We start from the raw sequence: 50,583 nt of genomic DNA on the forward strand, positions 1-50,583 counted from the left end.
GAAATATTATTTTAAGGCGGCTAGTGTCTTATCCTTGCCAAAATGTCCCGCTTCATGAGTTTCCGTCAATCTTTCCAACCATAGAGAATTATCCGGCAAACAAAGAGCATTTCCTTTAAAAAGAAACCCACCTTGCAATACAAATTCTGGCCTTTCACCTTTGTCAACTTCCATGATAATTTTTCCAAAATAGGGATAACTACTCAAATCATTTTTCAAAAAAGCGAAGCCAAGTAGTTGAACTTGCATAACATTCAAGAGAGCATACCTTCTACTCAAGGCGCCGGCTACCTTATTTTGGACCCGGATTTGTGCTTGAGAATAAAAGTAAACTCTTGAAGGTAATTTACCCACTTAGCATGCCTAGTGAAATTATGACTGACTTTAGTATTTATATATCTAGGTTATAGAGCCCTGATCCAACTTATTTCTTTTTACGAAATACCCCTCACTTAGCCGACTTTTACTGTAAGATCGCACATCGGAAAGGGAGAGAAAAAGTTCCTGGGCTATATATGTGAACTCTCATTCTCCCTGTGTAGATGCATTTTCAGCAACCCTGCAGTGATGGTCGGACACGATTAGTTTTGTTGGAAAACAAAACCGGACGGGTTGAGACCGAGAACCGAACAATATTTACATAGGAATGTCGGGGTGAGACATTTACACTGGGGGTTTCGAGGGGGTTTAGGGGTATTTCAATAATTATTACATTAAAATTCAATTCTACAAGATATTTAATTGCTATGAAAACCTCCCTTTACATATAGGATATTTAATGATTAATTGAACTTTGCTTTTATAATTTCTTAAAAAACCAGGCAAGAAAACCAAGTTTTCCCATATCGAAAATTGATATCGGCACTTCTTGTTTCGATAAAGGCACTCCTCTATATTTTCCCCTGTTAAGATTGAATGTTAATAGCGTTTTATGAGAAAAGATGCAATAATTTAAGAAAACGGCACATACATTCTCATGCAGATAAAACTCCCAAGTACTTAACCCCTAGAAAGACACTTTCCTTTTTTATTCATAGAAACGACAAAGACAACTGTAAAAACCCTAGAAACAGAGCCCAATATTCCTCGGAACAGCAACAGCATAAAGAGGATTCTTCATCTCGCATGAAAGCTTCAAAAGCTCGCTTAAGTCAACAGTCTTCCCTTCAGCTGGGCCCCACTTGAAGTGGTGGGCCAACTTAGCCACCCAAAGGCTCACGGTCACGAGCCCAAGGTTCTTCCCAGGGCACACCCTACGCCCAGCCCCAAATGGCGCCAGCCTCAGGTCGTTACCCCTCACGTCTACATTCGCACCGCCGGCGCAATCTAAGAACCTTTCAGGCTTGAACTCGGTGGGGTGGGCCCACACGCTCGGGTCGTGCGTGATGGCCCACATGTTGACCATGGCTGTGGTGTGAGCGGGGACCACCATCCCGTTGCTGAGTTGAACGTCTGACGTGGAGAGGCGGGCCCAGGAGAGGAGTGGTCCTGGTGGGTGGGCTCGCAGTGTCTCTTTTATTACTGCCTGGAGGTACGGTAGGTTTGCCACGTCGGCATCTGTGACAGTCTGATTGGATCCGATAACGAGATCAAGTTCCTCTTGTAGCTTGTTTTGGACATCTGGGTTCAGAACGAGCTCCGCCATGGTCCACTCTGTTAAGAGTGCTGTTGCATCAGTTCCACGGAATATCATTTCCTACAAAAAAGTCATCATTCCTTAAGGTGTGTGGAAATAACAAAAACGAAGGGGGCCATCATAACTTTTTCCGAATAACGTGAAGATTAAAAGCATTTTTTTGGTTTCTTAGTCACAAATACCTTCCATATTTTAAAAAATATCACTATAGTTTTAAATTTTTATGATAAAATCATAAAATACCGACAGTTTGGATTATTTGAGATAAAATCCTCCCAGAAATTATGGAGACAACTATTTGTGACTATGGTTCTTATTGGCAAGATGTAAGAGGATATGAGGGAATAATACGAATTTATATTTTTCTTAGAAAAGTTGGGGAGAAAAACTAGTTTAGGCAAGACTCGATCGTTAACATGAATAGAAAAAACCCATTAGAGATGAGAAGCTGATGTATTACACAAACCAAAAGTTACTAATAAAAGAAATGTAGTTTACATTTCACAAGACAATACCATTATAAAGCTACAAAAACAAAAAGACAAAAAAAAAGTTTTGATACTAAGAAAATCCTACTAAAAATTACGTCATGATGTTGTGCAAAAAGCTACAATAATACTAAATCATGAAAAGTAAACAAGTACAAGAAACCAATGAAAGAATTCACAGAGCAACCATATGTCAAAAAATAATAGATGGGTAAGATATCATAGGTTAGAAACTAGATGGAAGTAGTAACCAATAGAAAGAAAGATGTAATAGTTCAAAAGATAAATGCATGCAGAGAGTAAGAGAACAAACCCATAAAACAGCAATCATGTCATCTTCTTCGAGCTTCTCTTCACCATCAAGAGAAAGCAAAACATCAACAAAATCAGCATTATCTCCAAGCATACCACTCCCTCTAGCCTTGTGTTCTTCTATAATCTCCGTAACCAATCTTCTGACACGTGGCACAAGAGTAGAGCATCGTTGATTAATACGATGGGGATCATAAAAGTAGCTCAACCAAGGTAAGTAATCAGACCAGTTGAAAGCACCCAACAGCTCAAACCCTTCCTTCACCATCTCTCTAAGCTCCTTAGTCTCCTCGCTAAAATGCGCCTGGGCGTAACGTTTGCCAAACACACTCCCCATAATGTTATTCAAAGCGGCCCCTTGAAGATGCTTTCTCAACCCCACCATCCCGACTGCCAACTGCTCACCAGCTATGTCATTCAACATCATGGCGCAATCTAGATGACGCCCGGCCTCGTGGGCTGATATGCGCCGGGGTGAGAAGAGGTGAGAGGAAGCAATTCTTCGAAGGAGACGCCAGTAAGTACCGTTGGGAGCAAAGCCGATGGCCCGGCTGAACATCAACTTCTTAGCCGACTGTTTGATGGGGCGATCGGCAAAGTGAGGAGAGGTGAGGATTTCTTTGGCGGTTTGTGGGTCGGAAGCCACGACGACTGGCGTGGAGCCGAGGCTAAAGGCCATTAGCTGGGTGGCGGCTCGGGTCGAAGCCATGGTTGCAAGGGTTCGATGAGCCAAGCCGCGACTGAGAGTGAGGAGACTACCGAAGATAGGTAGACCTCGGGGTCCGGGTATGGTGACTTGCCCTTTTTGGTTTCTACCATTTTTCCAAGCAATGCCACCAACGGAAAAAGCCCATGAGATAAGGGCAATGGAGAAAAAAGTGACAAAGAGATAGGGCAAAAGAAAGCCATCGCAAAGGGTTTCGGCTCCAAGGAAAGCAGGGAGTGTGAAAACCCACCAGCTTGAATCCTTTGAAGCCAAACCCAATTCCATTGAAAAAGCTATAAGACTAAAAGCCAATACCAAAGCGGGAGAGAGATGAGAGAAGTGATGAAACGAAGTGGCGGAGATGGGTTTATATAGTAAGGAGAGCTATTGGATAATTAATGAGGAGGGATTCTCTCATGGGTGTGGAATGATTTTGCGGGCCCAAATTGCCAAAAGTGTACGTGGGATTCTAGCGAGAAAGGAGGGAAGGGGGGAGGGAGCAATTAACATGGTTTATTAAAGGAAATATTTTTAAAAGATTTCCTTTTATGAGAAAGTAGGGTAGCAAACAAATCAATGGATCAAGTTCAACCAATCAACGGATCAACTTCGCATCGCATCGCATCGCATCGATCTTTGTCACTATGCATTCAAATCCCTTATCACTCGGATCGGATTCGGATTGTTCTTCAGATCGTAATTCATGTATCTGGGCTACGAACCAGCTCAAATTGCATAGTCTATTGCGATGTCCACCGTCTTACTACTTACATTGTACACAATTTTAAAAAAGAACTTAAAATGTTCAGTCCACGATAAGAATGTATCTATGCGGTTTATTAACATAGATTAGTCTTTTATCTATGACTAATTGAAACTTCTAAATACGTTTTATAGTATTTGTAAACAATGAAACTAATCTAAATTACAAGCGAAAAAAAAGTGCAGTTATGACAACATATAACAATATGATTCAATCATGACCAACTGATAAAGTAATAGTGTATTAATGGCAGCGTATGTTCATTCAATTGTATCTAGATGAAACTATTAAATAATAATATTTTGTATGAAGTTATAAAATTAAGCGACAACGGGAATTTGTATCTATGTGCGTGATATTTTAAAAATAATAATATAATACATCGTATAATATAAGTTTTGATAGAAAGTTACCTTCTGAGAAGGAAATTCACATTGTTAAGTGTGTCCTTGAATTAAAAAACCGTTTCATAAGTGTACCAACATTAGTAATTATACACAAATGTACATTTACGCAAATAAATAAATAACTCATTTATGTACTTTGATTTGATACGATTACTTCAACAAAAACGATCTAATTTAAACTGCCCAAATAGAAGAACATGCAAGGTATTACATTCGACACTAAGAGTACAACATATTGATAAAGGTTGCGGATTTGTGTGCAACCATATTTTGATAATGGGGTGAATTCACCTTACTTTGTTGCCCATATCCGTACAACCATATTTCGATAATGGGGTGATTTCACCTTACTTTATGCCTTTTAATTGTGTACTGAGAGCTTTTTAGAAATTGTAATAGTAGTCGACATCTGGTTAAAGAAATTGTCACATTATTTAACATCTGGTTAAACAGTGTAAAACAAGGTCATGACTTCGTCCTATTATCAAAACATAGTGTAGATATTAGTATCACGTAAGTTATTAAGAATTTGTTACATTGTTATGAATTCTTCGACATTCCAAATGACAATTCGATTCAAAAAATAGTTATAACTTAATATTTAGGTTTTGTCTCATATTTTCTCCCGAAATTCATTCTTAATAGTCCCTATTAATTAATAAAGCACTAAATGAAATGTAACTTCTTCTCATTTATTCCAATAATCTGTGACATCCTCTCTTATACTCTCTTTGTATTTCCGTAAGGATAGCATATTCAAGATTATGAAAACAAAATCCCAATCTACGACCATTTCTTACCTCAGGTCAGGCTCTTGCTTAGGACGATTTCTGCTGGCTTAAGGATCTCCAGAGTAATTTTTCCTCTTTGATTTACGGTTATGGTTGAGAAATTAACTGAGCATTAATATTGATACTGTTGCAAATAACCTTAATACATATTTTGTGACCCCCCAAACCAGGGATCCAGGCCGGCATGGAACAGCGCCGCACACCTACAGGGCAAACCTGATGTCGGAGCATCAGTCGATGGCGATACGGCGAAAATATTAGCCGAGGACGTGCACTGACAGATCGACCATCCAAAAGAGATCCGACGATCCGAAAGGATCAAAAGGCTGCATGGGTAATTCGTGCATTTGCACGAATACTTGTTGAAGAGTATTTTGGCGTTCGAAATTCCTTTTAATTCACTGTGATAAGGCTTACCTATAAAACCCCATTAAAACTTCCTAGTTTTCAGTTTTTGGAGGTCATTTTTCATTTTGGAATTTGAACTAAAATTTGAAGGGGGGAGGAAAAACCAGACCTGAGATCTGTGTGGTCTGTTTTGGAGGGAACTTCAGCTCACAACAAAAATCCAGATTGTGTGGATTTCGCTCAAGAGAGGAAACACTGTGTAAACTTGATTTACAAGCTTTCGATCCTTTTTCTGTGTTTGGATCCTTGTTTACAAGGAATTCATTTGGAGAATTCGATTGTTTTGAGTGTCTCCACGTTCAAATCTACTGTTGTTTATGAAGTTTAAAAATATATATAGGGGTTTCTGTTGTGTCACAATTCTGCAGTCCAATCATTGAAATTTGATTCCACCTCCAGACTTTTTGGATTCATGCTTCGATTGGGTTTCCCAACACAAAGTACATTGGGGATCTTTGAAAGAAAATGATTTCAACAAACTCGAACATCCCCAAATCGAACACAATATTCCTCTCACCCAAGATCAGTAAAACTCAATATAGGATTGTGTTTTTCCCGCCCAAAAACTCTCATCCGTATAACAAAAGCCCATCGGAAACTGGTTGGATGGATATCAGCGAAAAAAGTAATCCACAAACCCTAGATTAAATTTCAATGCCTTATTTCTTAGCAAGTGTCTAGATCAAAAATTACAAACTAAAACCAAAATTGAATCTCTTACCTCAAGGGATCAGTTCTCCACCCTCGAAATCCTCCATAGCATCCACATGCTCCATGTGGATGCTATCAGAGCCAACCCAAATCTATGATTAAGTGTTAAAGGGAGTCATGCCTGTTGCCTGCAAACAACTCGATCTGGATCTGAACCAAATCAGCCACCCTTGTAGCATCCAAAGTTGTCTTGCAAGGAATGAAGTGCACCAACATAAAAAACCAATCAACCACAACATAAATTCTATCCCATCCTCTTAGTGTTTTAGGCAACCCCAAAACAAAATCCATAGAGATATCCTCCCACGGGCCATAGGAATAGGAAGGGGCTGATACAAACCGACATTGGAAGTGTAGCCTTTGCTACTTTGGCACTTTCAACAACACTTCACAAAGCGATCAACATCTTTGTCCATTGCTGGCCAGAAGAAATATTATTTTAAGGCGGCTAGTGTCTTATCCTTGCCAAAATGTCCCGCTTCATGAGTTTCCGTCAATCTTTCCAACCATAGAGAATTATCCGGCAAACAAAGAGCATTTCCTTTAAAAAGAAACCCACCTTGCAATACAAATTCTGGCCTTTCACCTTTGTCAACTTCCATGATAATTTTTCCAAAATAGGGATAACTACTCAAATCATTTTTCAAAAAAGCGAAGCCAAGTAGTTGAACTTGCATAACATTCAAGAGAGCATACCTTCTACTCAAGGCGCCGGCTACCTTATTTTGGACCCGGATTTGTGCTTGAGAATAAAAGTAAACTCTTGAAGGTAATTTACCCACTTAGCATGCCTAGTGAAATTATGACTGACTTTAGTATTTATATATCTAGGTTATAGAGCCCTGATCCAACTTATTTCTTTTTACGAAATACCCCTCACTTAGCCGACTTTTACTGTAAGATCGCACATCGGAAAGGGAGAGAAAAAGTTCCTGGGCTATATATGTGAACTCTCATTCTCCCTGTGTAGATGCATTTTCAGCAACCCTGCAGTGATGGTCGGACACGATTAGTTTTGTTGGAAAACAAAACCGGACGGGTTGAGACCGAGAACCGAACAATATTTACATAGGAATGTCGGGGTGAGACATTTACACTGGGGGTTTCGAGGGGGTTTAGGGGTATTTCAATAATTATTACATTAAAATTCAATTCTACAAGATATTTAATTGCTATGAAAACCTCCCTTTACATATAGGATATTTAATGATTAATTGAACTTTGCTTTTATAATTTCTTAAAAAACCAGGCAAGAAAACCAAGTTTTCCCATATCGAAAATTGATATCGGCACTTCTTGTTTCGATAAAGGCACTCCTCTATATTTTCCCCTGTTAAGATTGAATGTTAATAGCGTTTTATGAGAAAAGATGCACTAATTTAAGAAAACGGCACATACATTCTCATGCAGATAAAACTCCCAAGTACTTAACCCCTAGAAAGACACTTTCCTTTTTTATTCATAGAAACGACAAAGACAACTGTAAAAACCCTAGAAACAGAGCCCAATATTCCTCGGAACAGCAACAGCATAAAGAGGATTCTTCATCTCGCATGAAAGCTTCAAAAGCTCGCTTAAGTCAACAGTCTTCCCTTCAGCTGGGCCCCACTTGAAGTGGTGGGCCAACTTAGCCACCCAAAGGCTCACGGTCACGAGCCCAAGGTTCTTCCCAGGGCACACCCTACGCCCAGCCCCAAATGGCGCCAGCCTCAGGTCGTTACCCCTCACGTCTACATTCGCACCGCCGGCGCAATCTAAGAACCTTTCAGGCTTGAACTCGGTGGGGTGGGCCCACACGCTCGGGTCGTGCGTGATGGCCCACATGTTGACCATGGCTGTGGTGTGAGCGGGGACCACCATCCCGTTGCTGAGTTGAACGTCTGACGTGGAGAGGCGGGCCCAGGAGAGGAGTGGTCCTGGTGGGTGGGCTCGCAGTGTCTCTTTTATTACTGCCTGGAGGTACGGTAGGTTTGCCACGTCGGCATCTGTGACAGTCTGATTGGATCCGATAACGAGATCAAGTTCCTCTTGTAGCTTGTTTTGGACATCTGGGTTCAGAACGAGCTCCGCCATGGTCCACTCTGTTAAGAGTGCTGTTGTATCAGTTCCACGGAATATCATTTCCTGCAAAAAAGTCATCATTCCTTAAGGTGTGTGGAAATAACAAAAACGAAGGGGGCCATCATAACTTTTTCCGAATAACGTGAAGATTAAAAGCATTTTTTTGGTTTCTTAGTCACAAATACCTTCCATATTTTAAAAAATATCACTATAGTTTTAAATTTTTATGATAAAATCAGAAAATACCGACAGTTTGGATTATTTGAGATAAAATCCTCCCAGAAATTATGGAGACAACTATTTGTGACTATGGTTCTTATTGGCAAGATGTAAGAGGATATGAGGGAATAATACGAATTTATATTTTTCTTAGAAAAGTTGGGGAGAAAAACTAGTTTAGGCAAGACTCGATCGTTAACATGAATAGAAAAAACCCATTAGAGATGAGAAGCTGATGTATTACACAAACCAAAAGTTACTAATAAAAGAAATGTAGTTTACATTTCACAAGACAATACCATTGTAAAGCTACAAAAACAAAAAGACAAAAAAAAAAGTTTTGATACTAAGAAAATCCTACTAAAAATTACGTCATGATGTTGTGCAAAAAGCTACAATAATACTAAATCATGAAAAGTAAACAAGTACAAGAAACCAATGAAAGAATTCACAGAGCAACCATATGTCAAAAAATAATAGATTGGTAAGATATCATAGGTTAGAAACTAGACGGAAGTAGTAACCAATAGAAAGAAAGATGTAATAGTTCAAAAGATAAATGCATGCAGAGAGTAAGAGAACAAACCCATAAAACAGCAATCATGTCATCTTCTTCGAGCTTCTCTTCACCATCAAGAGAAAGCAAAACATCAACAAAATCAGCATTATCTCCAAGCATACCACTCCCTCTAGCCTTGTGTTCTTCTATAATCTCCGTAACCAATCTTCTGACACGTGGCACAAGAGTAGAGCATCGTTGATTAATACGATGGGGATCATAAAAGTAGCTCAACCAAGGTAAGTAATCAGACCAGTTGAAAGCACCCAACAGCTCAAACCCTTCCTTCACCATCTCTCTAAGCTCCTTAGTCTCCTCGCTAAAATGCGCCTGGGCGTAACGTTTGCCAAACACACTCCCCATAATATTATTCAAAGCGGCCCCTTGAAGATGCTTTCTCAACCCCACCATCCCGACTGCCAACTGCTCACCAGCTATGTCATTCAACATCATGGCGCAATCTAGATGACGCCCGGCCTCGTGGGCTGATATGCGCCGGGGTGAGAAGAGGTGAGAGGAAGCAATTCTTCGAAGGAGACGCCAGTAAGTACCGTTGGGAGCAAAGCCGATGGCCCGGCTGAACATCAACTTCTTAGCCGACTGTTTGATGGGGCGATCGGCAAAGTGAGGAGAGGTGAGGATTTCTTTGGCGGTTTGTGGGTCGGAAGCCACGACGACTGGCGTGGAGCCGAGGCTAAAGGCCATTAGCTGGGTGGCGGCTCGGGTCGAAGCCATGGTTGCAAGGGTTCGATGAGCCAAGCCGCGACTGAGAGTGAGGAGACTACCGAAGATAGGTAGACCTCGGGGTCCGGGTATGGTGACTTGCCCTTTTTGGTTTCTACCATTTTTCCAAGCAATGCCACCAACGGAAAAAGCCCATGAGATAAGGGCAATGGAGAAAAAAGTGACAAAGAGATAGGGCAAAAGAAAGCCATCGCAAAGGGTTTCGGCTCCAAGGAAAGCAGGGAGTGTGAAAACCCACCAGCTTGAATCCTTTGAAGCCAAACCCAATTCCATTGAAAAAGCTATAAGACTAAAAGCCAATACCAAAGCGGGAGAGAGATGAGAGAAGTGATGTAACGAAGTGGCGGAGATGGGTTTATATAGTAAGGAGAGCTATTGGATAATTAATGAGGAGGGATTCTCTCATGGGTGTGGAATGATTTTGCGGGCCCAAATTGCCAAAAGTGTACGTGGGATTCTAGCGAGAAAGGAGGGAAGGGGGGAGGGAGCAATTAACATGGTTTATTAAAGGAAATATTTTTAAAAGATTTCCTTTTATGAGAAAGTAGGGTAGCAAACAAATCAATGGATCAAGTTCAACCAATCAACGGATCAACTTCGCATCGCATCGCATCGCATCGATCTTTGTCACTATGCATTCAAATCCCTTATCACTCGGATCGGATTCGGATTGTTCTTCAGATCGTAATTCATGTATCTGGGCTACGAACCAGCTCAAATTGCATAGTCTATTGCGATGTCCACCGTCTTACTACTTACATTGTACACAATTTTAAAAAAGAACTTAAAATGTTCAGTCCACGATAAGAATGTATCTATGCGGTTTATTAACATAGATTAGTCTTTTATCTATGACTAATTGAAACTTCTAAATACGTTTTATAGTATTTGTAAACAATGAAACTAATCTAAATTACAAGCGAAAAAAAAGTGCAGTTATGACAACATATAACAATATGATTCAATCATGACCAACTGATAAAGTAATAGTGTATTAATGGCAGCGTATGTTCATTCAATTGTATCTAGATGAAACTATTAAATAATAATATTTTGTATGAAGTTATAAAATTAAGCGACAACGGGAATTTGTATCTATGTGCGTGATATTTTAAAAATAATAATATAATACATCGTATAATTTAAGTTTTGATAGAAAGTTACCTTCTGAGAAGGAAATTCACATTGTTAAGTATGTCCTTGAATTAAAAAACCGTTTCATAAGTGTACCAACATTAGTAATTATACACAAATGTACATTTACGCAAATAAATAAATAACTCATTTATGTACTTTGATTTGATACGATTACTTCAACAAAAACGATCTAATTTAAACTGCCCAAATAGAAGAACATGCAAGGTATTACATTCGACACTAAGAGTACAACATATTGATAAAGGTTGCGGATTTGTGTGCAACCATATTTTGATAATGGGGTGAATTCACCTTACTTTGTTGCCCATATCCGTACAACCATATTTCGATAATGGGGTGATTTCACCTTACTTTATGCCTTTTAATTGTGTACTGAGAGCTTTTTAGAAATTGTAATAGTAGTCGACATCTGGTTAAAGAAATTGTCACATTATTTAACATCTGGTTAAACAGTGTAAAACAAGGTCATGACTTCGTCCTATTATCAAAACATAGTGTAGATATTAGTATCACGTAAGTTATTAAGAATTTGTTACATTGTTATGAATTCTTCGACATTCCAAATGACAATTCGATTCAAAAAATAGTTATAACTTAATATTTAGGTTTTGTCTCATATTTTCTCCCGAAATTCATTCTTAATAGTCCCTATTAATTAATAAAGCACTAAATGAAATGTAACTTCTTCTCATTTATTCCAATAATCTGTGACATCCTCTCTTATACTCTCTTTGTATTTCCGTAAGGATAGCATATTCAAGATTATGAAAACAAAATCCCAATCTACGACCATTTCTTACCTCAGGTCAGGCTCTTGCTTAGGACGATTTCTGCTGGCTTAAGGATCTCCAGAGTAATTTTTCCTCTTTGATTTACGGTTATGGTTGAGAAATTAACTGAGCATTAATATTGATACTGTTGCAAATAACCTTAATACATATTTTGTGACCCCCCAAACCAGGGATCCAGGCCGGCATGGAACAGCGCCGCACACCTACAGGGCAAACCTGATGTCGGAGCATCAGTCGATGGCGATACGGCGAAAATATTAGCCGAGGACGTGCACTGACAGATCGACCATCCAAAAGAGATCCGACGATCCGAAAGGATCAAAAGGCTGCATGGGTAATTCGTGCATTTGCACGAATACTTGTTGAAGAGTATTTTGGCGTTCGAAATTCCTTTTAATTCACTGTGATAAGGCTTACCTATAAAACCCCATTAAAACTTCCTAGTTTTCAGTTTTTGGAGGTCATTTTTCATTTTGGAATTTGAACTAAAATTTGAAGGGGGGAGGAAAAACCAGACCTGAGATCTGTGTGGTCTGTTTTGGAGGGAACTTCAGCTCACAACAAAAATCCAGATTGTGTGGATTTCGCTCAAGAGAGGAAACACTGTGTAAACTTGATTTACAAGCTTTCAATCCTTTTTCTGTGTTTGGATCCTTGTTTACAAGGAATTCATTTGGAGAATTCGATTGTTTTGAGTGTCTCCACGTTCAAATCTACTGTTGTTTATGAAGTTTAAAAATATATATAGAGGTTTCTGTTGTGTCACAATTCTGCAGTCCAATCATTGAAATTTGATTCCACCTCCAGACTTTTTGGATTCATGCTTCGATTGGGTTTCCCAACACAAAGTACATTGGGGATCTTTGAAAGAAAATGATTTCAACAAACTCGAACATCCCCAAATCGAACACAATATTCCTCTCACCCAAGATCAGTAAAACTCAATATAGGATTGTGTTTTTCCCGCCCAAAAACTCTCATCCGTATAACAAAAGCCCATCGGAAACTGGTTGGATGGATATCAGCGAAAAAAGTAATCCACAAACCCTAGATTAAATTTCAATGCCTTATTTCTTAGCAAGTGTCTAGATCAAAAATTACAAACTAAAACCAAAATTGAATCTCTTACCTCAAGGGATCAGTTCTCCACCCTCGAAATCCTCCATAGCATCCACATGCTCCATGTGGATGCTATCAGAGCCAACCCAAATCTATGATTAAGTGTTAAAGGGAGTCATGCCTGTTGCCTGCAAACAACTCGATCTGGATCTGAACCAAATCAGCCACCCTTGTAGCATCCAAAGTTGTCTTGCAAGGAATGAAGTGCACCAACATAAAAAACCAATCAACCACAACATAAATTCTATCCCATCCTCTTAGTGTTTTAGGCAACCCCAAAACAAAATCCATAGAGATATCCTCCCACGGGCCATAGGAATAGGAAGGGGCTGATACAAACCGACATTGGAAGTGTAGCCTTTGCTACTTTGGCACTTTCAACAACACTTCACAAAGCGATCAACATCTTTGTCCATTGCTGGCCAGAAGAAATATTATTTTAAGGCGGCTAGTGTCTTATCCTTGCCAAAATGTCCCGCTTCATGAGTTTCCGTCAATCTTTCCAACCATAGAGAATTATCCGGCAAACAAAGAGCATTTCCTTTAAAAAGAAACCCACCTTGCAATACAAATTCTGGCCTTTCACCTTTGTCAACTTCCATGATAATTTTTCCAAAATAGGGATAACTACTCAAATCATTTTTCAAAAAAGCGAAGCCAAGTAGTTGAACTTGCATAACATTCAAGAGAGCATACCTTCTACTCAAGGCGCCGGCTACCTTATTTTGGACCCGGATTTGTGCTTGAGAATAAAAGTAAACTCTTGAAGGTAATTTACCCACTTAGCATGCCTAGTGAAATTATGACTGACTTTAGTATTTATATATCTAGGTTATAGAGCCCTGATCCAACTTATTTCTTTTACGAAATACCCCTCACTTAGCCGACTTTTACTGTAAGATCGCACATCGGAAAGGGAGAGAAAAAGTTCCTGGGCTATATATGTGAACTCTCATTCTCCCTGTGTAGATGCATTTTCAGCAACCCTGCAGTGATGGTCGGACACGATTAGTTTTGTTGGAAAACAAAACCGGACGGGTTGAGACCGAGAACCGAACAATATTTACATAGGAATGTCGGGGTGAGACATTTACACTGGGGGTTTCGAGGGGGTTTAGGGGTATTTCAATAATTATTACATTAAAATTCAATTCTACAAGATATTTAATTGCTATGAAAACCTCCCTTTACATATAGGATATTTAATGATTAATTGAACTTTGCTTTTATAATTTCTTAAAAAACCAGGCAAGAAAACCAAGTTTTCCCATATCGAAAATTGATATCGGCACTTCTTGTTTCGATAAAGGCACTCCTCTATATTTTCCCCTGTTAAGATTGAATGTTAATAGCGTTTTATGAGAAAAGATGCAATAATTTAAGAAAACGGCACATACATTCTCATGCAGATAAAACCCCCTAGAAAGACACTTTCCTTTTTTATTCATAGAAACGACAAAGACAACTGTAAAAACCCTAGAAACAGAGCCCAATATTCCTCGGAACAGCAACAGCATAAAGAGGATTCTTCATCTCGCATGAAAGCTTCAAAAGCTCGCTTAAGTCAACAGTCTTCCCTTCAGCTGGGCCCCACTTGAAGTGGTGGGCCAACTTAGCCACCCAAAGGCTCACGGTCACGAGCCCAAGGTTCTTCCCAGGGCACACCCTACGCCCAGCCCCAAATGGCGCCAGCCTCAGGTCGTTACCCCTCACGTCTACATTCGCACCGCCGGCGCAATCTAAGAACCTTTCAGGCTTGAACTCGGTGGGGTGGGCCCACACGCTCGGGTCGTGCGTGATGGCCCACATGTTGACCATGGCTGTGGTGTGAGCGGGGACCACCATCCCGTTGCTGAGTTGAACGTCTGACGTGGAGAGGCGGGCCCAGGAGAGGAGTGGTCCTGGTGGGTGGGCTCGCAGTGTCTCTTTTATTACTGCCTGGAGGTACGGTAGGTTTGCCACGTCGGCATCTGTGACAGTCTGATTGGATCCGATAACGAGATCAAGTTCCTCTTGTAGCTTGTTTTGGACATCTGGGTTCAGAACGAGCTCCGCCATGGTCCACTCTGTTAAGAGTGCTGTTGTATCAGTTCCACGGAATATCATTTCCTGCAAAAAAGTCATCATTCCTTAAGGTGTGTGGAAATAACAAAAACGAAGGGGGCCATCATAACTTTTTCCGAATAACGTGAAGATTAAAAGCATTTTTTTGGTTTCTTAGTCACAAATACCTTCCATATTTTAAAAAATATCACTATAGTTTTAAATTTTTATGATAAAATCAGAAAATACCGACAGTTTGGATTATTTGAGATAAAATCCTCCCAGAAATTATGGAGACAACTATTTGTGACTATGGTTCTTATTGGCAAGATGTAAGAGGATATGAGGGAATAATACGAATTTATATTTTTCTTAGAAAAGTTGGGGAGAAAAACTAGTTTAGGCAAGACTCGATCGTTAACATGAATAGAAAAAACCCATTAGAGATGAGAAGCTGATGTATTACACAAACCAAAAGTTACTAATAAAAGAAATGTAGTTTACATTTCACAAGACAATACCATTATAAAGCTACAAAAACAAAAAGACAAAAAAAAAAGTTTTGATACTAAGAAAATCCTACTAAAAATTACGTCATGATGTTGTGCAAAAAGCTACAATAATACTAAATCATGAAAAGTAAACAAGTACAAGAAACCAATGAAAGAATTCACAGAGCAACCATATGTCAAAAAATAATAGATGGGTAAGATATCATAGGTTAGAAACTAGATGGAAGTAGTAACCAATAGAAAGAAAGATGTAATAGTTCAAAAGATAAATGCATGCAGAGAGTAAGAGAACAAACCCATAAAACAGCAATCATGTCATCTTCTTCGAGCTTCTCTTCACCATCAAGAGAAAGCAAAACATCAACAAAATCAGCATTATCTCCAAGCATACCACTCCCTCTAGCCTTGTGTTCTTCTATAATCTCCGTAACCAATCTTCTGACACGTGGCACAAGAGTAGAGCATCGTTGATTAATACGATGGGGATCATAAAAGTAGCTCAACCAAGGTAAGTAATCAGACCAGTTGAAAGCACCCAACAGCTCAAACCCTTCCTTCACCATCTCTCTAAGCTCCTTAGTCTCCTCGCTAAAATGCGCCTGGGCGTAACGTTTGCCAAACACACTCCCCATAATGTTATTCAAAGCGGCCCCTTGAAGATGCTTTCTCAACCCCACCATCCCGACTGCCAACTGCTCACCAGCTATGTCATTCAACATCATGGCGCAATCTAGATGACGCCCGGCCTCGTGGGCTGATATGCGCCGGGGTGAGAAGAGGTGAGAGGAAGCAATTCTTCGAAGGAGACGCCAGTAAGTACCGTTGGGAGCAAAGCCGATGGCCCGGCTGAACATCAACTTCTTAGCCGACTGTTTGATGGGGCGATCGGCAAAGTGAGGAGAGGTGAGGATTTCTTTGGCGGTTTGTGGGTCGGAAGCCACGACGACTGGCGTGGAGCCGAGGCTAAAGGCCATTAGCTGGGTGGCGGCTCGGGTCGAAGCCATGGTTGCAAGGGTTCGATGAGCCAAGCCGCGACTGAGAGTGAGGAGACTACCGAAGATAGGTAGACCTCGGGGTCCGGGTATGGTGACTTGCCCTTTTTGGTTTCTACCATTTTTCCAAGCAATGCCACCAACGGAAAAAGCCCATGAGATAAGGGCAATGGAGAAAAAAGTGACAAAGAGATAGGGCAAAAGAAAGCCATCGCAAAGGGTTTCGGCTCCAAGGAAAGCAGGGAGTGTGAAAACCCACCAGCTTGAATCCTTTGAAGCCAAACCCAATTCCATTGAAAAAGCTATAAGACTAAAAGCCAATACCAAAGCGGGAGAGAGATGAGAGAAGTGATGAAACGAAGTGGCGGAGATGGGTTTATATAGTAAGGAGAGCTATTGGATAATTAATGAGGAGGGATTCTCTCATGGGTGTGGAATGATTTTGCGGGCCCAAATTGCCAAAAGTGTACGTGGGATTCTAGCGAGAAAGGAGGGAAGGGGGGAGGGAGCAATTAACATGGTTTATTAAAGGAAATATTTTTAAAAGATTTCCTTTTATGAGAAAGTAGGGTAGCAAACAAATCAATGGATCAAGTTCAACCAATCAACGGATCAACTTCGCATCGCATCGCATCGATCTTTGTCACTATGCATTCAAATCCCTTATCACTCGGATCGGATTCGGATTGTTCTTCAGATCGTAATTCATGTATCTGGGCTACGAACCAGCTCAAATTGCATAGTCTATTGCGATGTCCACCGTCTTACTACTTACATTGTACACAATTTTAAAAAAGAACTTAAAATGTTCAGTCCACGATAAGAATGTATCTATGCGGTTTATTAACATAGATTAGTCTTTTATCTATGACTAATTGAAACTTCTAAATACGTTTTATAGTATTTGTAAACAATGAAACTAATCTAAATTACAAGCGAAAAAAAAGTGCAGTTATGACAACATATAACAATATGATTCAATCATGACCAACTGATAAAGTAATAGTGTATTAATGGCAGCGTATGTTCATTCAATTGTATCTAGATGAAACTATTAAATAATAATATTTTGTATGAAGTTATAAAATTAAGCGACAACGGGAATTTGTATCTATGTGCGTGATATTTTAAAAATAATAATATAATACATCGTATAATATAAGTTTTGATAGAAAGTTACCTTCTGAGAAGGAAATTCACATTGTTAAGTGTGTCCTTGAATTAAAAAACCGTTTCATAAGTGTACCAACATTAGTAATTATACACAAATGTACATTTACGCAAATAAATAAATAACTCATTTATGTACTTTGATTTGATACGATTACTTCAACAAAAACGATCTAATTTAAACTGCCCAAATAGAAGAACATGCAAGGTATTACATTCGACACTAAGAGTACAACATATTGATAAAGGTTGCGGATTTGTGTGCAACCATATTTTGATAATGGGGTGAATTCACCTTACTTTGTTGCCCATATCCGTACAACCATATTTCGATAATGGGGTGATTTCACCTTACTTTATGCCTTTTAATTGTGTACTGAGAGCTTTTTAGAAATTGTAATAGTAGTCGACATCTGGTTAAAGAAATTGTCACATTATTTAACATCTGGTTAAACAGTGTAAAACAAGGTCATGACTTCGTCCTATTATCAAAACATAGTGTAGATATTAGTATCACGTAAGTTATTAAGAATTTGTTACATTGTTATGAATTCTTCGACATTCCAAATGACAATTCGATTCAAAAAATAGTTATAACTTAATATTTAGGTTTTGTCTCATATTTTCTCCCGAAATTCATTCTTAATAGTCCCTATTAATTAATAAAGCACTAAATGAAATGTAACTTCTTCTCATTTATTCCAATAATCTGTGACATCCTCTCTTATACTCTCTTTGTATTTCCGTAAGGATAGCATATTCAAGATTATGAAAACAAAATCCCAATCTACGACCATTTCTTACCTCAGGTCAGGCTCTTGCTTAGGACGATTTCTGCTGGCTTAAGGATCTCCAGAGTAATTTTTCCTCTTTGATTTACGGTTATGGTTGAGAAATTAACTGAGCATTAATATTGATACTGTTGCAAATAACCTTAATACATATTTTGTGACCCCCCAAACCAGGGATCCAGGCCGGCATGGAACAGCGCCGCACACCTACAGGGCAAACCTGATGTCGGAGCATCAGTCGATGGCGATACGGCGAAAATATTAGCCGAGGACGTGCACTGACAGATCGACCATCCAAAAGAGATCCGACGATCCGAAAGGATCAAAAGGCTGCATGGGTAATTCGTGCATTTGCACGAATACTTGTTGAAGAGTATTTTGGCGTTCGAAATTCCTTTTAATTCACTGTGATAAGGCTTACCTATAAAACCCCATTAAAACTTCCTAGTTTTCAGTTTTTGGAGGTCATTTTTCATTTTGGAATTTGAACTAAAATTTGAAGGGGGGAGGAAAAACCAGACCTGAGATCTGTGTGGTCTGTTTTGGAGGGAACTTCAGCTCACAACAAAAATCCAGATTGTGTGGATTACGCTCAAGAGAGGAAACACTGTGTAAACTTGATTTACAAGCTTTCGATCCTTTTTCTGTGTTTGGATCCTTGTTTACAAGGAATTCATTTGGAGAATTCGATTGTTTTGAGTGTCTCCACGTTCAAATCTACTGTTGTTTATGAAGTTTAAAAATATATATAGAGGTTTCTGTTGTGTCACAATTCTGCAGTCCAATCATTGAAATTTGATTCCACCTCCAGACTTTTTGGATTCATGCTTCGATTGGGTTTCCCAACACAAAGTACATTGGGGATCTTTGAAAGAAAATGATTTCAACAAACTCGAACATCCCCAAATCGAACACAATATTCCTCTCACCCAAGATCAGTAAAACTCAATATAGGATTGTGTTTTTCCCGCCCAAAAACTCTCATCCGTATAACAAAAGCCCATCGGAAACTGGTTGGATGGATATCAGCGAAAAAAGTAATCCACAAACCCTAGATTAAATTTCAATGCCTTATTTCTTAGCAAGTGTCTAGATCAAAAATTACAAACTAAAACCAAAATTGAATCTCTTACCTCAAGGGATCAGTTCTCCACCCTCGAAATCCTCCATAGCATCCACATGCTCCATGTGGATGCTATCAGAGCCAACCCAAATCTATGATTAAGTGTTAAAGGGAGTCATGCCTGTTGCCTGCAAACAACTCGATCTGGATCTGAACCAAATCAGCCACCCTTGTAGCATCCAAAGTTGTCTTGCAAGGAATGAAGTGCACCAACATAAAAAACCAATCAACCACAACATAAATTCTATCCCATCCTCTTAGTGTTTTAGGCAACCCCAAAACAAAATCCATAGAGATATCCTCCCACGGGCCATAGGAATAGGAAGGGGCTGATACAAACCGACATTGGAAGTGTAGCCTTTGCTACTTTGGCACTTTCAACAACACTTCACAAAGCGATCAACATCTTTGTCCATTGCTGGCCAGAAGAAATATTATTTTAAGGCGGCTAGTGTCTTATCCTTGCCAAAATGTCCCGCTTCATGAGTTTCCGTCAATCTTTCCAACCATAGAGAATTATCCGGCAAACAAAGAGCATTTCCTTTAAAAAGAAACCCACCTTGCAATACAAATTCTGGCCTTTCACCTTTGTCAACTTCCATGATAATTTTTCCAAAATAGGGATAACTACTCAAATCATTTTTCAAAAAAGCGAAGCCAAGTAGTTGAACTTGCATAACATTCAAGAGAGCATACCTTCTACTCAAGGCGCCGGCTACCTTATTTTGGACCCGGATTTGTGCTTGAGAATAAAAGTAAACTCTTGAAGGTAATTTACCCACTTAGCATGCCTAGTGAAATTATGACTGACTTTAGTATTTATATATCTAGGTTATAGAGCCCTGATCCAACTTATTTCTTTTACGAAATACCCCTCACTTAGCCGACTTTTACTGTAAGATCGCACATCGGAAAGGGAGAGAAAAAGTTCCTGGGCTATATATGTGAACTCTCATTCTCCCTGTGTAGATGCATTTTCAGCAACCCTGCAGTGATGGTCGGACACGATTAGTTTTGTTGGAAAACAAAACCGGACGGGTTGAGACCGAGAACCGAACAATATTTACATAGGAATGTCGGGGTGAGACATTTACACTGGGGGTTTCGAGGGGGTTTAGGGGTATTTCAATAATTATTACATTAAAATTCAATTCTACAAGATATTTAATTGCTATGAAAACCTCTCTTTACATATAGGATATTTAATGATTAATTGAACTTTGCTTTTATAATTTCTTAAAAAACCAGGCAAGAAAACCAAGTTTTCCCATATCGAAAATTGATATCGGCACTTCTTGTTTCGATAAAGGCACTCCTCTATATTTTCCCCTGTTAAGATTGAATGTTAATAGCGTTTTATGAGAAAAGATGCAATAATTTAAGAAAACGGCACATACATTCTCATGCAGATAAAACTCCCAAGTACTTAACCCCTAGAAAGACACTTTCCTTTTTTATTCATAGAAACGACAAAGACAACTGTAAAAACCCTAGAAACAGAGCCCAATATTCCTCGGAACAGCAACAGCATAAAGAGGATTCTTCATCTCGCATGAAAGCTTCAAAAGCTCGCTTAAGTCAACAGTCTTCCCTTCAGCTGGGCCCCACTTGAAGTGGTGGGCCAACTTAGCCACCCAAAGGCTCACGGTCACGAGCCCAAGGTTCTTCCCAGGGCACACCCTACGCCCAGCCCCAAATGGCGCCAGCCTCAGGTCGTTACCCCTCACGTCTACATTCGCACCGCCGGCGCAATCTAAGAACCTTTCAGGCTTGAACTCGGTGGGGTGGGCCCACACGCTCGGGTCGTGCGTGATGGCCCACATGTTGACCATGGCTGTGGTGTGAGCGGGGACCACCATCCCGTTGCTGAGTTGAACGTCTGACGTGGAGAGGCGGGCCCAGGAGAGGAGTGGTCCTGGTGGGTGGGCTCGCAGTGTCTCTTTTATTACTGCCTGGAGGTACGGTAGGTTTGCCACGTCGGCATCTGTGACAGTCTGATTGGATCCGATAACGAGATCAAGTTCCTCTTGTAGCTTGTTTTGGACATCTGGGTTCAGAACGAGCTCCGCCATGGTCCACTCTGTTAAGAGTGCTGTTGTATCAGTTCCACGGAATATCATTTCCTGCAAAAAAGTCATCATTCCTTAAGGTGTGTGGAAATAACAAAAACGAAGGGGGCCATCATAACTTTTTCCGAATAACGTGAAGATTAAAAGCATTTTTTTGGTTTCTTAGTCACAAATACCTTCCATATTTTAAAAAATATCACTATAGTTTTAAATTTTTATGATAAAATCAGAAAATACCGACAGTTTGGATTATTTGAGATAAAATCCTCCCAGAAATTATGGAGACAACTATTTGTGACTATGGTTCTTATTGGCAAGATGTAAGAGGATATGAGGGAATAATACGAATTTATATTTTTCTTAGAAAAGTTGGGGAGAAAAACTAGTTTAGGCAAGACTCGATCGTTAACATGAATAGAAAAAACCCATTAGAGATGAGAAGCTGATGTATTACACAAACCAAAAGTTACTAATAAAAGAAATGTAGTTTACATTTCACAAGACAATACCATTATAAAGCTACAAAAACAAAAAGACAAAAAAAAAGTTTTGATACTAAGAAAATCCTACTAAAAATTACGTCATGATGTTGTGCAAAAAGCTACAATAATACTAAATCATGAAAAGTAAACAAGTACAAGAAACCAATGAAAGAATTCACAGAGCAACCATATGTCAAAAAATAATAGATTGGTAAGATATCATAGGTTAGAAACTAGATGGAAGTAGTAGACCAATAGAAAGAAAGATGTAATAGTTCAAAAGATAAATGCATGCAGAGAGTAAGAGAACAAACCCATAAAACAGCAATCATGTCATCTTCTTCGAGCTTCTCTTCACCATCAAGAGAAAGCAAAACATCAACAAAATCAGCATTATCTCCAAGCATACCACTCCCTCTAGCCTTGTGTTCTTCTATAATCTCCGTAACCAATCTTCTGACACGTGGCACAAGAGTAGAGCATCGTTGATTAATACGATGGGGATCATAAAAGTAGCTCAACCAAGGTAAGTAATCAGACCAGTTGAAAGCACCCAACAGCTCAAACCCTTCCTTCACCATCTCTCTAAGCTCCTTAGTCTCCTCGCTAAAATGCGCCTGGGCGTAACGTTTGCCAAACACACTCCCCATAATGTTATTCAAAGCGGCCCCTTGAAGATGCTTTCTCAACCCCACCATCCCGACTGCCAACTGCTCACCAGCTATGTCATTCAACATCATGGCGCAATCTAGATGACGCCCGGCCTCGTGGGCTGATATGCGCCGGGGTGAGAAGAGGTGAGAGGAAGCAATTCTTCGAAGGAGACGCCAGTAAGTACCGTTGGGAGCAAAGCCGATGGCCCGGCTGAACATCAACTTCTTAGCCGACTGTTTGATGGGGCGATCGGCAAAGTGAGGAGAGGTGAGGATTTCTTTGGCGGTTTGTGGGTCGGAAGCCACGACGACTGGCGTGGAGCCGAGGCTAAAGGCCATTAGCTGGGTGGCGGCTCGGGTCGAAGCCATGGTTGCAAGGGTTCGATGAGCCAAGCCGCGACTGAGAGTGAGGAGACTACCGAAGATAGGTAGACCTCGGGGTCCGGGTATGGTGACTTGCCCTTTTTGGTTTCTACCATTTTTCCAAGCAATGCCACCAACGGAAAAAGCCCATGAGATAAGGGCAATGGAGAAAAAAGTGACAAAGAGATAGGGCAAAAGAAAGCCATCGCAAAGGGTTTCGGCTCCAAGGAAAGCAGGGAGTGTGAAAACCCACCAGCTTGAATCCTTTGAAGCCAAACCCAATTCCATTGAAAAAGCTATAAGACTAAAAGCCAATACCAAAGCGGGAGAGAGATGAGAGAAGTGATGAAACGAAGTGGCGGAGATGGGTTTATATAGTAAGGAGAGCTATTGGATAATTAATGAGGAGGGATTCTCTCATGGGTGTGGAATGATTTTGCGGGCCCAAATTGCCAAAAGTGTACGTGGGATTCTAGCGAGAAAGGAGGGAAGGGGGGAGGGAGCAATTAACATGGTTTATTAAAGGAAATATTTTTAAAAGATTTCCTTTTATGAGAAAGTAGGGTAGCAAACAAATCAATGGATCAAGTTCAACCAATCAACGGATCAACTTCGCATCGCATCGCATCGATCTTTGTCACTATGCATTCAAATCCCTTATCACTCGGATCGGATTCGGATTGTTCTTCAGATCGTAATTCATGTATCTGGGCTACGAACCAGCTCAAATTGCATAGTCTATTGCGATGTCCACCGTCTTACTACTTACATTGTACACAATTTTAAAAAAGAACTTAAAATGTTCAGTCCACGATAAGAATGTATCTATGCGGTTTATTAACATAGATTAGTCTTTTATCTATGACTAATTGAAACTTCTAAATACGTTTTATAGTATTTGTAAACAATGAAACTAATCTAAATTACAAGCGAAAAAAAAGTGCAGTTATGACAACATATAACAATATGATTCAATCATGACCAACTGATAAAGTAATAGTGTATTAATGGCAGCGTATGTTCATTCAATTGTATCTAGATGAAACTATTAAATAATAATATTTTGTATGAAGTTATAAAATTAAGCGACAACGGGAATTTGTATCTATGTGCGTGATATTTTAAAAATAATAATATAATACATCGTATAATTTAAGTTTTGATAGAAAGTTACCTTCTGAGAAGGAAATTCACATTGTTAAGTGTGTCCTTGAATTAAAAAACCGTTTCATAAGTGTACCAACATTAGTAATTATACACAAATGTACATTTACGCAAATAAATAAATAACTCATTTATGTACTTTGATTTGATACGATTACTTCAACAAAAACGATCTAATTTAAACTGCCCAAATAGAAGAACATGCAAGGTATTACATTCGACACTAAGAGTACAACATATTGATAAAGGTTGCGGATTTGTGTGCAACCATATTTTGATAATGGGGTGAATTCACCTTACTTTGTTGCCCATATCCGTACAACCATATTTCGATAATGGGGTGATTTCACCTTACTTTATGCCTTTTAATTGTGTACTGAGAGCTTTTTAGAAATTGTAATAGTAGTCGACATCTGGTTAAAGAAATTGTCACAGTATTTAACATCTGGTTAAACAGTGTAAAACAAGGTCATGACTTCGTCCTATTATCAAAACATAGTGTAGATATTAGTATCACGTAAGTTATTAAGAATTTGTTACATTGTTATGAATTCTTCGACATTCCAAATGACAATTCGATTCAAAAAATAGTTATAACTTAATATTTAGGTTTTGTCTCATATTTTCTCCCGAAATTCATTCTTAATAGTCCCTATTAATTAATAAAGCACTAAATGAAATGTAACTTCTTCTCATTTATTCCAATAATCTGTGACATCCTCTCTTATACTCTCTTTGTATTTCCGTAAGGATAGCATATTCAAGATTATGAAAACAAAATCCCAATCTACGACCATTTCTTACCTCAGGTCAGGCTCTTGCTTAGGACGATTTCTGCTGGCTTAAGGATCTCCAGAGTAATTTTTCCTCTTTGATTTACGGTTATGGTTGAGAAATTAACTGAGCATTAATATTGATACTGTTGCAAATAACCTTAATACATATTTTGTGACCCCCCAAACCAGGGATCCAGGCCGGCATGGAACAGCGCCGCACACCTACAGGGCAAACCTGATGTCGGAGCATCAGTCGATGGCGATACGGCGAAAATATTAGCCGAGGACGTGCACTGACAGATCGACCATCCAAAAGAGATCCGACGATCCGAAAGGATCAAAAGGCTGCATGGGTAATTCGTGCATTTGCACGAATACTTGTTGAAGAGTATTTTGGCGTTCGAAATTCCTTTTAATTCACTGTGATAAGGCTTACCTATAAAACCCCATTAAAACTTCCTAGTTTTCAGTTTTTGGAGGTCATTTTTCATTTTGGAATTTGAACTAAAATTTGAAGGGGGGAGGAAAAACCAGACCTGAGATCTGTGTGGTCTGTTTTGGAGGGAACTTCAGCTCACAACAAAAATCCAGATTGTGTGGATTTCGCTCAAGAGAGGAAACACTGTGTAAACTTGATTTACAAGCTTTCGATCCTTTTTCTGTGTTTGGATCCTTGTTTACAAGGAATTCATTTGGAGAATTCGATTGTTTTGAGTGTCTCCACGTTCAAATCTACTGTTGTTTATGAAGTTTAAAAATATATATAGAGGTTTCTGTTGTGTCACAATTCTGCAGTCCAATCATTGAAATTTGATTCCACCTCCAGACTTTTTGGATTCATGCTTCGATTGGGTTTCCCAACACAAAGTACATTGGGGATCTTTGAAAGAAAATGATTTCAACAAACTCGAACATCCCCAAATCGAACACAATATTCCTCTCACCCAAGATCAGTAAAACTCAATATAGGATTGTGTTTTTCCCGCCCAAAAACTCTCATCCGTATAACAAAAGCCCATCGGAAACTGGTTGGATGGATATCAGCGAAAAAAGTAATCCACAAACCCTAGATTAAATTTCAATGCCTTATTTCTTAGCAAGTGTCTAGATCAAAAATTACAAACTAAAACCAAAATTGAATCTCTTACCTCAAGGGATCAGTTCTCCACCCTCGAAATCCTCCATAGCATCCACATGCTCCATGTGGATGCTATCAGAGCCAACCCAAATCTATGATTAAGTGTTAAAGGGAGTCATGCCTGTTGCCTGCAAACAACTCGATTTGGATCTGAACCAAATCAGCCACCCTTGTAGCATCCAAAGTTGTCTTGCAAGGAATGAAGTGCACCAACATAAAAAACCAATCAACCACAACATAAATTCTATCCCATCCTCTTAGTGTTTTAGGCAACCCCAAAACAAAATCCATAGAGATATCCTCCCACGGGCCATAGGAATAGGAAGGGGCTGATACAAACCGACATTGGAAGTGTAGCCTTTGCTACTTTGGCACTTTCAACAACACTTCACAAAGCGATCAACATCTTTGTCCATTGCTGGCCAGAAGAAATATTATTTTAAGGCGGCTAGTGTCTTATCCTTGCCAAAATGTCCCGCTTCATGAGTTTCCGTCAATCTTTCCAACCATAGAGAATTATCCGGCAAACAAAGAGCATTTCCTTTAAAAAGAAACCCACCTTGCAATACAAATTCTGGCCTTTCACCTTTGTCAACTTCCATGATAATTTTTCCAAAATAGGGATAACTACTCAAATCATTTTTCAAAAAAGCGAAGCCAAGTAGTTGAACTTGCATAACATTCAAGAGAGCATACCTTCTACTCAAGGCGCCGGCTACCTTATTTTGGACCCGGATTTGTGCTTGAGAATAAAAGTAAACTCTTGAAGGTAATTTACCCACTTAGCATGCCTAGTGAAATTATGACTGACTTTAGTATTTATATATCTAGGTTATAGAGCCCTGATCCAACTTATTTCTTTTACGAAATACCCCTCACTTAGCCGACTTTTACTGTAAGATCGCACATCGGAAAGGGAGAGAAAAAGTTCCTGGGCTATATATGTGAACTCTCATTCTCCCTGTGTAGATGCATTTTCAGCAACCCTGCAGTGATGGTCGGACACGATTAGTTTTGTTGGAAAACAAAACCGGACGGGTTGAGACCGAGAACCGAACAATATTTACATAGGAATGTCGGGGTGAGACATTTACACTGGGGGTTTCGAGGGGGTTTAGGGGTATTTCAATAATTATTACATTAAAATTCAATTCTACAAGATATTTAATTGCTATGAAAACCTCCCTTTACATATAGGATATTTAATGATTAATTGAACTTTGCTTTTATAATTTCTTAAAAAACCAGGCAAGAAAACCAAGTTTTCCCATATCGAAAATTGATATCGGCACTTCTTGTTTCGATAAAGGCACTCCTCTATATTTTCCCCTGTTAAGATTGAATGTTAATAGCGTTTTATGAGAAAAGATGCAATAATTTAAGAAAACGGCACATACATTCTCATGCAGATAAAACTCCCAAGTACTTAACCCCTAGAAAGACACTTTCCTTTTTTATTCATAGAAACGACAAAGACAACTGTAAAAACCCTAGAAACAGAGCCCAATATTCCTCGGAACAGCAACAGCATAAAGAGGATTCTTCATCTCGCATGAAAGCTTCAAAAGCTCGCTTAAGTCAACAGTCTTCCCTTCAGCTGGGCCCCACTTGAAGTGGTGGGCCAACTTAGCCACCCAAAGGCTCACGGTCACGAGCCCAAGGTTCTTCCCAGGGCACACCCTACGCCCAGCCCCAAATGGCGCCAGCCTCAGGTCGTTACCCCTCACGTCTACATTCGCACCGCCGGCGCAATCTAAGAACCTTTCAGGCTTGAACTCGGTGGGGTGGGCCCACACGCTCGGGTCGTGCGTGATGGCCCACATGTTGACCATGGCTGTGGTGTGAGCGGGGACCACCATCCCGTTGCTGAGTTGAACGTCTGACGTGGAGAGGCGGGCCCAGGAGAGGAGTGGTCCTGGTGGGTGGGCTCGCAGTGTCTCTTTTATTACTGCCTGGAGGTACGGTAGGTTTGCCACGTCGGCATCTGTGACAGTCTGATTGGATCCGATAACGAGATCAAGTTCCTCTTGTAGCTTGTTTTGGACATCTGGGTTCAGAACGAGCTCCGCCATGGTCCACTCTGTTAAGAGTGCTGTTGTATCAGTTCCACGGAATATCATTTCCTGCAAAAAAGTCATCATTCCTTAAGGTGTGTGGAAATAACAAAAACGAAGGGGGCCATCATAACTTTTTCCGAATAACGTGAAGATTAAAAGCATTTTTTTGGTTTCTTAGTCACAAATACCTTCCATATTTTAAAAAATATCACTATAGTTTTAAATTTTTATGATAAAATCAGAAAATACCGACAGTTTGGATTATTTGAGATAAAATCCTCCCAGAAATTATGGAGACAACTATTTGTGACTATGGTTCTTATTGGCAAGATGTAAGAGGATATGAGGGAATAATACGAATTTATATTTTTCTTAGAAAAGTTGGGGAGAAAAACTAGTTTAGGCAAGACTCGATCGTTAACATGAATAGAAAAAACCCATTAGAGATGAGAAGCTGATGTATTACACAAACCAAAAGTTACTAATAAAAGAAATGTAGTTTACATTTCACAAGACAATACCATTATAAAGCTACAAAAACAAAAAGACAAAAAAAAAGTTTTGATACTAAGAAAATCCTACTAAAAATTACGTCATGATGTTGTGCAAAAAGCTACAATAATACTAAATCATGAAAAGTAAACAAGTACAAGAAACCAATGAAAGAATTCACAGAGCAACCATATGTCAAAAAATAATAGATTGGTAAGATATCATAGGTTAGAAACTAGATGGAAGTAGTAGACCAATAGAAAGAAAGATGTAATAGTTCAAAAGATAAATGCATGCAGAGAGTAAGAGAACAAACCCATAAAACAGCAATCATGTCATCTTCTTCGAGCTTCTCTTCACCATCAAGAGAAAGCAAAACATCAACAAAATCAGCATTATCTCCAAGCATACCACTCCCTCTAGCCTTGTGTTCTTCTATAATCTCCGTAACCAATCTTCTGACACGTGGCACAAGAGTAGAGCATCGTTGATTAATACGATGGGGATCATAAAAGTAGCTCAACCAAGGTAAGTAATCAGACCAGTTGAAAGCACCCAACAGCTCAAACCCTTCCTTCACCATCTCTCTAAGCTCCTTAGTCTCCTCGCTAAAATGCGCCTGGGCGTAACGTTTGCCAAACACACTCCCCATAATGTTATTCAAAGCGGCCCCTTGAAGATGCTTTCTCAACCCCACCATCCCGACTGCCAACTGCTCACCAGCTATGTCATTCAACATCATGGCGCAATCTAGATGACGCCCGGCCTCGTGGGCTGATATGCGCCGGGGTGAGAAGAGGTGAGAGGAAGCAATTCTTCGAAGGAGACGCCAGTAAGTACCGTTGGGAGCAAAGCCGATGGCCCGGCTGAACATCAACTTCTTAGCCGACTGTTTGATGGGGCGATCGGCAAAGTGAGGAGAGGTGAGGATTTCTTTGGCGGTTTGTGGGTCGGAAGCCACGACGACTGGCGTGGAGCCGAGGCTAAAGGCCATTAGCTGGGTGGCGGCTCGGGTCGAAGCCATGGTTGCAAGGGTTCGATGAGCCAAGCCGCGACTGAGAGTGAGGAGACTACCGAAGATAGGTAGACCTCGGGGTCCGGGTATGGTGACTTGCCCTTTTTGGTTTCTACCATTTTTCCAAGCAATGCCACCAACGGAAAAAGCCCATGAGATAAGGGCAATGGAGAAAAAAGTGACAAAGAGATAGGGCAAAAGAAAGCCATCGCAAAGGGTTTCGGCTCCAAGGAAAGCAGGGAGTGTGAAAACCCACCAGCTTGAATCCTTTGAAGCCAAACCCAATTCCATTGAAAAAGCTATAAGACTAAAAGCCAATACCAAAGCGGGAGAGAGATGAGAGAAGTGATGAAACGAAGTGGCGGAGATGGGTTTATATAGTAAGGAGAGCTATTGGATAATTAATGAGGAGGGATTCTCTCATGGGTGTGGAATGATTTTGCGGGCCCAAATTGCCAAAAGTGTACGTGGGATTCTAGCGAGAAAGGAGGGAAGGGGGGAGGGAGCAATTAACATGGTTTATTAAAGGAAATATTTTTAAAAGATTTCCTTTTATGAGAAAGTAGGGTAGCAAACAAATCAATGGATCAAGTTCAACCAATCAACGGATCAACTTCGCATCGCATCGCATCGATCTTTGTCACTATGCATTCAAATCCCTTATCACTCGGATCGGATTCGGATTGTTCTTCAGATCGTAATTCATGTATCTGGGCTACGAACCAGCTCAAATTGCATAGTCTATTGCGATGTCCACCGTCTTACTACTTACATTGTACACAATTTTAAAAAAGAACTTAAAATGTTCAGTCCACGATAAGAATGTATCTATGCGGTTTATTAACATAGATTAGTCTTTTATCTATGACTAATTGAAACTTCTAAATACGTTTTATAGTATTTGTAAACAATGAAACTAATCTAAATTACAAGCGAAAAAAAAGTGCAGTTATGACAACATATAACAATATGATTCAATCATGACCAACTGATAAAGTAATAGTGTATTAATGGCAGCGTATGTTCATTCAATTGTATCTAGATGAAACTATTAAATAATAATATTTTGTATGAAGTTATAAAATTAAGCGACAACGGGAATTTGTATCTATGTGCGTGATATTTTAAAAATAATAATATAATACATCGTATAATTTAAGTTTTGATAGAAAGTTACCTTCTGAGAAGGAAATTCACATTGTTAAGTGTGTCCTTGAATTAAAAAACCGTTTCATAAGTGTACCAACATTAGTAATTATACACAAATGTACATTTACGCAAATAAATAAATAACTCATTTATGTACTTTGATTTGATACGATTACTTCAACAAAAACGATCTAATTTAAACTGCCCAAATAGAAGAACATGCAAGGTATTACATTCGACACTAAGAGTACAACATATTGATAAAGGTTGCGGATTTGTGTGCAACCATATTTTGATAATGGGGTGAATTCACCTTACTTTGTTGCCCATATCCGTACAACCATATTTCGATAATGGGGTGATTTCACCTTACTTTATGCCTTTTAATTGTGTACTGAGAGCTTTTTAGAAATTGTAATAGTAGTCGACATCTGGTTAAAGAAATTGTCACAGTATTTAACATCTGGTTAAACAGTGTAAAACAAGGTCATGACTTCGTCCTATTATCAAAACATAGTGTAGATATTAGTATCACGTAAGTTATTAAGAATTTGTTACATTGTTATGAATTCTTCGACATTCCAAATGACAATTCGATTCAAAAAATAGTTATAACTTAATATTTAGGTTTTGTCTCATATTTTCTCCCGAAATTCATTCTTAATAGTCCCTATTAATTAATAAAGCACTAAATGAAATGTAACTTCTTCTCATTTATTCCAATAATCTGTGACATCCTCTCTTATACTCTCTTTGTATTTCCGTAAGGATAGCATATTCAAGATTATGAAAACAAAATCCCAATCTACGACCATTTCTTACCTCAGGTCAGGCTCTTGCTTAGGACGATTTCTGCTGGCTTAAGGATCTCCAGAGTAATTTTTCCTCTTTGATTTACGGTTATGGTTGAGAAATTAACTGAGCATTAATATTGATACTGTTGCAAATAACCTTAATACATATTTTGTGACCCCCCAAACCAGGGATCCAGGCCGGCATGGAACAGCGCCGCACACCTACAGGGCAAACCTGATGTCGGAGCATCAGTCGATGGCGATACGGCGAAAATATTAGCCGAGGACGTGCACTGACAGATCGACCATCCAAAAGAGATCCGACGATCCGAAAGGATCAAAAGGCTGCATGGGTAATTCGTGCATTTGCACGAATACTTGTTGAAGAGTATTTTGGCGTTCGAAATTCCTTTTAATTCACTGTGATAAGGCTTACCTATAAAACCCCATTAAAACTTCCTAGTTTTCAGTTTTTGGAGGTCATTTTTCATTTTGGAATTTGAACTAAAATTTGAAGGGGGGAGGAAAAACCAGACCTGAGATCTGTGTGGTCTGTTTTGGAGGGAACTTCAGCTCACAACAAAAATCCAGATTGTGTGGATTTCGCTCAAGAGAGGAAACACTGTGTAAACTTGATTTACAAGCTTTCGATCCTTTTTCTGTGTTTGGATCCTTGTTTACAAGGAATTCATTTGGAGAATTCGATTGTTTTGAGTGTCTCCACGTTCAAATCTACTGTTGTTTATGAAGTTTAAAAATATATATAGAGGTTTCTGTTGTGTCACAATTCTGCAGTCCAATCATTGAAATTTGATTCCACCTCCAGACTTTTTGGATTCATGCTTCGATTGGGTTTCCCAACACAAAGTACATTGGGGATCTTTGAAAGAAAATGATTTCAACAAACTCGAACATCCCCAAATCGAACACAATATTCCTCTCACCCAAGATCAGTAAAACTCAATATAGGATTGTGTTTTTCCCGCCCAAAAACTCTCATCCGTATAACAAAAGCCCATCGGAAACTGGTTGGATGGATATCAGCGAAAAAAGTAATCCACAAACCCTAGATTAAATTTCAATGCCTTATTTCTTAGCAAGTGTCTAGATCAAAAATTACAAACTAAAACCAAAATTGAATCTCTTACCTCAAGGGATCAGTTCTCCACCCTCGAAATCCTCCATAGCATCCACATGCTCCATGTGGATGCTATCAGAGCCAACCCAAATCTATGATTAAGTGTTAAAGGGAGTCATGCCTGTTGCCTGCAAACAACTCGATCTGGATCTGAACCAAATCAGCCACCCTTGTAGCATCCAAAGTTGTCTTGCAAGGAATGAAGTGCACCAACATAAAAAACCAATCAACCACAACATAAATTCTATCCCATCCTCTTAGTGTTTTAGGCAACCCCAAAACAAAATCCATAGAGATATCCTCCCAAGGGCCATAGGAATAGGAAGGGGCTGATACAAACCGACATTGGAAGTGTAGCCTTTGCTACTTTGGCACTTTCAACAACACTTCACAAAGCGATCAACATCTTTGTCCATTGCTGGCCAGAAGAAATATTATTTTAAGGCGGCTAGTGTCTTATCCTTGCCAAAATGTCCCGCTTCATGAGTTTCCGTCAATCTTTCCAACCATAGAGAATTATCCGGCAAACAAAGAGCATTTCCTTTAAAAAGAAACCCACCTTGCAATACAAATTCTGGCCTTTCACCTTTGTCAACTTCCATGATAATTTTTCCAAAATAGGGATAACTACTCAAATCATTTTTCAAAAAAGCGAAGCCAAGTAGTTGAACTTGCATAACATTCAAGAGAGCATACCTTCTACTCAAGGCGCCGGCTACCTTATTTTGGACCCGGATTTGTGCTTGAGAATAAAAGTAAACTCTTGAAGGTAATTTACCCACTTAGCATGCCTAGTGAAATTATGACTGACTTTAGTATTTATATATCTAGGTTATAGAGCCCTGATCCAACTTATTTCTTTTTACGAAATACCCCTCACTTAGCCGACTTTTACTGTAAGATCGCACATCGGAAAGGGAGAGAAAAAGTTCCTGGGCTATATATGTGAACTCTCATTCTCCCTGTGTAGATGCATTTTCAGCAACCCTGCAGTGATGGTCGGACACGATTAGTTTTGTTGGAAAACAAAACCGGACGGGTTGAGACCGAGAACCGAACAATATTTACATAGGAATGTCGGGGTGAGACATTTACACTGGGGGTTTCGAGGGGGTTTAGGGGTATTTCAATAATTATTACATTAAAATTCAATTCTACAAGATATTTAATTGCTATGAAAACCTCCCTTTACATATAGGATATTTAATGATTAATTGAACTTTGCTTTTATAATTTCTTAAAAAACCAGGCAAGAAAACCAAGTTTTCCCATATCGAAAATTGATATCGGCACTTCTTGTTTCGATAAAGGCACTCCTCTATATTTTCCCCTGTTAAGATTGAATGTTAATAGCGTTTTATGAGAAAAGATGCAATAATTTAAGAAAACGGCACATACATTCTCATGCAGATAAAACTCCCAAGTACTTAACCCCTAGAAAGACACTTTCCTTTTTTATTCATAGAAACGACAAAGACAACTGTAAAAACCCTAGAAACAGAGCCCAATATTCCTCGGAACAGCAACAGCATAAAGAGGATTCTTCATCTCGCATGAAAGCTTCAAAAGCTCGCTTAAGTCAACAGTCTTCCCTTCAGCTGGGCCCCACTTGAAGTGGTGGGCCAACTTAGCCACCCAAAGGCTCACGGTCACGAGCCCAAGGTTCTTCCCAGGGCACACCCTACGCCCAGCCCCAAATGGCGCCAGCCTCAGGTCGTTACCCCTCACGTCTACATTCGCACCGCCGGCGCAATCTAAGAACCTTTCAGGCTTGAACTCGGTGGGGTGGGCCCACACGCTCGGGTCGTGCGTGATGGCCCACATGTTGACCATGGCTGTGGTGTGAGCGGGGACCACCATCCCGTTGCTGAGTTGAACGTCTGACGTGGAGAGGCGGGCCCAGGAGAGGAGTGGTCCTGGTGGGTGGGCTCGCAGTGTCTCTTTTATTACTGCCTGGAGGTACGGTAGGTTTGCCACGTCGGCATCTGTGACAGTCTGATTGGATCCGATAACGAGATCAAGTTCCTCTTGTAGCTTGTTTTGGACATCTGGGTTCAGAACGAGCTCCGCCATGGTCCACTCTGTTAAGAGTGCTGTTGTATCAGTTCCACGGAATATCATTTCCTGCAAAAAAGTCATCATTCCTTAAGGTGTGTGGAAATAACAAAAACGAAGGGGGCCATCATAACTTTTTCCGAATAACGTGAAGATTAAAAGCATTTTTTTGGTTTCTTAGTCACAAATACCTTCCATATTTTAAAAAATATCACTATAGTTTTAAATTTTTATGATAAAATCAGAAAATACCGACAGTTTGGATTATTTGAGATAAAATCCTCCCAGAAATTATGGAGACAACTATTTGTGACTATGGTTCTTATTGGCAAGATGTAAGAGGATATGAGGGAATAATACGAATTTATATTTTTCTTAGAAAAGTTGGGGAGAAAAACTAGTTTAGGCAAGACTCGATCGTTAACATGAATAGAAAAAACCCATTAGAGATGAGAAGCTGATGTATTACACAAACCAAAAGTTACTAATAAAAGAAATGTAGTTTACATTTCACAAGACAATACCATTATAAAGCTACAAAAACAAAAAGACAAAAAAAAAGTTTTGATACTAAGAAAATCCTACTAAAAATTACGTCATGATGTTGTGCAAAAAGCTACAATAATACTAAATCATGAAAAGTAAACAAGTACAAGAAACCAATGAAAGAATTCACAGAGCAACCATATGTCAAAAAATAATAGATTGGTAAGATATCATAGGTTAGAAACTAGATGGAAGTAGTAGACCAATAGAAAGAAAGATGTAATAGTTCAAAAGATAAATGCATGCAGAGAGTAAGAGAACAAACCCATAAAACAGCAATCATGTCATCTTCTTCGAGCTTCTCTTCACCATCAAGAGAAAGCAAAACATCAACAAAATCAGCATTATCTCCAAGCATACCACTCCCTCTAGCCTTGTGTTCTTCTATAATCTCCGTAACCAATCTTCTGACACGTGGCACAAGAGTAGAGCATCGTTGATTAATACGATGGGGATCATAAAAGTAGCTCAACCAAGGTAAGTAATCAGACCAGTTGAAAGCACCCAACAGCTCAAACCCTTCCTTCACCATCTCTCTAAGCTCCTTAGTCTCCTCGCTAAAATGCGCCTGGGCGTAACGTTTGCCAAACACACTCCCCATAATGTTATTCAAAGCGGCCCCTTGAAGATGCTTTCTCAACCCCACCATCCCGACTGCCAACTGCTCACCAGCTATGTCATTCAACATCATGGCGCAATCTAGATGACGCCCGGCCTCGTGGGCTGATATGCGCCGGGGTGAGAAGAGGTGAGAGGAAGCAATTCTTCGAAGGAGACGCCAGTAAGTACCGTTGGGAGCAAAGCCGATGGCCCGGCTGAACATCAACTTCTTAGCCGACTGTTTGATGGGGCGATCGGCAAAGTGAGGAGAGGTGAGGATTTCTTTGGCGGTTTGTGGGTCGGAAGCCACGACGACTGGCGTGGAGCCGAGGCTAAAGGCCATTAGCTGGGTGGCGGCTCGGGTCGAAGCCATGGTTGCAAGGGTTCGATGAGCCAAGCCGCGACTGAGAGTGAGGAGACTACCGAAGATAGGTAGACCTCGGGGTCCGGGTATGGTGACTTGCCCTTTTTGGTTTCTACCATTTTTCCAAGCAATGCCACCAACGGAAAAAGCCCATGAGATAAGGGCAATGGAGAAAAAAGTGACAAAGAGATAGGGCAAAAGAAAGCCATCGCAAAGGGTTTCGGCTCCAAGGAAAGCAGGGAGTGTGAAAACCCACCAGCTTGAATCCTTTGAAGCCAAACCCAATTCCATTGAAAAAGCTATAAGACTAAAAGCCAATACCAAAGCGGGAGAGAGATGAGAGAAGTGATGAAACGAAGTGGCGGAGATGGGTTTATATAGTAAGGAGAGCTATTGGATAATTAATGAGGAGGGATTCTCTCATGGGTGTGGAATGATTTTGCGGGCCCAAATTGCCAAAAGTGTACGTGGGATTCTAGCGAGAAAGGAGGGAAGGGGGGAGGGAGCAATTAACATGGTTTATTAAAGGAAATATTTTTAAAAGATTTCCTTTTATGAGAAAGTAGGGTAGCAAACAAATCAATGGATCAAGTTCAACCAATCAACGGATCAACTTCGCATCGCATCGCATCGATCTTTGTCACTATGCATTCAAATCCCTTATCACTCGGATCGGATTCGGATTGTTCTTCAGATCGTAATTCATGTATCTGGGCTACGAACCAGCTCAAATTGCATAGTCTATTGCGATGTCCACCGTCTTACTACTTACATTGTACACAATTTTAAAAAAGAACTTAAAATGTTCAGTCCACGATAAGAATGTATCTATGCGGTTTATTAACATAGATTAGTCTTTTATCTATGACTAATTGAAACTTCTAAATACGTTTTATAGTATTTGTAAACAATGAAACTAATCTAAATTACAAGCGAAAAAAAAGTGCAGTTATGACAACATATAACAATATGATTCAATCATGACCAACTGATAAAGTAATAGTGTATTAATGGCAGCGTATGTTCATTCAATTGTATCTAGATGAAACTATTAAATAATAATATTTTGTATGAAGTTATAAAATTAAGCGACAACGGGAATTTGTATCTATGTGCGTGATATTTTAAAAATAATAATATAATACATCGTATAATTTAAGTTTTGATAGAAAGTTACCTTCTGAGAAGGAAATTCACATTGTTAAGTGTGTCCTTGAATTAAAAAACCGTTTCATAAGTGTACCAACATTAGTAATTATACACAAATGTACATTTACGCAAATAAATAAATAACTCATTTATGTACTTTGATTTGATACGATTACTTCAACAAAAACGATCTAATTTAAACTGCCCAAATAGAAGAACATGCAAGGTATTACATTCGACACTAAGAGTACAACATATTGATAAAGGTTGCGGATTTGTGTGCAACCATATTTTGATAATGGGGTGAATTCACCTTACTTTGTTGCCCATATCCGTACAACCATATTTCGATAATGGGGTGATTTCACCTTACTTTATGCCTTTTAATTGTGTACTGAGAGCTTTTTAGAAATTGTAATAGTAGTCGACATCTGGTTAAAGAAATTGTCACAGTATTTAACATCTGGTTAAACAGTGTAAAACAAGGTCATGACTTCGTCCTATTATCAAAACATAGTGTAGATATTAGTATCACGTAAGTTATTAAGAATTTGTTACATTGTTATGAATTCTTCGAGATTAGCGTATTCAAGATTATGAGAACATATTCAGGTCAGGCTCTTTGTATTTCCGTAAGGATAGCATATTCAAGATTATGAGAACAAAATCCCAATCTACGACCATTTCTTACCTCAGGTCAGGCTCTTGCTTAGGAAGATTTCTGCTGGCTTAAGGATCTCCAGAGTAATTTTTCCTCTTTGATTTACGGTTATGGTTGAGAAATTAACTGAGCATTAATATTGATACTATTGCAAATAACCTTAATACATATTTGGTGACCTCCCAAACCAGGGATCCAGGCCGGCATGGAACAGCGCCGCACACCTACAGGGCAAACCTGATGACGGAGCATCAGATGATGGCGATACCGCGGAAATACTAGCTGATGATGTGCACTCACAGATCGACCATCCAAAAGAGATCTGACGATCCGAAAGGATCAAAAGGCTGCATGGGTAATTCGTGCGTTCGCGCAAATACTAGCTGAAGAGTATTTTGGCATTCCAAATTCCTTTTAATTCACTGTGATATGGCTTACCTATAAAACCCAATTAAAACGTCCTTGTTTTCAGTTTTTGGAGGTCATTTTTCACTTTGAATTTGAACTAAAATTTGAAGGGAGGGAGAGAAACTAGATCTGAGATCTGTGTGGTCTGTTTTGGAGGAAACACTGTGTAAGCTTGATTTACAAGCTTTCGATCCTTTTTCTGTGTTTGGATCGTTGTTTACAAGGAATTCTTTTGGAGAATTCGATTGTTTTGAGTGTCTCCATGCTCAAATCTTAATGTTGTTTATGAAGTTTAAAAATATATACAGAGGTTTCTGTTGTGTCACAATTCTGCAGTCCAATCATTGAAATTTGATTCCACCTCCAGACGTTTGTAGATCTCCATCGAAATATATAGGTAATTACTTCCATTCCAGTTGTGTTCTTGTCTTTGTTTGCACAATTGCATCAAGATGCATGTGGGTCTTATGAAATTTGAAGTGAATATAGTTCATCTCTGAATTACAGAGGAGCTTAGCATTGATGCATAGATCAGCATTGGTTGTGTAATCATCATCTATGGTGACTTCATGATTGGATAATTGTCACTCAATTCCTCTTATCATATAGATCGATCATTGGAATGATTAAGTGAGCTGTCTGTATTTGTGAAAATAGTGTTTAAATCTGGCATTCTGAATTCCAAGCGACTCTCATTTCTTCTTAGTACATGTATTGCATGGTAGGTGTTTGATTAATTTCGTGTGAGGAATGAAAAATATACATCATGTTATCCATCCAAAGGAAACATCTCTTATAGATCCGTTCTCCTCTACGTTCTTTATAAATAAGAAGTTTGTGTTGCTGCCATCTAAGTGTGAGAAGGAGGAGGAAGAGAATAAAATAGATGAGAAAAAGGAAGGCATACTTACTTCGTGAAGACATGGGCTAGAAGAAGAACTCCAAGAAGGCACCGATGATGGAGTATTTGCATTGGTTGCTAGAGGACTGATTTTGATGAAGTAAAAGAGGTTCCAAAAACTGTCAAGCCTCTTTTGAAGGAGTTTTCAGATGTGTTTCCAGATGATCTTCCAAACCAATTGCCTCCTGTGAGAGAGGTTCAACATAAAATTGAGTTGCTACTGGGTTCTACTTTACCCAACCGTCCATGTTACTGTATGCGCCCCAAGGAAGATTAGGAATTGCGGTTTCAAGTGGAGGAATTGCTTTACAAAGGTTTCATTAGAGAGAGTACCGGGCCATGCGCTGTTCCAGAACTCTTAGTTCCGAAGAAAGATGGCACTGGCGCATGTGCATCGATAGTAGAGCTATCAATCGCATAATGGTAAAATACCAGTTTCCGATTCCAAGGCTAGATGATATGCTCGATCAAATAAGTGGTGCAAAAGTGTTCTTCAAATTTGATCTAAAGAGTGGTTATTACCAAATTAGAATAAGGCCCTATGATGAATTTGAAACCGCATTCAAGACACGAGAAGGCCTTTTTGAGTGGCTAGTTATGCCATTTGGTTTGATGAATGCACCTAGTACTTTAATGAGGATTATGAATGAGGTTATTAGACCATTTAATGGTGGCTATGTGGTGGTATACTTTGATGATATATTGATTTATAGCAGGGATGTGGAAAGCTTTCACTTGTGACAAGTGTTCGACACCTAGAGAAGCAATCACTTGTTTGCCGACATGAAGAAGTGTGACTTTTGTACCAGCCACTTAATTTTTTTGGGGTATGAAGTATCTAATGAAGGTCTGAAACCTGACTTATCCAAGGTGCAATCCATCATGGAGTGACAAACTTGAAGAACTATCAGGGATGTGAGAGCTTTTCATGGTCTCGCTAGCTTCTACCGGTGATTTGTGAAAGATTTTAGTTCCCTAATTGCACCTATGACTGATTTCATGAAAAAGAGAGATTTTAATGGACCGAGGCAGCACAAGCAAGCTTTGAAGCCGCTAAAAAATCTTTGACAACAGCCCCCTTACTTGCTCTTCCAACTTTTGGCTTATTGTTTGAACTTGAGTGTGATGCAAGAAAAGTTGGAATTGGGGCAGTTCTAAGCCAAGAAAAGAACTCCGTGGGATACATTAGTGAGAAGATTGATTGGGCACGACAGAATTACAGCACCTATGATCTTGAACTTTATGCCATTGTGAGGTCTTTACATCATTGGAGACACCACTTGGTGCAACATGAATTCATTCTCTTTTTTTATCATGAAGACTTAAAGTATCTTAATATGCATAGAGTTAGTTTAGTTGAAACGTGATTTACTAAATCTTCATTCGATACATATCAACAGAAGGCACCAATACATGATTTCTCACCTAATAGCCTTTCTCCCGGGTTTGCTTGATGACCTAGTATTATCTGTTGGCCTATTTGGACTACGGTTAGATAGATTAGAGCCATAAGTCTCGCCCACAAACCAAAACGACTCATCTGTCTAAGGACATATTCAAGGGTTCTGTCTAACAGCATAACCATACCAAATAATCGTCAACATGTTATTCCGTTAAGTGATCCATTCAATGCATGATCCAATCATCGCACTCATTCCACTTGCTTATGGTCAATTACCCCAGTGACCGAGATAAGACACCCGAATGCATTTAAAGAGGCAGGATCGATGCCAGTTTTGTACAGGTACGAGATGTCCAACATCTACCCCAATCGTGAACATTCTAGGTCTACAATGAACCGAAAGGCCATATCTCCCTCCCACATGATCTGTACATGCATGGCCTATCATACAATGCTACCTAAGGACAGACATGTGTCAAAAAGAACACACACACTTCGAGAGATACCCAATAGATGTCAAAAAATAATGAAATATATAAAAAGTAAGTTTTCAATACAAGGATTTTAAGGAGCACACTTTAACACTTATATCATGCCCCTGGTCTCCTCACCAAGGTTGTCAGTTATCTCAGTAAGATTGAACTGCTATTGCTCCACTTTTGCCACCCTTTCTTCGATTCTCGCAAGTCCTCCCTTGCTGGTTGTTATTGATGTCTTATCATCGATTGGATCGAGTGAGCTCACCATGAACCCAACTTGAATCTACAGGAAGTAGTTGGGTACTATGCTCACCTTTCGCGATTTTTAGACGTAAGTGGTTTGCTTCTGCTGCAAAGAGGAACTTCGGATCTGATACGAATTGTAATGGGGCCTTCAGTTTGATGACGAGGTATGTGCAACACTTGCGATGTCTCGTGAAAAGAACGTAAGATGAGCAAGGTTTCAAGGTTAAAACCTACAAAGCAAGCACATAAGTAGGGGTGCAACTTGAGTTGGGTCGGGTTGAGCTTTTGATAACAAATTAATAGGAATCAACCCAAACCCGACCCGATTTCAAGGTAAAATCTCAACCCTGATTCCAAAAAATCGACCCGAGTTGCACCCCTACACATAAGGGTATCTAAGTTCTCAACCACACAAGAAGCAATCAGGCACAAAGATGCAAGCGGTAATCTTTATTACTGAATCTCAAGTGAAAGTAACAATAGCATGTTGCCAAACACTAATGCTTTTGAATGGGACCTAGTCACCCATTGACTAGAATGGAATCACTACTAGGGTATGCACTACCAAGCACCACTCGATGGCCAAGCAACCTCCTAAGTTAAAGGAGTGAGGCAACCCAGGTACTTAGCAAGGAGTGACCATCAATAGTCTTGTGGTCACATACTTTTGAAGATGTAATGAGACGCCTAACTTACATAGTACTGACCATGTCCCCACTAGTCATATTTGCACACTTCATGCTTATGATGTTAGAGTTAGTGCCCTAAAAGTCAATGCATTTTGTATTTCCTTTCAATTAAAGTATCAATAAAGTTTCATTTCATGACATCTTATGGGTATTATACAATAGAATGTGTGTGACGTTCTTACTTTATGACACATATTTATCCTTAGGTAGCAAAGTAGGAATGTGTAGACACCAAATTTTGTCAAGGCGGTACTAATGATAGGTGTCGCGAGGAAGAACCTTATGACGAGTCCAAGAGCACCAGTTCGGTTTCTCTCAATCTTTCTTTAAGGTGTTTTCAGAAGAAAATAATTTCTGGAAGCCGTTTTAACAGCCGAAAAGCCTGTTTTAACACAGCAGCTACCTTTTTTGGCAAACCGAAAGCCTGTTTTACACAGCACCCTCCTTTTATGGCATAAACCGGTAAGCCCATTTGCACATGGCATTTTAATCGGTAAGTTAACTTTGGATCCAAAACTTATATTTTCACCCAAAGGACACTTCGTTTCCTGAAAGTATGCGATATTAGGTTCATTGAAAAGTCCTCAGAACGAGAAATCTAACGGACCAGACCGCGTGCGAATCGGAATTCAATCGGAAGAGTTACGAATAGTCGAAACTAACAGATAAAAGACGAAAAATCACATTTTTCTAGAATGAAGAAGAGATGAAACATCACGATAACCGGGAATGATGTCATCCAGATGACATCCAATTTCGTCCAGGGAAAAATAGGTTCAAAATTACTAAAAAATACCCCCACTAAACCCTATAAATAGGGGGGTAAGTGTTTTTTACTCATCACCTCTCTCTCTCCCCCCCCTTTTTTTGGTTTTCACACCCCTTTGTGATATTTTCACCCCCCCTTTTTCGGTATTTCCAGCCCAAACACCCCTTGAAATAAAAAAAACCCTAGTTTATTTGCTTTCTAGAAGAGAGAAAGTAGAGAAACCTTAGGCTGCTCACACTGGGCGTCGGCATTCTCCCAAAATTATGAAGGTTCGGAGCGACATCTTCTAGATAGGTTCTGCCTAATTTTGCAGAAACACAAGCTATTTCTCGATAATAGCGCAGTTGTTCTACCAAAATATCGGCAAACCCGAAGCCCCTTTGCCAACACAGTGTCGTTGTGCTGCCGAATTTCGGAGAACCCAAGGCCCTATTATCTAAATAGTGTCGTTGTTCTGCCGAAATCTCGACAAACCCAAAATCTCTTCATCAATACGCCGCCATTACGCCGCCAAAATCTCAGCAGGTTCAGAACTCCTTTCTTCCAAACAAGCGCAGTTACGCTGCCCAAATATTTGTTAAAATTACATTTGTTTAATAGCTTTATATAATTTCCTTTACAAAGTAAGGTACGAAGTGGTGACATCATAAGATCTTTGGTTTGGATTAACCCTCAGAGCTTATGGTATAAATCCCTCTACCTTTCTTTAACTTTCTGTAATTTCCATCTTTCTGCACTTTTCTTTACAAAGTAAGGTACGAGGTGTTGACATCATAAGATCTCCGGTAACCCTCAGACCTTTTGATATAAATCCCTCTACCTTTCTTTTTCTTTCTGCACTGTCTTTTTTTTTATTAGTTTTAAGTTAATCTGGTCGTGAGTTAGTTGCGAGATCTGCATAGGTCCGTATACAACTTACAACACCGATCAGGATAACTGCCTCTTATTTTTTATGTTTTTTGTAAATTCTCTGTTATTTACATCCTGGAAATAAGCATAACCTAAGCAAAGGATAAAAAGATAAATTATCATGGTTTAAATTCTTCGAAAAAATGCCAATCTAAGTTAAGTGACCGGATTCGTCCGGGCAAGAGGGGTGCCTAACACCTTCCCCGATTGTAACCATAACCCTTTCCCAGATATCTGTAAGGACCATGCCTTAAACAAACAGAGCAAAATATAAGGTTCTAGGCCCAGAGCAAAAGAACCCCTTTGGTTACTGTTCTTCCAATGAAATTCGAGTCGTTACTCATTTCATTGGAAGAACAGACACGGGTCCTAGGCCCTTACGTAGGTGGCAACTCTAAGTTTCTCTATCTTTCGAAGTTAGGATTTCGATCCCGAGTTCGCAAGAAACGCAGATCAAATATACACTCCCCTGAAAATCTGATGTGGTGATCCCCTGTTGTCCTACGCGCGCGTGAAAAAACCGGCTTCCACAGATTGGCGACTCTGCTGGGGAAAGAATCTTGATTTCCTTAAAGCAGACTCGTTATCAAAATGAAAAAGGTTATAACTCTGTATAACTTACCTTGGCATTCTCAAAAAATTCAACCAAGTAATTTGGTTTTTTTTGCTTTATTAGGGTTATCCTTAACCCGATGTAGCCTTTAGGGGTATCCGCAAGTTACGAACACTTCGCAAGTTGCGAATACTCCTAACGTGAGAAAGAAAACAAGTGTTAGACTTACTTTCCAGTACCACATACTTGTTATGCTTGTTATGCAGGAATTGCCAAGAGCCAATGCTCAAAATTGCAGCCAATTGCAAGAAAATGCCCTAGGAGGCACCTAGGCTTACCTATTTATTTTATGCAAACACGCACACACCATTTGGGATTTCATCACCCGCTTGCATACCTATTTACCGTAGGGCGTGACTAGCACTTGGAACGGATTTAGTAACATTTGGGATTTCATCACCCGAGTGGCGCTGGTCTCGCCTCCATTTGATGTGAAAGCACCACCACTTTGCACGTCGCCCTTGTGGTGGCGTAAAACGATGCTGTATTAACTTCCCACTGTACTAGGGCACACGTGGCAAGAGTTGTTTAATCACTTCGGCAAGAGGAACCTTCAAGCCTTCGACACAATGCATAATCCCAGCATAGACACGTAGATGTTACCATGCTCGCATAAGGCATGATGAGCTTAGAGTTAGGCAAGCCAAAACCAATTACTCTCGAGAGATGTGAGTCTAGAAAGGTGTCCCTTGGTTGCCATTTCTTGCTAGAGATGTCATTACCCTAGCCCGATGCGCAAACGGTCGCAGCTTATTTTACCCAAAACTAGAGGTTATTGTCTAACCTGTAGTTTTGTCCAGATTCATGTTTGCAAACACATATCATCACATTCCTTGGATAAGCAACCATTGTACCGTGGAAGGATGTTCATCTCGCTGTTAACACGCTTACCCAAAAGGCCCTCAGTCCGGTCCCATCTTTCGAAGGTTATTACAATCCCTCAATCATCTTCCAATTCAGACCGTCTTGGTCTCAGCCGCGTCAGGCTCTACTGCTTTTCGTGCCTCGATCCATCCTAACTATCGTTATAGTTTAGACGAAAAAGCTCTGCTTGAATAAAGTCTATCTGTCCTTAGACTTGTCCCGACCATCCTACTCAAATCCTTTTTGAAGTTGTCTTCTCACACAGAGATAGACCTTCCTCGACCTCTGCTATGGTCAAGAGCGGCGGAGCTCTGCCCAAATGAACATGTCTTCTGGTTTGAAGATAATCTTGTCATGACCACTGTTATGGTCACAGTACCTGAGCTCTGTTCAATCCAAGTCAGTCTTTTTGAAAGGTTAGACTCATCCCGACCTCTGTTATGGTCAAGAGTGGCGGGGCTCTTCCCAATTAAACCTGTCTTCTCGTACGAAGATAGTTTTGTCATGACCATTGTTACGGTCACAGTACCCAAACTCTGCTCAAACTCAAGTTAGTCTTTCTGGAAGGTTAGACTCATCCCGACCACCCATTATGGTCAACATAGCGGCAAAACTCTGCCCGAACTGTCTTCGTCTTCCTCTGGAAAGACAATCCCTTTTTCTGACCAGTGTCTTGCCCGTAACTCAGGGATTTCACTCAGGTTATGCTATCCTCACTTTTGAAGACAATCTTATCCCGACCATTTTTCATTGTCAAAGCGTCAGGGCTCTGTTCAAATGAATATGTCTTCTCGTGAGAAGGTATGCCCAGCCAAACCTTTGTCATCCAAAGTGTCGGACCTCTATCCAATTGTTGTCTCAAAATCAGGGTTAGGTCTTAAATCTAATCTTTTCGAGGGTGTCCTCTCAGTTCTCAGACCGCAGGGGCAGACTTCGCTCTCAACCCCTCGCTTGTCCAAGATCCGTCCAAAATTTGTAAAAATTGCGAAAAAAAGGAAAACAACAAAAATACAAAAAATAAATCTTTTACCGAGTGTTTTATAGTTGTTTTACCATATTTTTTGTTTTCTGTCTTCCGTGTAGATAGATCATGAACCACCAGGAAGAATTGGATGATTGGATCCACAACTTCTACTCCGTCGAAAGTTTCGACTTTAGCCGATGGTTCACCAATTCTTTCGAGTAGTTCTTTCCCATGCTCCCCTCCATTCAGATCGATTGGAATCTCCTCAGAGCAGTTGCTCAGTGCTGGGACAAAGACAACCATGTCTTTCGATTCAGATTGGAAGAAATCTGTCCCACTTATGAGGAATTTTGTACCTTACTTGGGGTACCAGAGGAAGGATCCCCTGCCAGGCCTATCATCAGGCCAAGTTATATACAGCAAGTCAAGCGACTTTTCTGCATCCGTAGTCAAGATCCTTTTGACTTCGTGACCTCAAAAGGTGTACTTGTCAATCAACTGATTGAAGCCTTTTCTCCTGTTCGAGATATGGATGATCTCCCTTACCAAGAGGCCCGGCATAGAGCTCTCTTATTCTGCATATACACCAAATACCTCACGAGGCAGAACTCTGTAGAAGCGTCATTCAACATTCTTAGTATAGTGGATCAGGTTCCTGATAGAGCCAATCTGGTGTCTATCATCCAAGCTGAAACTTTGAACGGATAAGACAAAGTTTGAGAAAATCCTAATTATCAGTTCACAGGCTCCCCTATAATTCTCTATTAGATGGCTTTGTTTGAAACATTACATCGCCACCCCAGGTACCCGGTTAGATGTTTCCATTTACAATTACAATAATTGGTATTACTTTCAGCACTTGGAAACAGTGTCCGGTTGAATTCATGGATGTCTAGCTTGAAAGCTGAAAATATTTATTGGAGGCTTCATCGATATTGTCCTAATGTCCTGTCAATACCCGGATCTTCCTATATCCAGCTCCTTGGTTTGAAAGATACTTCTTTCTATATTCCAAAGCGTATCATGTGTTAATATGGAGCAAAGCAAGAGGTCATCGAGCCAATCGATCACTTCATCCCTCCGCGAGAGTTTTCCAATGGTCTCGCCAGGACCGTTGCTTCTCAATGGAAAGAGAGGAAGACCATTTCTACTTGTGATCTTACTACTCCACATGACAATGAAGTAGCAATCAACTACTATTCCTCGCTAAGAAGGGATGTCATTCAGGGGACCACCGCTCTCGGATGTTAATCAACCCGCACGGAAGACAGAGAACATCGTGTTTTCTTTTCTTTTACCGTCTTTTGTTTTGTAAATAGCCTGCTAAAGGCCCTCGTGTAAAAGAGAAAGGGAATGTAAATAAATAAAAATATGTGCATAGGTATTGTACTTATCTTTTTGTTTGTCTGAAAATTTCCTTGTTATCTTCTGTACGGAACAGACCATGTCTGCTGATATGATGTCTGAATGGATATGAAGTTATGGTGAGTCAAGAAGCTACTTATGGTTTAGTCATCTCACTCAGCATGACAAACCTTCTCTTTGTATGAGTCCGTCCCAATAGATTGGAACCTTCTCAAAGCAGCGACCAAGTGCTAGGATCCCCAGTATCACGTCTTTCGCTTTTGTCTTCAGGAAATGTGTCCCACTTTCGAGGAATGGCGTACCCTTTTACAGTACTTGCAGAACGTACCCATCATCCGCCCTGAGATTAGGTATGGGATTAACAAATTCACGTGTCTTCGGTTGCTTTGCGTGCCAGGACAGGACCCTGAGGACTTTATGTCCTCAGATGGTCTTTACATAGATATGCTCATTAATGCCTATGCCCCGGAGAGAGACTTAGATGACCTGACGTTCCAACAACGTCGCCATGAGGCCTATGTACTTTGTGTGTACGCAAAGTATCTTCTGTGTCAGGAAGATAACGTAGTTTCTCTCGCCTTTCTCAGTATTGTGGACCAGTTGTCATTAGATTCCAACTCTATATCCACCATACTTGCCGAAACTTTCAAAGGGTTGGATAGGTTCTTTCAGTATCCTCACCTTCCTTTCACAGGATATCCTACCCATCTCTACATTTGGCTGTGTCTAAAATTGCGAATAGAAATCCCTCGTTCCCGGTCAATCCCTAGCATCTCGAACTTTAGGTCATGGAGACCAGAAGTTCGTTTTGACAATGTAGCTGAATGGTATGACTGGTAAGGAACCCGTGCAAGTTATGACATCTATTGGAGGATGCCTGGTTCTAATACCTTCACTATGAGTGCTGCCAGAACCCAATATGTATGTATCCTTGGTGTAAAGAGCACTTTCTTATACATTCCTCACCAGATCATGCGTCAATCCAAAGGAAAAAGTTACCATGGGAACCTCTCACTCATTTCTATCCACCAGTAGAATTCAGCCAAAACCTTGCTAGGACTCTATACTCAGCGTGGGAAAATCGCAAGGTAGTCTCCATGCGTGACTATATCTTTCTCATGATGATAGGGTGCATCCGAACTACTACTCAGCGCTCCTCTCGCACATCCCTTCAAATGAAGAACCTTTAGAAATTGTCTAGCTCCCTGCTACCTTCCACTCAGCTTATAACCACCAGTCTACGAACTGCTTCTGTACAGAAGATGCCAAGTTTTCTTTCCTGTTTTGCAAAACCTTGTAAAAATATTGGTTAGAAATCAGACTAGCACAGGCCTTGTTGTACAAATTGAAAAAATTGATCAGAAATATAAATAAAATAAAATTTTGTTTATACTCTGTAGACACCCCCATTTTGCTATACTTTAAAAAGTAAAAGATTCGGTAGTTTATCAAGTCTCGAGTCCGCATTCCACCTAAGATTTGGCATCTGTGCATTTTAGGGTAGATTTTGCCTCGTTGAAGGAATTCTGAAGTTGATTCGTGATCCTAAAAGTTTCTAGGGTGTTCCAATGGTATCTAGAAGATGAAAATTCAAGTTTCCTACCAACTGAAAAAATCAGTTATTTTTAGAATTTTTGGGGTTTCCCTCATTTTTGCCCATTTTTACACTACATGGGTATTTTGGTCATTCCCGATGTGTCTTGTCTGACCCCCGAGTTATATTTGAGAAATCTTGAGTGATTTTACAGATTTTGAAAAAGCTGCTATTTTTAGAAACTCATGGGGCTTCCACATTTTCATCATCTTATAAATATTTCAATCATTTCTCATATATCCAAAACCATCTTGAGGGTACGGCTGATGGATTATGAGTAATTTCGTAAGATTTGGGAAACCTGCAAAATTTGGATCTCTCAAGATTTTCTCTTAGTCTTGCACTTCGGGGGTAATTTAGACATTTTTAACATATCATATTTTGTTCCTAAGTTGTGTCTAAGAAATCTCAAGTCCGTTAATAAATTTTCGGAAATCTGCTATTTTTGGAATTTCTCAGGGTTTTTCCTAGTCTCGCCAAATTCTAGCACCTCGGGGTAATTTGGTCTTTTCCAGTGTAATTCTTTTGATCTCCGAAATATGTCTGAGAGATTATGAATGATTTCCTGAATTTTGGAAAACCTGCTAAATTTAGAATTTCTCAGGGGTTTGGCTTAATTTGGAAATTCGTAGTGTTGAGGGCATTTTGGGTATTTTCAGGAGATACCAAACGATCCTGTTTAATATTGCTCACTGAAAGGACCCAATTTTAAAAGTTTATATTTTTGAAGTTTGATCACAAAGACTTTCCATTTTTAATTTTTCCCTTTAGGGGTGAACCAATCTGAGGGTATTTTGGTCGCATTTGGATGTCTAACAGTCAAATAGGGGCATTTTGGTCCGAAAAGTTATTTTCCAAAAATTGTCTGATCATGTGTGAGGGATGCACAATAAATGTCAAATGGGTTAGGTCCATATATAGAATGTTGAATTTAGAAAGATTTTATTGAATTTTTACGGAAAAACTCGAAACCGGTGTGAAATGGCTCATTGGGCTAAAGCCCGCAAAGATGGAGCTCATGTGGGTTCATTCATATGGGTCGACCACTATGGTGGGCGCCCCACATGGCTGACCCACATGAGTTGAGCACCCAACCTTGATGATGTCACAATGGTGACATCATATTTTTGTGACATCATATTTGTTAAAAGAAAAATAAAAAGAAAAGAAGGAAAGAAGGAAAAGATGAATGATTGCTTAAAAAAGGTTTT

General features: G+C 39.7%; 6 protein-coding genes across 6 annotated transcripts; all 6 read right to left on the reverse strand.

Moving 5' to 3' along the window:
• Positions 1-940: 940 nt before the first annotated feature.
• On the reverse strand, positions 941-3,427 carry LOC143851795 (cytochrome P450 78A7-like). The gene is made up of 2 exons (XM_077361277.1): positions 2,438-3,427; positions 941-1,696 (listed from the first exon to the last, which is right to left on the reverse strand). Exons 1-2 carry the CDS (start codon positions 3,425-3,427, stop codon positions 1,064-1,066), a joined length of 1,623 nt encoding a protein of 540 aa, XP_077217392.1. The 3' UTR covers positions 941-1,063.
• A 4,211-nt stretch (positions 3,428-7,638) lies between these two features.
• On the reverse strand, positions 7,639-10,078 carry LOC143851810 (cytochrome P450 78A7-like). The gene is made up of 2 exons (XM_077361300.1): positions 9,089-10,078; positions 7,639-8,346 (listed from the first exon to the last, which is right to left on the reverse strand). The coding sequence occupies exons 1-2, from the start codon at positions 10,076-10,078 to the stop codon at positions 7,714-7,716; spliced, it is 1,623 nt and encodes a 540-aa protein (XP_077217415.1). The 3' UTR covers positions 7,639-7,713.
• Positions 10,079-14,297: 4,219 nt separating this feature from the next.
• On the reverse strand, positions 14,298-16,714 carry LOC143851791 (cytochrome P450 78A7-like). Its single transcript, XM_077361274.1, has 2 exons — positions 15,725-16,714; positions 14,298-14,982 (listed from the first exon to the last, which is right to left on the reverse strand). The coding sequence occupies exons 1-2, from the start codon at positions 16,712-16,714 to the stop codon at positions 14,350-14,352; spliced, it is 1,623 nt and encodes a 540-aa protein (XP_077217389.1). The 3' UTR covers positions 14,298-14,349.
• Positions 16,715-20,871: 4,157 nt separating this feature from the next.
• On the reverse strand, positions 20,872-23,359 carry LOC143851765 (cytochrome P450 78A7-like). The gene is made up of 2 exons (XM_077361252.1): positions 22,370-23,359; positions 20,872-21,627 (listed from the first exon to the last, which is right to left on the reverse strand). Exons 1-2 carry the CDS (start codon positions 23,357-23,359, stop codon positions 20,995-20,997), a joined length of 1,623 nt encoding a protein of 540 aa, XP_077217367.1. The 3' UTR covers positions 20,872-20,994.
• A 4,157-nt stretch (positions 23,360-27,516) lies between these two features.
• Positions 27,517-30,004, reverse strand: LOC143851764 (cytochrome P450 78A7-like). The gene is made up of 2 exons (XM_077361251.1): positions 29,015-30,004; positions 27,517-28,272 (listed from the first exon to the last, which is right to left on the reverse strand). Exons 1-2 carry the CDS (start codon positions 30,002-30,004, stop codon positions 27,640-27,642), a joined length of 1,623 nt encoding a protein of 540 aa, XP_077217366.1. The 3' UTR covers positions 27,517-27,639.
• Positions 30,005-34,162: 4,158 nt separating this feature from the next.
• On the reverse strand, positions 34,163-36,650 carry LOC143851763 (cytochrome P450 78A7-like). The gene is made up of 2 exons (XM_077361250.1): positions 35,661-36,650; positions 34,163-34,918 (listed from the first exon to the last, which is right to left on the reverse strand). Exons 1-2 carry the CDS (start codon positions 36,648-36,650, stop codon positions 34,286-34,288), a joined length of 1,623 nt encoding a protein of 540 aa, XP_077217365.1. The 3' UTR covers positions 34,163-34,285.
• Between the last annotated feature and the right edge of the window lie 13,933 nt (positions 36,651-50,583).

This window comes from Tasmannia lanceolata, unplaced genomic scaffold (genome assembly GCF_043159265.1).
Source record: "Tasmannia lanceolata isolate RefF3 unplaced genomic scaffold, GAP_Taslan_0.1 ptg000018l, whole genome shotgun sequence".
NCBI classification, from domain to species: domain Eukaryota; kingdom Viridiplantae; phylum Streptophyta; class Magnoliopsida; order Canellales; family Winteraceae; genus Tasmannia; species Tasmannia lanceolata.

Bases quoted from the DNA above. Each gene is read 5' to 3' on its own strand.
- LOC143851795 (XM_077361277.1), bottom strand. From the start codon at position 3,427: ATGGAATTGGGTTTGGCTTCAAAGGATTCAAGCTGGTGGGTTTTCACA. The intron at 1,697-2,437 runs GTTTGTTCTCTT...ACTTTTTTGTAG, and splicing joins ACATGATTGCTGTTTTATGG to GAAATGATATTCCGTGGAAC.
- LOC143851810 (XM_077361300.1), bottom strand. From the start codon at position 10,078: ATGGAATTGGGTTTGGCTTCAAAGGATTCAAGCTGGTGGGTTTTCACA. The intron at 8,347-9,088 runs GTTTGTTCTCTT...ACTTTTTTGCAG, and splicing joins ACATGATTGCTGTTTTATGG to GAAATGATATTCCGTGGAAC.
- LOC143851791 (XM_077361274.1), bottom strand. From the start codon at position 16,714: ATGGAATTGGGTTTGGCTTCAAAGGATTCAAGCTGGTGGGTTTTCACA. The intron at 14,983-15,724 runs GTTTGTTCTCTT...ACTTTTTTGCAG, and splicing joins ACATGATTGCTGTTTTATGG to GAAATGATATTCCGTGGAAC.
- LOC143851765 (XM_077361252.1), bottom strand. From the start codon at position 23,359: ATGGAATTGGGTTTGGCTTCAAAGGATTCAAGCTGGTGGGTTTTCACA. The intron at 21,628-22,369 runs GTTTGTTCTCTT...ACTTTTTTGCAG, and splicing joins ACATGATTGCTGTTTTATGG to GAAATGATATTCCGTGGAAC.
- LOC143851764 (XM_077361251.1), bottom strand. From the start codon at position 30,004: ATGGAATTGGGTTTGGCTTCAAAGGATTCAAGCTGGTGGGTTTTCACA. The intron at 28,273-29,014 runs GTTTGTTCTCTT...ACTTTTTTGCAG, and splicing joins ACATGATTGCTGTTTTATGG to GAAATGATATTCCGTGGAAC.
- LOC143851763 (XM_077361250.1), bottom strand. From the start codon at position 36,650: ATGGAATTGGGTTTGGCTTCAAAGGATTCAAGCTGGTGGGTTTTCACA. The intron at 34,919-35,660 runs GTTTGTTCTCTT...ACTTTTTTGCAG, and splicing joins ACATGATTGCTGTTTTATGG to GAAATGATATTCCGTGGAAC.